Raw genomic sequence first — 60948 nt, 5'->3', positions numbered from 1 at the left:
TATTTGGCAGCGGAGTTCTGAATGTCAGCTCATTCATCTACATCAGGCTGCAAACCAGCAGCCAAGGTGAAACGCGTCTGTTTAAGAAAAAGACAGAGAAAAAAACTTTGCTTTCTTCATCGTCGCTGCGTCTTGGACCAGTCTCCTCTCCTTCTATTCGTATTTTCGTTCCTGCCCCCCCACACCCGCCCACATCTCGTCCCTCCCCCCTGGAACGAGAGTCTCCCTGGTTGTGTTGTAGGCGCGTGTTATAAAGCGCACAGCCCCGCCGTTCCCTTCAGATCGGAGCGCTCCGGCCGCTGCGCGCACCAGCTATCAGACAATCAGGACCCGATCGTGCTCACAGCTATGACCCTGCTGCGCTCTCCTGGATTAACTCTCAAGTAAGCGCTGTTTGTCGCCTCCACCCCGCCCCCTCCCCCCGCCCCCTCCAACACCGCCGCCACCCGCAGCAGCAGCAGCAGCAGCAGCCTCCTCACCGGCTCCTGCGTCCTGTCCCCCAGCCTTCAACTCTCAGCTTTGTTGTGCGGTTATGGGGTGCGCTGTGTCCTTTTTGCCTGGGCTGCTGGGGGGCTTGGCCGTGCTGTGAGGGAGATACCAGGTGGATTTATGGTCTGCAAAGCCGCGGCTACCAACCGAGGGAAATTAGTGGAACTTTGAGCTCCGGGAGGATGCAGGTGACGTGTTGGTGCGCCGTGTTACTCCTGACGCCTGCACTTTGCCTGGTGAGTGAGATCCTGCTCAGCCTGTACCTCTAGCTCAACTTTCTCCACTTCTCGCTGCTCTGACAGAAAGTCTAAAAGCCATAATTGTTATTATTTTCTCCTTATGAGCGGACTTTATCGCTTTAACGCGCAAACGCATTTCCACCGCGGCTGATCGGTAGTTCCACTGTGTGGTAGGCCTGCGGTGTAGGGAGAGTAGGCACGGGTTCAAACTTTGTCTACACACCTTTTTAAATAACTGATTGGCAGTGAAACTTGGTGGAGGGTCCCTGTGCACAGTGCCGCTGCTCGTAAAGTGCACTTACTTTATGGAGATCAGGCTTTCACGGTGAAGATGGAAGCGTTTTTAGACTATTTCTAAGTTGTTGTTTGGATACCAAAGAATTCTGGTGCCCGAAACAGCGATCCCGAACTGCCACGGGCAGGGGAATGGTCTCACGGGGGCGCCATAACAAACGGAAAGTCCACGCCGCCAGGCAGCCGGGCAGCCTGGCGGCCGGGACCGGGACCGGGACCGGGCCGCCAGCCTCCAGCTCGAGCCTGCCTTCACTACTTCTGTTTAGCAAGTGCGGAAGAAAACACACATCATGGAAAATGTGCCATGCGGTTCAGTTCAGTTCCCTCAGCGTTTAAATTAGTCACCTAGAAAAAACAGCAACTACCCGTAGATTCAAACCTTAAATCCAACTTAATTTATTCTTGGTTATAAACAGGAAAATATCATATATATCATAATATCAATATCTTAACACACAGTTCAGTTTGAGTAGTTTAGTATTGGCAGGCCGTAGTTTTTGGATTGACAAGTGAGGCTTTACTGTGCCTTGTTTTCCTACCAGTTCTGTGATTTGGACACAACAAAAAGACCCAATTAATTTACGCTCTCTCTTTCCAACATAAAAAGGCAGAGGAAAAGAAAATCAGAGACGAAACAGATTCTTTTCGAATTTGAAATTCTGCTTTTTGCACCGCCAAACGACGGGCGACGGACTCCCAGGCCTGAAGACGGAGGACGTCTAAATCCTGCTCTTCTCGAATTAGACATACACCTTCAAGACTCAAAAGTGCTATGCTTAATTTCCTTTTATTGTTAATATACACAGTTCACACATTTCCAATATTCTGTTTGTAACTGATAAACATCTGACGTCCTCTGCCAACAGGTGCAGTCATCTGAATGAGCTCAGGGTAGAAAATGAGACTTGTATTAAATGTGGTTATTAACAAAGGCTCCTGCCATTCAGCAGCTCCCCTTACTGTGATCCCGCACATTGTACATGTGTGCGCGCGGGGTTTCGGCCGGGCCGGATCCCGGACCCGCAGGGGGGTTTGGGTTTTATCTGAGCCCACAGTGAGACCCCTTAGCTGGCGGGCGTGGCGCTCTCCAAGGTGCTGAAAGTATTTCAACACACCTTCCCTTTAAATATAAAAGCAGCCAATGGAATAATAACAGGCCTAACCATAACAATAGATTTTTAACTGAAAAAAATTCATTTTAAATGGACTTTTTAAATTTAAAACGAATGTTTAAAGCCGAAGTGGTATAGTTTGACCTCTTTCTGACACCAAAAAGAGTCTGCAGAGTCCCCATTTTGGACCATAATTCTCCTGATGTCCCTGAGCTCTTCCTGAATTTAATTCTGAAGCTTGACATCATCGAGCACAAGCATTCATTTATTGTAAAAGTCCTGCTGAATTTAGGAGGGAGGCGTGTTTTTAGACCTCGGCTTCTCCGGTAGCTGCCGGCCGTGTTGTGAGCCGAGTCCGTCCCAGAGCCCCAGCCCGCCTCGCCGCGCGGCGGCGGGGATTACAGCTGAACTCCGGCGCTTTCATTCCGTGTTAAAGGCTCTCGTCTCTGCTTAAGCCTCTTGTCTGAGAGCCGCGCCTTGACCCCGATAACACAACGGCCCAGGTAGACAGCAATACAGCGTGAACCACAGCCCGGGCGCTCACCTCTGGCTCCGCTATTTAATTAACACGCTACTATTACTTCTGGATAGCAGAATTCCATCTGGGATCATGGTGATATTTGTTCGTACTTTATTCTAATGGAACATCTGCACAGTACAGTTTACATGGATAAAAGGTTAAAGGCAGTGTGTCCAATCCGGCTTATTGTTTTATACTTTACACAGCAATGATGCTGTAACTCATAATCAAAGTGGGACATCCTTTTAAATTCAATAGAAATTTAAACCCATATTGTTGTGTGTGTATGAATTAGAAAAAGGCTGTGTGGTTAGATTAGAACATCTAGCATGTGTCCATGTGTGCAGGAACAGAGAGGCATTGTGAAAGCACACATTTCAAAATGGGAATTCACTCATATAAATGCTGCTGTTATTTAAATGTAATCTCTCTGTTTCTTTATTCGCTGTTTGGTTTGTTATTTAATATTTTTTACACATATCTAAAAAAACAGTACAATTGGTGAATTTGCCACTTTTGCACATTGTGTTGCTCCTCATAATTATTCTTCTTATTATTTCTCTTGCTTGTTGTATTATTATGTGTTGCTGCAGTGACTCTTTTCCTGTAGAGGGATCGTTAGATTTCATCTCATCACTTTGGCTTCTTTTTATAGTCGCAGACATGAACTGAGGATTTTGCTGGTGACTCTGCTGACAGCGTTTAAAAAATTGGCAGATGCGCTTCTTGTCTGGGCCTCAGTGCAGCAGTATGACTTGAAGTCTGCCGGTGAGGTCTCTATGGTTGCTGCCCCCCCCCCCCGGGAGTAGCAGATGCAGTGGTCCCACTGGCAACAGTCATAGCAGTCAGATTGAAGCGTTATTATCAAACAGTGCAAATGGGGCCTGCAGTGTCAAGCAGTCTGCACAGTGGGGAGGAAAGACAGTCCCACCGAGATCACGGCAGCACAGCTCAGGCAGTGTGAACCCCCAAACCCCCTCTTCAGTCCGCAGACCTCTAAATGAGCTCCTAATAATAAAAAAGCAATACATGTTTTCATTGAGCTGTTTGAATCTGAAATCAAGAGCGGACCAGTAATAATTCAATTATATAGTGAAGACGTTCGCGCAAATGCTCACATGCTGCGCGACTGAACACACACACACACACACACACACACACACAGATGTAGGCTACACGCACAAGTCCATTGTGTGGCCATCAAGTGGGAGCTGTGGAGAGTGTTGAGTGTTATATTTTCAGCCCAGAAGTCGGCTAAGTGAACATTTCTCTCACTTCCTTGTTCAACCTTTGTGCTACGTAGTTTTTAAAGCAGCATGGTGGCGTCACTTTGGAGCTCTTGAAGCCCGGCTGCTGGAGAAAGCTGAGTACAAAAGGGCAGAGAGTTCAGTCTCGGAGAACAACGCTGCAATTCCCCCACCACCACCAGCTCAGCCCAGTTATCCAGCTCAGTTACATTCGTTGGCTTTCGCTCAGTGACTCGCCGGCCGCTCAAGGCCAGTGTTTTCATATATGTTGGGGTTCTCAAAGTGGACATCTAGGGGTGTTTGAAAGCCTCCAAAGGGATTCAACGGGGTTTTAGACAACCATGAGGAGGTTCCAAAGGTCCTGGGGGGGGTTGTCTTGTTCTTAAGGAGGTTCCAGGTGTTATTTAGGAGGGTCCAGAAGTCATTAGCAGGTTTCATGGGATGTTCAGAGTGTCTGGCAGGGTCATTAGGTGGTTCTGTAAGTCCTTGAAGGGATTCTAGGGATCACTGAGGGAGTTTTAAGAGTCCTTGAGAGTATTCGCAGGTCATCTCTAGCAAACTGAAGATTAGATTCATTTAATTCACACAAATGATCCCAGAGAAGGTATGAATGACTATTTTAAATCAAGGTTTCACTTTCACTGCTGTCTACAATGACACAGTTGTTTACTGAATCAATACAAATCCAAATACGCCACCTTTTTTTGCCACGTTGAAAGATCACAGACTAATGTTGGTATACTTGGGTTGGGTTGGATATACTCAGTAAAGAAATAGCAAAGATATGTTTGAGGTCATTGAGAAACAGTGTCTCCATTACATTGTAGTTTGTCCACGAGAGAGTAACCGACAAGTTGATTTTTACACCAATAACCAAATTTAATCCTTAACATTTTTTTTCTTTATTTCATGTTCTGTTAAAAAACAAAAAAGACTATAGATTGAAATATAATTATCAGATTTTGTTTAACTCTCAAATACTGATATAGTTTTTGGCTTTAAACATCCAGTACCATTCGGGTTTTAATTTTTGACAATGTCTTAGTTATGAATGCAACTAATCATCTTTGTTTTAATAAACTGATTAATCATTTTGTCCATAAAATATCTGAAAAATGTGAAAAATAGTCAGAGTTGAACGTGATGTCCAAATCCCAAAGATATTCGGTTTACAATGATATGAGAAAATGAAAAGCAGCAAATCATCACATCTGAGAAGCTGGAACCAGAGAATGTTTTTCATATTTCTTGAAAAATTACTGAAAAGATGAATCAACTATCTAATCAATTATAAAAATATTTCCTAATTAATTTTTTGTTGATTGACCAATTAATTACTCTACAAATGGTTTTAGTTCTAGTTTTAGTTATCTGGTAAGTGTCTCAATTTAGGAATGTTTTTATGTGTTCTCCTCTGTTTATTTACGTTAAGTTTCACAAAAAAGTAAATAGTAAGAAAGAAAGAAAAAGCATTTTAGGGTTGAATGTGTGTGGCTTATACAGCCAGAATTATGAAAAATTAGAATGTAATACAATGAGGTCCCCAAAAACAAGCATTTCATAAAATATGGAATCATGTTAAAAATGTATAATTGAAACTGAGGTTTCTTGTGTGAAGGTGACTCGGTCTTGTTGAGGTGCTTTAGACTCCCTGAACTGTAACCTCTGTGATCCTGCTGGTGGGTCCTGGTTCTGTCTGATCTGAGCTCAGCCTCCCCAGGTGGCCGCACACTCCCACAAACAGCCAAAACAACACTTGACCTTGGTGTTTGGCCATAAAGTCAATGCTAATAGCACTACTGTTGTGTTTGAAATAGGTGCTTTGGTTATTTTTCTTCTCTGCATGCATCATTGCAGGGATGACTATTCAGATCCAGAGGGGGGTGAATGAGGGAAATCTGCCTTGGATTCGGATCTTGGATGGTGTTAAATTGGGGCGGAATCTCCCTTAAATATTCCCAGAACAACCACCCAGTCTGCAGCCTGAATCTCGTCTTTGTGTGTGTGTGTGTGTGTGTGTGTGGATGGTATATTTGAGGTACTATGATTAATGACCACAGCCTCTATTCTCTCCTCCATGCGCTGCTCCAGATTTTCAATCGCGTTCACAGTTCAGAGGTCAAAGCTGGAGCTGATCGTTGAAGGGCGTTGTTCTCAGAAAATCCAGACCGACTCCTGTTTGATCCTGAGGGAAGCTTCACCCTCGGCGCTTCCCTCTCCATACAGAGCTGTACTTTGAAGCAGCCCAGGGAAAGAAGTGTCTCTGAAGGCAGGAAGCGATTTAGATAACCTCGTCCAACCTGCTTTACATCTCCCGGTACTCCTGTGGCTCCAGAGTCCGCTGTGTGCTCGGCTCGTCACAGCTGAAGCTCTCCAGCACTCACACTGATGTCTGCATTCTCATGAGATGATTCAGCCGACCTTTTGATGGCAGTCAGTCAGATTTTCAGGCCCCTGCGTCCACTGTCGTTTTTACAACTTATCCTGTTTTATGAACATTTAAATTCCTAATTGCTCTCATCAACTTCATTTGCATCCACAACAGAGAAATCTTTCAGCAAAAAGGTTTCTAACGTGGCCAGAAATGAATTAATGCTGCTAAAATGTGGTGTTTTTTAATTTTTTTTTTTTGCATATTTATGTAAGTGAGTAACATACTGAATTTTATTGATTTTAGAATTCAAATGAGCCATCAAATCCAAAATTTTCCCTCAATGTGGTTTTGAACTGTGTTAAGTTCTAAAACATCAAACGTTTTAACCACACAGGTCACATTCTATACAAATGACAATTTTAAAGCACAAATAGTGTCAATAAAGTTATTTTAAGATTTTCCTGTTATGTTGACAATGAGCCAAAATGTCCAAATGGGCAGTATTATTAGCCAACATGTACGCATGAGTGTGTGTGTAATGTTTCATTGGCGACGGGGTCCATTTGACACATTTGGTCTGAGCAGAGTCTGGCTCCCCCTCACTGACTCCTCTCCAATGATACTTCATAAAATCTGATCCACAGCTTTTGTCACACTCTTCCAACTGTGACATTTTTGGCAGCCCCCCCCCCCCACACACACACACACACACGAGCATTTGCTAGCCCCTGACACTTGGACAGTTAATGTAAACATCTAAAATATATTTATCATGACTTTTTCATGTGACTTATGCTTTTTCTCTGGTTTCGAAGTACAGCAGGCACACAAAAAAAAACTTGTGCAGGGATTTCTATTATTTTGTTTTGTTTCAAGATACGAGAAAATCCCTGAAATGAAGGAAACTCCGGTTGTCTGGAAATCTCCTATTTTAAGAAAAATATGTCTTGTAGGTTGAAATTGAGACTAATGACTTCCATTTTTTACAGTACATGACCAAGTCTCATCATGTCTATATCCAGATAAGTGTTTCAGTTCCAGTTGCTCAGGCTAAATTTAGTCATTATCTGTGGTGAAAAGATACGAATAACTGACTGGATACAATGCAGGCATTGGATATGGAGTTGTATAGTGATGGATTGCCTTGCTTTCTAACCTGATGATGGGCTTGACTTACCAGTGAAACAGAGCAGGCTGAGATGCTGGTGGAAATAGTGGAAATGGAGAGGAGGAAGAGGTTTGGGGGGCCTCTCTCCGCTGTGTCGGCAGTGATGGATCTGCCATAGGAGCTCACGTCTGCTGCACAGTCCGACAGTCACCCGCTGATGGGAATTACCAGCCGTGTCTGTTATCTTCTACTTAAGATCTTTCCATCCTCTTAGATTACAGTGACTGGCCATGCGGGCGCTGTCGCACCGCTCCAGGGACATGTATGGATGAGTTATAAAAAAGTCAATGAGTGATGAACACTCATGTGAGCACTCCGAACCAAGGTTTAGGCCCATATATTGGTTGACAATATTGGCCTGCTTCTGTAGCAGGGAACTAATTGCAGTGGAATGTGGAAGGATTTAACTCAACAGTGTAAAAGCTGCAATGAACCCAGCTACACCCTGTTAAAAAGTTCTATTAATCTGGGTATTTGTAATATTCTGTGCAGAAAAATACTGAATGTATCTAAAAACCCATGTTGGTGAACCTTTCTTAGTCTATCAAGGAATATGCAATCCAGTGATCACAAAAAACTAGTACAAATTCAACCACCATTACTGTATTTGTGAGATCCTAGAATTTTGTCCAGTCCTCCTAATATTTCCTCAGAAGATAGTCAAACTGGATGAAACCTTTCAGATTATCCAGTTCAGTGCTAAAGCTCACAAAGATATCTCAAGTTCAAACTGAGCTCTATTGCCATTGTAACTAATGCTGCAGACCAAACCAGCATGGAAGAGGTTTTGTTCTGGCTTACGTCCTCAAAATGTATCAGGTTTCCAATTCTATCAGCAACAAAAATTTTAAATTTTGTTTACTGTTATTAATAACATATTTGTGCAATATAGTATAATATAAATGAACAGTCTTCCCTTTGGACCCTAATGACAAGTTGTGATCAGCCTTTTAAAAAAGAATACTATCCAAACACTGAAAATGATCTCCCAGTGATTCAGGATCACTGATGTTAGCTTTACTGAAGCTATATACAGTAACCCAAAGTCACTTTGATGAAGTCACTTTGTAAGTCAGAAACAAATCAATTCATTTAAATTTTATTTATCACTTTTCCTATAGAGCAGATCTACACCGTGCTCTTTATAATATTATATTATTATATTACCCAACAATTCCCTCCATGAGCAAGCACTTGGCGACAGTGGCAAGGAAAAACTTCCTTTAAGAGGCTGAAACCTGGAGCAGAAGCAGACTCAGTGTGGACGGCCATCTGCTGCTGCCGGTTGGGTTCAGAGCGAGAGAGAGAGAGAGAAGTCAAATTTTTGCTTTAACAAACAACAAGACCTCTAAAGTAGACACAAAAAACTTGCATTTCAAATGACACGTATGAGCGTTTTCTGCAACAAGTTCTTCAAATTAAATGACAAAATATGCCGTGTGTCCATATTCTTTAGAACAACACATGGAACCGTTTTCTGATCTGATGCCCCTATCAGCAAGACTACACAAGATTTAAATGGAACGCACCTGCCCTTGTACACTTTCAACCCAAACTATCATGGATCGACCGCCAGTTGTAGGCTTAGGGCTATACTGCTTTTTACAAATCATCAGAAATACAGTGCCGACTCATTTCAATAAGTTGAAGGTGTCTTCTGCGAATAATTGCAATATGAAGACACTTTGTAATTAGCTGCATGAGTTTCTGGTTTAGAAATTTGTTTGTACAACAGTACAACAATCCAAGCAATTACTTAGATTTTTCAGTAAAATTTCAAGCTATCAATGAGATTTTCTTAATAAACTATCTGCTAATAGGCAGCATGAGACAAATGGAACAACACTTATGATGGCTGCCATCATCAGTTGCCTGTGTCTTCCAAAACCATTAAAAATCACTGTTGAAGAATTAATCTGTTTAATGATTTACAACCCTAACCCTGACAACGCCAGGGTTAAGGCTTTGTTAGCTTCAGGCACAAAAACGACTTGTTTAGCTTTGGAGAAAGATCATTGTTTGGGTTTAAATAAGTACTTTGTTAAAGTTAGGGGACCCTCGTCATCATGGTCACAATAGCAAACGCTTGGTTAAGGCTATGGGACAATCGTGGTCTTGTTTTAAAAATGTTGACTGACAGTTAGGTAATGTTAAAACTTGTGAAGATATTTTTTTTAAACAACAATTTCCTGCAAAATACCACATAAACAGTCAAACATTTTATCACAGTTATTCAGAGTAGGTCCTGGAAGTTCACTCACTTTGGGCTCCTGTTATCAGAAAAAACTCTAAACCTGCAAGCTGGTGTACAGTAGCTGGTTACTCTAAAGTGGGCTGTTTGTTAAATACTGCAGCTATCCATGTACAATATCCGCTCTCCTTCTCCAATCTTCATATCAGAGCACACCAAAATCCTTCACCCCTTCAAAGCAGCAACTCTCTCTGACACCTGTGGTTCTCTCTCTGACTTTGTAATGCAAAGCCAGATGAAGTGAGAGAAATGTGAGATGTGGAACAGAACAGGGAAGGGAAAGAGGAAGGAGGTGAGCGTGAGTGACTTTTATGCTCGGCCTGCTTTACGAGTACAGTACTCCAATTTGTCGTCAACACCCACATGTCTGTCAGGCCGGGCTGTTTGTGCTGTCGCTGTCACTCCAAGCAAACAAGCTGATATATAATGCAGCCGAGGAGAAGCAGACTGAAAATTGTCAACACAGATGGTCTTTTGAAGAGGAACAAATGATAAAGTCAGTTAGGTTTAACAGCAAACCTCGGTGTCGCTACTTGTAGATGCTCGGAAAGGCAGAGAGAACAGGGAACATCAGCAGCTGTCAACATTTGAGATACTTCAGAAAAACATATTCATCAGTGATGTGCTGAGCAAGAAAGCTGAGAATTGTAACCGATTGTAAGTTTTAATTTGAATGGTTTCATAGCTTGAGAGAGTTGATTTACTGAGATAAACACTGGTCATTTTCATGTTTTAGAATCTTCCCTTGGAATTGTTGTTATTTGAAGATGGCTCCCTAAAACTCACATTATGATAGGTAAAAGCAGACCACTTGGCAATTGCACATCCACAAAACCGCAGTGGTCAACCCCATCTCCTTGAAATTCCATTTATATACTACTAATTTGCAACAGCAAATACGTTTAGAAAGAAATTGAATTTTTAGGGGACAGGGTTGTAGTGGGATAGGCACTGGCAATCAAATGTCTGTGGGGAGGGGCACCGGATCAGGAAATGCTCAAATCGGTCACTTTGGAAAGCAATGACAAACAACCTATTTCATCATTATGTTTGGAGGAATTGTTGCCCTCAGATATTTCCCCTGAGAATGGCTTCTGCTTGCAGACAGCTCGTTGAACCACGCTAACATTATGGAAAGTAAAAGTAGACTAGACATCGGTGGTAAAGGTGCTGAATACAAAAACTTGAATCAGCAGACTGGAATTAGCGCTCCCTTAAATTGTATTAGTCCTCCTAAGACACACACACACACACACACACACACACACACACACACACACATATATATATAACCAGGGGCACTGTATTCTTAAACACCTATGACACATATGATCCATTCAAGATGTATTTACCTGATTACCTCTATGCATACATGTCATCATAGCCATATCGTATAGTAACAATATCCTTTTTATGATACTTCACCTACCTCTTATTTAGATGAACAGTTTTTTTAATTGTGTATATATGAGAGCCAATATTCCATGCTGTTTATATTATTGTAAAAGCTCTTGTTGCCCCTTAGTGTCCAGATAACACAGCACTCATCTAATTTATTAAATGAAATCAGTGTTTTTGCAAGATATCTCTGAATTATAATTGTATATTTATTTGTATTCATGTTTTCCATTTAAACTGGGAGAAGGATGCAACATATTAATGAGACACCGAACATTTTTTATATAATTAAAAACCCTCCTGAGTAACAAATCTCAGAATGACTTATGTAAACTTGCTGCATTAGTTGATTTTTGTCCACTTGAGGGAAGCAAAACAAACTAAAAACACAACACTGATATTTTAACATCCACATATACCTTCTAAAGTTGGTGTGGCTAATGTGTAAGCACTTAAACATCCAGCAGACACACAGCAGCATTAGCATTTTTATGGAGTGGTGTTTGTGTCCAATATTCAATATTCACGCTCTTTCTAGCTCTGAGCAGCTAGCGTCTGTCTGTGCTGGGCAGGCAGCGCACAGCGGGTTTATCAGAGCATGTTTGCTGAAAACAGCCGCCGCCTGCTGCTCGGAACAAGGTCGACGAGAGAACAGCTGGAAAACCAAAACAATGAGCTAAAAGCTCCGACGAGCTGAGGGTATCTGCAGAGTCGGGTTATTATTTCCTGTGGGTCACTAGTGGTGATATCTTTCACATTATGCCATACGTCATTTCACCCGTTGTTAATATAAAAATACTGATTAGCGCAGCTTTAAATACGTAATGTATATGTATCATCTGCAATGTCAAATTTCCCAAAAATACATAATTCAAACATGAAAATATTCAAACATAAAAATCATCAGAACTGGAGTTATGAGGTTACAAGGCAGCAATATTCTCTACCTAGTTTAAAATTGGTTTCCAGCAGCATAAGTGAATCCGTTTTATTATTGCTTAGACGTCAGCTGGTGAAGTAAATGGGCGAGTTCATGCTTAAAATGACTGAGGAAGTTTTTTTTAAGGTAGAAAAGCACTGCAGAGAGTGGAGTGACTGGCTGGTCAAAACCAGCCATTTTCCACCTCTCATAAAATTACATTTTGGTCTGAAAGTGAGTGAATAATTGCTATCATTGGTTAGACATAAGTTGCCATGTGTCAATCAGCTACACCCCACTGGGTTAAATGGGCTGCAGCTGTTTTAAATTGCTGTTATGGCTTGATTTTTTTCAGGATTCACACCCTGGGGGGCACTGTTGGGCTTAATGATAACAAAATTAATTTCACTGCAAACACACTTACGTGCACCTTATCCTGCTTCACTAATCAATATTTTATATAATATTACAGAACAGACCTTTGTGTTCTTTTTTCTATCTGGAGCAACGGCCACGGTGAGGATGGAATAGACCAATCACAGTCATTATCAGCTGCAAATGACAGGGCTTCATTACTTACAGCAACCCTGGAGATTCTGGTCGTATTGATTTTCAGAATTACACTCCTATGGCTTTGCCTGTGGATGGCTTCCAGTCGCAGCAGAGGGCAGAGAAGGCAGCCACGAGCGGTGGGCGTCTGCGGCTGACAGCTGTCAGTCACGTGTCAGCGGGCTGAGAGTCAGCCTTTAGAGAGGCGGTGCAGCAGCGGAAGGCGAAGAGGAAGAGGAGGGGGAGGAGGAGGCCTTCCAATTCTCCCTTATCTCTCTCTCATTTACCGCTCCTCTCTGTCTCCTTGTCTGGTTAGTGCGCTCTCGCTCTGACTTTCTATTGTGCACACTCTCCTCAGACTCACATGAATAACTCTTCTTATCAAGCTGACCCTCGACTTCAAACTTCCTTCCTGGGAATCAGACGCACTCCTCCTTATTGTTTGCCTTTTTCTAGATTTTTTCCCTTTTATCATTCCAATGGTATCAATTCCATTTTTTCCACCCCAGGCAGAGAAAATTAATTCCATGCAAGGTGTTGTTCAAATATACAGTGTAAACATGCTCGCATGCATTTCCTTGATTACCGTCAGCCCTCTCTGTTGAAACAGACTGAATTCAGATCTGTGCAATAGAGGAGTGATTAAAGCTGTGACACCACAGCAGACAGGGAGACGATACTTTTCCTTAGTCAGCTAATGTTCAGGCAGCATCACCTTTAAAGCAGCACACACTGCTGTCATGTGTCTGTTTGCCTGCTAACATAAAGCCTGTTTGGTTTATTTATCGGTGTTTTGTCAGTGTAGCAGCTTATGCTGCAGTGCAGGACAGAAATCCAGCTCGTGTGCAGGTCAAATTCCATCAAGGCTGCCGCTTGTGTGTGCATCACAACGCCATGGTCCTGGAAAGCTCTGGAAAAATGTGGTAGGTGGACCTTGAGTCAAAATTATTTTTGTTAAAAATACTATTTCCATGACATGAATGAATTTTCACACTCAGTTATTGTGGAATGTATATTAAGAATTAGCATGTTCCTCTGTTATTATTGTACTTCCGGATCCCCATCCATCCAGAGCAGAGTGAACGCAGCAAACAGGATGAGTTCAGATAAGCAAAAAGTGACAACCTACTACAGGCTCTACTTCCCAGCTGCATACCATAGGAGTGGGTAATATGAATAACATCTTCTATCACAGTATATGTAATTTTATATTTCAATATAGACGATATCCAATGAAGTATTTACCAGAAAAATCAAGGTACTTCTGTACTATCCAGTGAATCCACCATTGCTATAAAGGTCCTGCTCACTGATTTGCAACATTACCCACAATGACCTAATGCAACCAGAGATATTGAAATAATACCGTATCTACCTCGGTGTAATGGGTACAGAAAACTCATCTTACAGTATGTTACATCATATCGCCCAATCCTAGCATACTATACACATTCAAACTGGGAAATAATGACAAATTAAAGCACGTTTTAAATTATTTGAAAAAACTGCATACAAATTATAATATATAATAATTGTATATATATATATATATATATATATATATACAGAAGTATTTGTATAGCACATTTAAAAAAAACTTAAAATACAATACAATTACAGTGAACCGTTAGACAGAGAATTACAACAAGATAAAATATGAATAATGTAAAACTACTGGAGTAAGAGTGAAAGGGGAAAAAATGGCAGTTTGGTTTTTAGAAGCTTTGTACAGTAATGTGGCACTGAGCTGAGCTGGCCAGATACAGACGGGGAGTTTAGTCCACAGTTTTGGACTCGTGAAAGCAGCCTTTCACTCTCGAGTCAGATGGAACTCTGGACAGCATTAGGCTGACAGAATAAGGTGTGAAAGAAAATATATAGTAGAGACCATTGAGGGCTTTTAAATGGATCAAAAGAATCTCACACTGAATTCTAAAACAAATAGGGAGCCACTGTAATAATGTAATAATAATTGGTGTGGCCAGTTGATGGATCATGTATACTTTATAGTATTGGTATATAGTTTGAAATTGGGATAACTTTGGAGCACGGCTGTTCCCAGGATTGTAGAAATACTGAAGTCAGGAGTCCAAATTTCTCTAGTGCAACTTCCCCAAAAACACTTATTCAGAGGTATTGAGTTCATTTGTGTAATTGCAAACTCCTCCTCAGGTTGTTTAAACCCCCGAAGTCTCAGGAACAGTACTGAGGACGTGACCTTGATGGGAGCTACTGCCCTGACTTGGAGAAGTGTAGAAGTATTTTTCTTTACTCTGATTTAAGTTGTTGCTTTAAGTTTAAAGTTCTCCGTAGAAACGTAACAGTTTCTTCTGCGATGTGAAATCTTGTGGTGGATTTAGAGTTTGCACTTCAACTGTCTTTTCCTCAAGTTTTATTTAAATGGAGCAGTTCCTTCAAGGAAATTCTTCTGGAAATCAATCTATTGCTTATAAACTAGCTAAACAAATTCAAATAACTGTCTCAGAACTATTTTCTCTTCGATTAAATAGTTATTTACAGGAAATGTCCTGGGATATTAAGAGGAAATTACAGCCCACTAAAATAAAGCACTTTTTTATTTCCAACATGAAAGTCTAAATTTGTTGAACTAAAAAATAGTCACATTTAAATAAAAATACTGGAATCAGCCCTAAAAAGTAGCCACCATGTCTAAGTTTTTAACGGTACTGAGGTCATGACCTCACTGTCCAATATGGAAGCTATTGCCCTGGTTCTAACCGTGTAAAGTCTTGACAGTTACAACGGTTTGATATTAATTGATGTTAACTCCAGACAAGGAAGACATTTCTTGCCCGGGTGTGTTTTGGACGTGTTTTGAGGCAGCAAAGTAGGTGAATCAGTTCCTGTTCAAAAATCGAATTTCAGTTTGAGTTTAGTGAAGTTGTCAGAGGTGAATCAAAAGTTGCTGTTAGCCCCCGGAAACAGGCGATTTAACAAACCTTATAATATAGAACTTTCTCCGTGTCATTCTGTGTGGCTCTCTGTCTCTCCCCTCGTCCCTCATTCTGTGTATGTTCGAGCATTTATCAAATCAATTACTGCTGATGGGAGTTCCTCAGGTAGTGAGGTGTCTCGGCCCTAATTCATCCTGTCGCTTTGATGGATTCGCCCTGCTCTCCGAGCATCGGACCTGCAGCACGGGGAGAGCGTGGCCGATCTGTCAGGCCTCACAAGTCATTACTTAAAACATTAGCTGCTCGGGACGCAGAGAACAGCTCTGATGTACAAGAGATTTCTGTGTGGCCGCTGTGTGTCTGAAGGTGGACAGACACCGGACAGTCACAGAGAGGAATCCTCAGATCAGCCAGTGCAGGAGATGTTTCTCTGAGTCGCTGTGATACAGTGAGAATGGATGAAGCAGGAGGGGCCCTCAGGTCCCCGATGGACACTATAAGCGTTCCTACGTGCAGAGGGAAAACTTATGGTGAGGCTGCGTTAAGTTTCTAATCTGGCAGCTGTTAGGACAACCTCCCGGAGGATCTGAGGGAAGATGAAAAAAATGGCACATTCTGTATTTAAACATCAGTTTAACACTTTTTAACCCAGACTTTGCCTTGAGTGCTTCTGTCATTATCCATTGTCTTATTTTCTTACTTCTTCTATCCGTGCACTACTACTACTACTTACGTATGACCTGTACAGTATGTTACATACCTGTACACATTACCTGCTTATTATGTACTGTATATACTTATATGCCTACATAGATTCTTGTATATTCAGCCCTCATTCCCAGGGCGTCAGACACCGCCGTTTTGTCACGCCCTTCAGCGCTGTGTACAGACGCACATGGCAGCCTTCCCTTCAGCGTTTGTATGGGACGCACAAACACACAGGACAGAGCAGTTTCTGAAGGCTGCCATGTGCGTCTGTATACAACGCAGAGGGACGTTGGTATTTGACGCCCTGGGAATGAGAACGGGTTGGTATATTACATATAGACTATATACTTACATACTTTACATAAACAGTATATATTCATTCAAGTTACATACTTACCTGTACATGGCATATTTATTTATATACTTACATACATGCCTGTATGGTATATCCCTTTAAATTACATACCTATGCGTACCTATGTATACATATAGTCTAATATATTTGTCATCAATAAAACATAATCCCTAATTTTGCTCTCACTGGTTTCAAATATATGATGCATTTGTCTCGTACTGTCTCAATGAAAAATTATTGCATTTCTATGTCAAGCACAGTAAAATGCAATGTTGTGTCATTCCTTCTTCAGTGTGCAGAAGCATTTACATGGAAACTGAAAAAATGTGGGATTTGTTGTGCAAATATCTGTACTTGATATTTTTGGACATAAAAATAGAGAAATATAGAACAGAACATTGAATAAATATTTGCAGGGGAAGTGAAGGACGCGTAGACAAACATGTAAACAAAGACTTGTAACTTGTCAAGAATACAAGCGAAGTAGAGTAAAGAAAAGCAATGAAAAGAAAGGATGGTGGACAACGTTTTGTCAACCAGACAACAAATCTGGTCAGTGGTCAGCACTGTTCCTACATGAGCTATACAGTAAACTGATGAATGGCAAACAGCTCCTCTATATCCAAATGAGCATTTGGCCACATTACTGAGAGATAATAGAGACAGAGCTGCTGCAGCCAGGTGCAGACTGAGTAAATAAGTGAATTAATTCAACTAAAATTCTTCCTCACGTAGGAAGAAACTGATTTAACCTGATCTCTGATGATTCGAACAGATGCACTCAACAGTAAACAGTAACAGTAAAGCAGGAATGTAATGAAGTGTCATGAATTACTGCTCCCAGATGGTAATAAGTAGTAAAATTACTTTTTGAGTAATGAGCTCAACATTGAATAGAGCTCGATGCAGTATTGCTGTTGCAGAATGTCTCCTGTAGTTGTACATTCCCCCAATAAAACCCCAGTTTATATCTTCGACTCAGCTAAAATTTAAAAACTATTTGGCTCTAAGTCTCGAGTTAATGGCTCAGGCAGTAAAGCCATTCCCAAAAAGAAAAAAGAAATGCAGTGGAGTTAATTGAAAGTGTTTGCTCTTGCAGATTTCTTACAGTCAGCATAAATGCAGAGTTTAGGCTGCAGCAGAGCAGGAAGAGAGGACGGGACGGGAAATATACTGATAGTGTGTGTCCGTTCCTGAGCACCCAGATGCCGAGCTCGCCGCGTCATCCCGCCATGATTGACAGACCCGTAAGCGTCTTTACCAACTTGCTGGCATGGCAGAGGAAAGCAGGATCTTCTTCCCCATGTTAGACGCTGAGCATCATTTCTCACAAGCCCCTCGTGCTCGCCTGCCTGCTATTACTCACTGACATAAAAAGCACCTGTCAATCATAAATCATGTCCTATCATTAGTAGACATTAGCATGAGTTCATTTACTAATGTATTCCTCGCCCTGGAGGAACGTTTATGTATTTGGCTGAATGTTTTACACAAGGAAATATTTTAAATCATCAGCCTGAGGAATGCGTGTAGTGAATAATGCATTTAAGTTCAGCCGCTGCTCCGTTATTACACTGTAAGACACAAACATTTCCCCCTCTTTCACCGTTTATTTAGCTTGTTACGAGCCACAGCGAGCAGATCGAACACACACACCAGCTGAGCTCCAGCACTGGTCTGTAGTGGGGAATGCAGGGATGGAATTGGCTCTCTAATCCCCCCCCCCGTTTAAAAAGTTGGACTAAATCCTCACTGGCTATGAGCAGCTCTCAGTCACCAGGAGAAATACCCTGTACACCTAATACTGCAGCTTATGACTGAAATACTGTGGAAAATCTGTGTATGCAGTGTGTGCGTGTGTGTGTGTGTGCGTGTGTGTGTGTCGTCAAGCAGGATGAGTTGTGGATCAAGCAGGCGATGTGATGTTCAACCCAGGAAATCACAGATGTTACCAAATAAAGGCAGCTGTTTCTGTATGGATTAGTAATATGTCTCACTTGAAATCACTGATTTATCGATCAAAGGCACAGCTTTATATTGCAGGAACAAGCATGTAATGTGCATAATATGTGAGGTTTATATTTCCAGTAGAGAGTTGGTTCATTTCATAGCAGATGCGACTGCCAAAACATGAAGCACGACTACTGTAAACCATGTGGTGAAGAAATCTCAAATAGTGGTAGGAGCCTTTATTTTCCTCAAATGCAGAGAGGCCTTTATTTGGGCTTATATTATTATATTATTTTCCTGTTTTTAAAAGTATATATATATATATATATATATATATATATATATATATATATATATATATATATATATATGTTGTTTTTGGTATTTTTACATTTTATATTTTTATTTATTACTGTTATTTAAGATACATATGTTAAAAAAATGCAAAAGACCATATTGCGATCTATTTCCATGTATATTTGTATAGATATATGTGCTAATGTCAATGTGCTCAATTAAAATAACATTTGACAAATATGTGTAAATGTTGGTTTAGAACCTGCCTTTCACTATGAGAAGCAGCCTTGGGGTTAGCTTCACCATCATGTACATTTCTCTTTGATTTACCCGTTTCATTTAACATTTTGAACACTGGCCTTACACTTCAGGCCAATTTGCTTGCCAGGCCACTTTTTATTCTAAGACAAGATGCGATTAGATGAAAAGTAACCAATGAGATCACAAAAGGAAATAGGGATAAAGGGAGGCAGTTGCACACAGCATGACTTTACAGCATTGACATGTAAAACAATCAGCACTAGAGGACACAGTGGAGACTCTCACCATCATCCAGTCTTAATTCAGATCGAATTTTTGCAGAGAAAAATGCATTTCTTACCAGAAACGTTGACACCCCCCCCCCCCAGGAGCAGTTGTGTCGAGTAATAACAGAGCGTGGCGAATTCCATTTAAGGTTAAATCTAGCATTTTAAATCCACTTTCATTTGTAAGCCTGCTGCTTTTCCTGCCCTGCCATGAGTGTGAGTCATTTCCAGCTAATCTGCATTCCTCTCTCTCCCAAGTTGTATATTAGACACTGTGTGAGTGTAAGTGTAAGTTCAAACCCTGCCTTTTCCATCAGTCTGAGGATGTCAGCTGGCTGCTGTCCTCTGTGATTAATGATACACAGCGTCAGGCTGAAAGGCACACTGCGAGGACAATCAGCATTTTAAATGGACATTATTCCTACAAAAGCCCTGTCGTGCTGCTGGACAACAAGCAAAGTCTTGACACAGTCAAAGTCAACCTGTGCACTTTTTGTTCAAATATCAGTGCTTGTTTTTGGAGTGAGAGCCCTACAAATGGGGAGTTCAGAAACATGGATGGTGTTGCAAATGGGTTTTATTCTGATCCTCCTGCGATGTTGAGCAATGGTGACCTACAATGTGAAGGGGACTTTTTCCAAATATATGAGGTTACAGAGGAGGTAACACACTCCTGCAGTCATGTAGAGACAGCAGCAGGGATTTAACACTAAAGCCATCTACATACACTTTCTTCACTGTGTTGCTCTGCTGGCAGTAGAGTATAAGGATGGTAATGTCAGTAAGTCAGTCATTGAGGTTGTCTAGTCATCTGTCCAACTTTGGTTCAAAGCAAGACATCTCAATACACTACTGGCAAGATTGTCTGTTTACTGTGGATATTCATGGTTTCCAGAGGATAGAGCCTAATATTTTGGGACCCCCTGACCAAAATTTCCCTTTGACCAACACTCTAAAACCACCTTCACCCTGCTTTTACACCAAGTACACAAGTGTTACATTGTTATGTTCAATGAGGATTGCAGCTGTCCTGACCAGCTAGCGGCATGCCCTGTCCTGTTTTCCAGCAGGTTATGTGTCCAAAGCTCTACTAATTTGATCTTTGAGCCTCAAATATTTTGACTTTCATAACATGCGCCCAATGGCATTAAGGCATTGACAATAGGCAGAAGTTGATTGTGTGCATCTCTGAATTTCCAGAGCACTGAGTGCACCAGTACTTGGGTAAATCTTGAGAAAACTTCAGATAGGGTGGGGATACCAAGTTAAAATATTAATGGGTTCAAAATGATTCAAACTCAGTTGTACAACATTTGCTTCCAATCATCTCTTAAGGCATAATTGTTTATACCTGTCCCAAACGGCCACACTTGAAAGCGGGGTGAAAAGCTTGCTGTCATCCTGGCATTCTGTTGCCAGTCTGCAAGAATTCTTTTTTATTTTTGTTTTTGTAGTCTCAGTACAATGAATTGTACAAATGGGGATAATGGCGCACACTTTCAGATTCTCCTCAAAACCATTTATGGCATTGCACTCGCTTGAGAGAGTTCCTAAGTCCAAACCCTGCCTACTTTCACACCTACTCATACCTTGTCAATCACACGTAAAGTGGGCAGTATGAAAGACAAGTTAGTCTTATTAAGGTCCATTCCTAACATGTAAGCGGTATCAGTGTACTGTTACTTCCATGAGGGGTTGTTACAGGGAATAAACATAAATTAATGTTTTTTTTTCATCTGGTGATATTGGTGATTTTGAAATCTAGTAATACTCATAAAACATTTGCACTTTTATTCATTTAACACCTCACTGGACAATGTATTTGGTTTCAAATGTCCCTCACATCTGCGGTTTGTCTTATTTGTAGGTCATTTTGGTGCTTTTTCTGTGACATCTTGTCACAATGACAGCCTGTCTACAATCGTGTAACCAGTACATACCCCACTGCCCCCAGACATTCATGCCAGGAGCCCAAAGCCTCTGAAAAGGATGGGTGACTTTTTAACAGGTCTGCTGTATGCCATACCTCGACAGGGTCCTTTGATACAATGGTGTTGCGTGGCCACTCAGTCAGTTCAGAGCCACTGAAGTGAGCACAGATCTGATATGGAATTAAAGAGCCAATTAGTCCTCAGGTAACGGATAACAGCTCACGTTCCACTGCTGCTCTGCCTTGATGACGCGGAGAGAGAAAGACAGACATGGTATGAAATCCTGAGCGTGGCGTTCACTTAGCAGCTTCCACCCTCTGGCTTCAGACACAGGCCTTTGATTTTCCCATTAGCAGCCAACATAGAGGAACCACTGTCTAAACCTACCTGGCTTTTGATGTTCAAAAATGAAGAGTTGAGATAGCGTTAGCCCCTCCTCCCCTCCCCTCACACAGGGGCTTCAGTCAGCCTGATTATGGCTAATCTCAGGCTAGCTGCTGTTCATGTACAGCTGAGTTTACCCAGAATCCACATTAATGTTGTGTGGCGGCTCTCATATCCACTTGTCCTGGTCTCTCAGAGGCTCCTGCAGCACTGAGATGCAAGTGAGCACTTGGTTGGCTTCATTGGAATGAAAATGAACTCCCCCCACAGTAGTGTGTTTAAGAAGTACAGCTGGACAGCATGCTTTGAATATGAAGCAGCTGGTGTGAATTTAATTGGAATAGAATGATAATGCCGGCTAAAAGCCATTGATTGGCTGTTACTTTGATTTTATAAAAAAAAGCAGTGGGAATACTTTTAATTTACGACTTCTTGGATTTGAGAATGTGTATCTCCAGAGTTTTCATTATTATGAAATCATTTCACTTCATTTCTTGTATTTATACCAGTCTTCTTATAATAATTACTTCTTTGCACATGTCGAAAGCAGTGAACAACATGGTGCTGTTTCATCTTTATTAGAATATTTATGACAACATAAATATTCTAATAAAGATCATTCATGAGCAGACAAGTATGAACAATATCAGCACTAGAACTCAAGCCACTTATTTTGGTACCAAATTTAAATGAATTTAAATGATCTGAACAGGACAATTAATGCAGTGTTTTGTGCTGACAAAACAAAGTTCTCCTCATGAATGAATACATTATATTTCTATTTATCGTTAGACCTGAGACAAAGAGTCTACAGCCTCTGTAGTGGTTCTGTGAAGCTGTACTGAGGCACAGCAATGATAATGCTAACATGCTGATGTTTCACAGGTATACTGCTTAACGCATTCACCATCGTAGGCAACTGTGGCCTGAACCCCAAATTCAGGGGCTGTTCCCTCAGTGTGTGTGTGTGTGAATGATTAGTTTCTTTGAACTGATTAGCAGTTGGCACCTGCCATCAGTGTGTGAATGGGGTGAATGTGATATGTAGTTAAAGCGCTTTGAGTAGTCAGAAAGCCTAGAAAGGCGCTATGTAAGTACAGTCCATTTACCATCTTAGTTTAGCATGCTGTGTTAGCATGCTTACATTTGCTAATTAGCACTAAACACAAAGTACACCTGAAGCTGATGGGCATGTAATTAGTTTTGTTAGTATTTAGTCATAAACCAAAGTACTGGTCAAAAGTTAACCAAAGTGGGATTCACCAAAGTTTTTAGAATCCATGAATGCCTGTACCACATTTCAAGACATCCAATGGTTATAGAGACATTACACTCAAAACCACAAATGTCAATGGCACCTGAGGAAAAGTAGAGGATCACTGAAGTCAGTAGGATTCATCTATGAATATATGTACCAAATTTCATAATCCAACTAATAGTTGTTGAGACATTTCAGTCTGGACCAAAGTGGTGGACTAACCAACCAACCAAGCGACAGACTGATATTGCCATCCCTATAGCCTAATCCAATCCCTACACTAGCATAGCTAAAAAAAACTATTACTTATTGAATGTTACGTAGCCCCTTAAGGGACATGAACAAAAAGCTTTTTTTTCCCACAAGTTTCTGCTGCACACGATAAACTATCTGGTACACACCAAATAGTTTCATGTGCATACCTGATCATTTCGGGTGTGGACCTGATAGTTTCCTGTCCACACCATAAATTCGTGGACACCTGCTCTTGTCCCCTTAGGAGCTTTGTAGAATGCTCTATGCTATAATCAGTTTTGATCAGTACAGTATCATCTTCAGTTGAAGAAGTATGTTTTTAACTTGTTTTTTAAAAGTTAATGAAGTGACAGAGCTGCCAACATTGCTGGTTGACTCATAAGAAATATAAGACCAAAGTGAACTAATGCTACTGTTGTCAAGATAAAGTTATCAGTTTTATTTGTTTTGCAGTTTTGTCATATCTGGTAAAGCCATTTGTTCTTATCTGCCTTTTGCAAAAATAATCATTCTGTGATGGTAAGAGGGGTTTTTTTTCTTTCAAATATAACTGTGGCTAATCCACACAGGCCTGTAGTTATGGTGGATGCTGATAGCAGTCACACACTGCATTTTCAATCATGAATTACTCCAGTCTGCTCCCCAGGCCACATTTAGCTTTTAATTGTCAGCCTTGTGCCCAGGTTGAATCAGACTTGTCTTGGTTTCTGACACTTTTGTATGTTGGCTCCACTTATTCCTGCCTAACAAGATTATATGAATTCAAATGCATTCCTTAGGATGTTGAAGGGTGTAGAAAAGAGTTCCAACACGTCTGCATATCTTAATGATCCCTAAAACCCCCCTTAAAGCATTTGGAAAGACGTATAATGTTTATAAGTACAAAATATTGAGTACTGGAACTGGAACCCCTAAATGAAACAGAGCCATTATTAATGATAATATTTATGTCAATGCTTTTCTTGCTATGACAAGTCAAAAATTCAGGTGTCTATTCTCTGTAAGCTGTTTCATTTCATCATTGAATTATAAAGCAGACAAATGCAGGGACAAAAATCACTGCTGCATCAACTTGAAAATTGCGGAAAAAGCAGACACAGAACAAAATTAGCATTCATTATGAGTCGTGTTTGTGTCCACCTAATTAATCTAAATCCAATATTACCCCTCCTTTTAGCTGTTTTGTTCTGTCTCCGCCAATTTTAAGACAAATATTTGGCTCCTTAGCTTGCCAGATGCTCCACTATGTTCACCAGCTAGTCGCTAACCCACTACAGTGGGTTTATCGGAGCTTTTTCACTGAAAACAGCTGCCTGCTGCTGCTGGAAACAAGGTTGATGAGAGCTTGGATATGCTATGTTAATGTCATACTTTACTGCTACATCTGCAATATGTCTCAATAGGGACCTCAAAGCATGTTTCTTGCCTTGGGGCTCCCTAACAGATTAAGCTGGTCATGCTCAAGTAATCATAGTAATCACATATATAATAATTATCAGAATAGCACTTGATTATGAAAACAATCAATAGTTGCAACCCTCAATGTCACCTCATGACCCGAAAATCAATGACAGTAGCAAACCAAAAAGCATTTCTGAAATGCAATTACAGGCAGCCAATACAAAGAGCTGTGACCCTGTAACTACTTTTTTTTTGTCTCAGCTGAGTTGTTTATGCCTTCAGCTCTTAAATCATATTGATTACAGCTTGTCATAGGTTTGAGATGAGGTCCTCTGGTATCAGTGGAAGCAAAAATGGTGGTTTATTGTATTATGGGTTTAATTTGATTTCAGGCAACAACTCTGCATAGAAATGAGATGGGGTTGCACTCCTGTGGCTCTCTTTCACTACCTGATTGCTGTTACTCTCCATCATATACGTAGACCGCAGGTCAGCTCCAGCACACTCTCAATTCAGCTCTCAGCATCTCAGAGAAGAACAAACTTCATTATGTTTGTAAGAGCCAATCAAATAAAGCACCATACTGGTCTCCATCCTATTGATGAATATATATTTTGCATGGCTCAAGGTCTGAGAAGTCTGGGGTTTGCGGAGGAGGGTCATTTCAAATAAACTAACATTATCAGCCAACATTCTGATAATGATGATTAGACACTGTTACATCCTAAATACCTAAATATCTTACTGATATAATTTCAAAAATCTTCCCTATTAATTTTTAGGAGAATAATGTAAACCAACTTTTTTAAAGCTGCTGTCACAGGATGGGAAGCATAAATCATGGTCATTTAAAAAAATGAAACTATATCAGTGACTGGTCAGCACACGCTGACACTCTTCACAGGAAGGGACAGAGCTGGCTCTATTACCTGAGGAGGCTGGGGTCCTTCAATATCTGTAGGAAGCTACTGCTGATGTTTTACGTCAGATTTCGCCTTCTATGCTGTGGTATGCTGGGGAGGCAGCATTAAGCAGAGGGACACTATGCAGCTGGACAGGCTGGTGAGGAGAGCTGGCTCTGTGGTTGGTAGCTGGATTCCCTAATGTCAGTGGCAGAGAGAAGGACCCTAAATAAACTGTTGTCCATCATGGACAATGCCCGACACCCTCTGCACAGCACATTCACTATAGGTGGAGGAGTATGTTCAGCAGACTGCTGTCTCAGTCTTGCTCAACAGACAGACTGAGGAAGTCTTTTGTCCCCCAGGCCATACAGCTATACAACTTCTCCCAGTGATGGCAGGGTGAAATTGAATGCCCACCTGCATTCTGTCATTGGGCTGCTGGACTGTTACTGGCTATGTCAGCCTCATGCACAATTTGCATTTGTATTTGTTTATATATTTATCTTCAATTTGTATTTTACATTATCCACAGTAATCATTATTCTTGCACTGTTTTTACTTTTTAATCACCTTTCATTTTCACTACCTGCATTGTTAAGCACCTTATATTTCCATATACTCTATCATAGTGACAGCTCTCTGTAATAGTTCTGGTGGCTAGACTATATTCTTATATTCTTGTGTGTATTGGTGTTTTGTATGTGTCGTTGAAGCTACTGCATGCCTAAATTTCCCTCGGAATCAATAATCTATCTATAATTTTAAAAAAAAGCTAATCGGAAGCAACTGGAAATATCATTAGTGAATGTAGAAAGAGGTTTTGTTATACAAGTAAAATTTAAGAGCACCAGAGTGGGTGAGTATGACATGACTCTGTTGTACTGATAGAATAAGTGCTGTGGAAATGTACATTATAGAGATGTCCCAAGCCGATCATAGGGATCGGTGTCAGGGCCGATGTGAGCACATTTTAATGGATTGGCATTGACTAAAATATACCCGATCAAACACCAATACTTACTGTGCGCTACTGTTTTTTGTCCACCTCAGCCTGCTGGTGTTGAAATTGCATGGAATGATGTCATGAATTTTCTGAATTTGTACACTTCTTCTGCATATGAAACTGAGTCACATAGGTTTTTAAATATTTGAATGAGGTGTGCAGAGATTTGTATCTTGAAATGAAAGTGAGTGTGGTTTGGACCAGCCGTTATCAATCAGCTAAACAGTGTCCCTACTCACATGTCTTATTTAGAGAAGCGCATGTGTTGAGTGAGGGGAAAACACAATATCCCTACTGTACAGAACCGACTTTTGAATTATACTAATGCTATATTAGAAATCAAAATAATTACACTAATCCCACAGCAAAGTGTTTGAACAACACGGTGTGTGTGTGTGTGTGTGTGTGTGTGTGTGTGTAGCTGACAGCTGGCTACTTCTGAGTTCAGCTCAGATGTTAGGGGACTACTATGAAACACTCCAGTAATAGCTTACTGAAACGTTCAAAAGGAACACATATTAGTTTAAACTGTGCTCTATTGTGTTGTAGTCTTGCTTTGTTGTTGTTCTTTCCAGAGATTCAAATAAAAAGACGAGAGCAAAAAAAAACAACCCAAAAATAATGGGAAGAAGAACTTAATACTGAGCGTCCTCGTGATGACTTTATTTAGACTTTCATTCATCTTTAATTTGTTTAAGACTCAGTCATACAATTTAAAGGTCCAGTGTGTAACATTTAGGAGGAGCTATTGGCAGAAATGGAATGTGATATTATAAGTATAAGTAATATAGTATATTATATATATAATTATTAGTATATTTTCATTAGTGTAAAATCACATGAAAATAAGAATCGATGTGTTTTCATTACCTTAGAATAAGCCATTTTTATCTACACAAGCACAGGTCCCCCTCCACAGAGGTCGCCATGTTGCTCCATCATGTTTCTACAGTAGCCCAGAACAGACAAACCAAACACTGGCTCTAGATAGGGACATTCATGTTTTTTTTGGAAGGGGAGGATGATGTGAGTGGTATTCAAATGGTTGCAAACTGCAATCTTCACCACTAGATCCTACACACTGGACCTTTAAGATTCAATTGGATACTGATTCTAGAAGTGACTGATGTAAGCAAACAGCATCTTACCTTAAATATATGTTCTGGTCTTGTTCTAAGTTAACTAATTTCTGGAAATTGATATTTATTGTAAGACTTGAAAAATCTGAACTTATCCACCAGCTGAAATCTGTGGTAGTAAACACACACACCAACAAATAGTTCACAAAGGTTAGGGTATTGAGTTGTAGGTGAGCACAATTTTTTAATTTATCCTTTATTTTAGCAGGGAGGACCCACTGAGACAGAGGTCTCGTTTCCAGGGGGGCCCTGTGACAAAAAGGGAATAAAATTTACACATAAATACACAGTTATACACATTTACATATACATTTATATATATACATATACACATATGCATACATGTAAGCCCATACCCTTACCCCTACCCGTATGAGCACACTTAAAAACAGTTACAAGTATTTTTTTCGGGTATCTCAGTCACTAGCTCTTTGAAAACGCCATATGATACTAAAGAGGACAGCTTAGCTTTAGTTAACAGAAGTTATCTCATTACACTTTTCCGATAGAGCAGGTCTAGACCATACTCTTTATACAATTATTTACAGAGACCCAACAATTCCCACCAAGAGCAAGCACTTGGCGACAATGGCAAGGAAAAACTTCCTTTTAAGAGGAAGAAACCTCGAGCAGAACCAGACTCAGGGTGGACGGCCCTGAATCTGCTGCTGCCAATTGGGTTGAGAGAGAGAGAGAGAGAGCAGGAGGAAAGAGAGCATACAGTAGCACAATGCAAATTCCACATAGAATTATTAATAATAATGTAATGGTAGTGGTAATATTGCAGCCGAGAAGTAACAAATGCTAAATGGACTAGTTTTTTTTTTGTCATTTTGAGACAGGATGTACCTGATTTTTGCATGTTATGTAGGTGAAAAAACGCAGTCCTTGAAGTTTGTTTTACGTGGGAGATAAGGACATATCCTGTTCAAAGATCAATTGGTTATAACAATGAAAGTTCTTCCTAATAATATTGCCTAAAAGAAGCATATATAAGGTGAATAGAAATGGTCCAAGCACAGAACCTCGCAGACCTCTGTGACTAACTTTGGCTTGCATGGAGGATTCATCATTAATATGTACAAACTGAGATTGATCTTATAAATTAGACAGCTTAGTGTTGTTCCTTTAATGTCAATTAAATGTTCCAGTCTCTGTAATAGGATGTGATGCAGGAATGCAGCACTAAGATCTAACAAGACAAGTAGAGAGAAGAGAGAAGTTCTCTGGTCATTTGTAATTTTCACCAATGCTGTCCCCCACTCTAAATCCCGACTGAAAATCCTCAAATAAACCATTGTTATGTAGAAAGTCACACAACTGATTGGCGACTGCTTTCTCAAGGAGCTTAGCGAGAAAGATAAGGTTAGATATAGGTCTTTAGTTGGCTATAACCCCTGGATCTAGAGTGGGCTTTTTAAGTTTAATTTAATTACAGCTACTTTAAAGGATTTTGGTACATAGCCTGTTAATAAACACAGACTGATCATATCCAGTAAAGAAGTGCTAAGGTTTTTTAAGCAGCCTAGTTGGGATGGGGTCTACAAGACAGGTTGATGGCTTAGATGAATTAATTCATTGAAGTTAGTTGGAGAAGGTCGATGTGAGAAAAGTAGTCTAAATATATATCCGGTTTTATAGCTGTTTCAAAGGTTCCTGTCTTTAAGGATACATTGTCAATTTGGGAGGGACTGAAATTAGCATAGGAGTCCTCTGTTATATTTAAATGCCGATGGAATCACTTACTTGGTACCCGTCACCCATGACAAAACGCAGAGCGCCATGATATATAGCGCCCAGTGGCTTCAGACAGAGACCGGTGCATGTGTATATAGTGTATCTCCATTGTCCAAGACTGGCAATATTATAGCCTGCACACTCTTATTTTCTATTGAACAAAGTTAGGCAGAATTATTCCTATACAGAACAATTCTAGGCTTAAGTTAGCTAGATAAATTTGAGATGTGTGACCTAAAGTACAGATTGTGATCTAGCCACATACCCAGGTACTAGTACTGTTGGAAACATTTATTGTCTACATTGTTTAAGGTGGACAAGTGTACATCAATAGGATCATTGTTCTGTCTTGGGAATATCATATACTTTGTCTTACTGGCATTCAGTACCAGTTTAAGACCAGCCAGAGCTCGTTCGATTGAGTTATAAGCAGTCTCTAAATACGAGAGAGCTTGTCTGTTTGAAGGCACTGAGTAGTATTGTATCGTCAGCATAAAGATGAACTTGACAGTTTTCTAATTCCATGGAAATATCATTTATATACAAGGTAAACAGTAGAGGTCCCTGGGGTACTCCTTTGTTGGCCACCAGGAAGGGTGACTTCAGCTCATCTGCTACTATTGCTTGAGTTCTATTAGTTAATTTAATTTTGGAACCAATTGCAAGTAATCTCAACTAGACAACTAATGCTAGTAAAACTGAGTGGTCAACCATATCAAAGGCCTTGAATAGGTCAATGAAGAGGACTGCACATTTTTGCCTGTTGTCAATAGTATTTACAATATCATTTATATTGGCTGTGGCCAGAACTGAACCCAGATTGGTGGAGGGTAAGAGTGTTATTAATAGATAGGAAAGTGCACAGTTGCCAATGACTCGAGCACCTTTGCCAAACAGGAAAGTTTAGAGATTGGTAATATTAATAATATATTGGTAATATAACTATTTACTTCACTGGAGTCACCCCCTTTTAAATAGCGGTAAAACATGTGCTGTGTTCCAAACATTCGGAATAGCCCCAGTAAAAAGTGAAGATTAAAAATATGAGCTACTGTTTGTTTTTGATTATTTTTGGGGCTTTTGCCTTTATTTGATAGGAACAGCTGAAGAGAGACAGGAAATGTGGGAGAGAGAGAGAGAGAGAGAGAGAGGATGAAATGCAGTAAAGGGCCGCAGGCTGGACCTGAACCTGCACTGCCATGGCAAGGACCCAGTCCTGTACATGGTGCACACGCTCCACCAGGTGAGCTACTGGTTTTGCGATCAGTGGGGCAGCCAGTCGTAAGAGACTAGGGTCTAGTTGATCCTCCATCAGAATAAAAAGGAAAGCTAACCAGTAAATCAGTGATACAGTAAGAACTATGTTATGAGCTGTTACCAGCTCATAACATCAGTGATAGCTGCAGGTCAAAGCTGCAGGTACATTAAACTATGTCTCTGAATGGCAGTTCTTAATACCCTTATAACTGTATACCTACTGTATATACAGCATTATTTAACAAAATGTGAAATAGCCTGATTTGTGTGTGTGGAGGATACACGGGATTGCTTCACTTTGTTACTTGGTCAGTCTACACTATTCTTCATATTGGGATGTCTTTGTCACTTTTGTATTTGTCTGGTGATTGCCACAAGAACAGAAGGAATTTCTGAAAAATAGTAAAAGTAACTACTGAATGGCAAGTCTGAAATGAGCATGCTTGGTCAACAATGGGTCCCTAACAAGGACACACCACGGAAATATGTCACTCTGTGCACTTGTAAATTTAAGGTTTGTGTCTTCTCTGGTGATCTATCTTTGTTTTGGTGTCTTGCTTTCTTGAGACCAGACACAAGGCTGAGATCGAGTACTTCAGTCCTGCAGTTAACTGTCTGAGGTTGACAATGAAACAGAAAATACAATTTTATGACAACAAGAGGGTCAACAACAGGATCTAGTAAAGGTAATCTCTATGCAAAAGTCAGAATGTTAATCCATTGCTCTCTATTAGATCTGCTCAGTAGCCTGAGAGATTATATTTAACATCACACTAATAAAAACAATAATTACATTAAATAAAACAGCCTTTGCAGATGGCAACAGAATTAACAGTTATTTTCTATTTAATTCAACTAATGTTGATATGCATATTTATCTAATTAATGACTCACTGTTTGTTATTCTCCAGGACTGGAGAATCTGCAGAAACTGCTCATTATGAGCAAATAAAGCCACACATTTAACACATACTGTAATTCAGCTGCGTGTTTGTAGTGTGAATAATTCAATGCGATTTGTATGAGTAATAATCCTTCATAATGCATCCTTTACTGAGAGGAGAAATAGACAGAAGGTGCAGAAGTGGTTCCTTAAAAGCATTCAAGGCGATGGTGGGAATGGCGATGGCGGCATGTGCTAGGGGAGTTATTGCTCCACTTACTTTACAAACTGAAAATCTCATTAAGTGTGACACTGAAGATTAGTTGAGAGGGACCAAAGTGGAAAGAGAATGAACTCACAAAGGGGCTGTGAGGAGGCTTTGGCTTTGTTTGCCATCATTAATACAGCATTGAAACAGCTCAGGGGGAAGCTCACAGCCGCTGATCAGAAGAGCTGCGGATATGACCAGCAAACAGGTGCCCTTTTTTCCTCTCCAAACACTTTTCTCTTTTATCTCCCCTCCTCAGGTCTTAATTGAGGTGAGTTGTGTATTTTGGGCCATCTGCGTGCTGACAAAATAAAGCTGGCTTTGATTTATGGTACCTCGAGACATATTAGCTTCTGAATTTCACCAGTAAGAATCTTAACTCTGCTTACAAACTCCAAGACAATGAGAGTGAGAACAATTTTTATTTTTATAGATTGTTTGTTTCTAAATGTAAATTATTCATATTTTATGGTTCTCTCTCTTGTATAAAAGTTAATCATTGTGTATATGTTTTGGGTTTTATTGTCAAATTAAAATTAAGCATTTACCGTACATGAAAGCTGACCTCGTACAGCTGAGAGATTCCAGTACTTCAATCCAGAGGAAGACATCATCACATGAATTGAGTGTAAAAAATCATTCTTGGGTGGTAAGAGAGCTAACACTAACACAGAGCTATTTTAATAGCAAGTTAAAGGTTTGTTGCCAGCAGGCCACCATGAGGATACCATGATAGATTCAGGCTACTGTATTGTATAATAGTCAGTGTTTCATGATGAATGTCTATATTTGAACAGGCAGCATAATTTCAACACAGGAAATAAGTCAGATAATGACATTGCCAATTTGATCATTAACCTTAAAACTTGAAGGACTTACTCATCAGGGTTACTCTCCTGAGTATTGCAGGTCTATAAACAATAAATAATTACAAACATCAGGTACTGACTGTACACAGTTGTACTTCTTTTAAAGTGCAGTAAAACAATAAATAATATTTAAATAAACAAACAGTTTTAACAAAAATTAAGTACTATACATTTTTGGCCTGCTGCTAAGGTACAGACCATTACTCCTGGCCTGGGTATTGCTGGTCTATAAACAATAAAACAATATTTTAATATACAATGTTTTCTGATTTTTGCTGTGGATGGAAACTAAAAAAAACATTTTCAAGTTGTCTGGCTTTGGGTGTGTAAAATAATAAAGGGGGGCTGGCTTCCTCCTGGCTGTCCCTGACTCCTTCCTCTGCAGCTGCTGAACTTGGCCTAACAAGGACATGATTGAATAGACATAAATCAATACAGGTCTAACATACTAGGGCTGTTTTCAATCAAAGAAAACCTTTTTTTCATATCAGATTCACAATATGTTTCAATAATCACGGGCATGCATGCTACGTTCATACTGTCATCACCCTCACCCTGGGTCTCAGCAGCGTCATTGACCTTGTCCGTGACATTAGCGCTGGCAGTGCTGCTGCTGCTAGTGCTCGTTATATGAAACATGTCACTTATCTTCATGCATGTTTTTTCGAGATAAAAAAACTTTTTTTATCTTGAACCTTTTCAGCACCGCCTTTCCTCTTTTTGTCCATTTTGACTGACTTGGGCTGCTAGCTAACTACTTTTTTATTTAACCTTTTTTTAACCTGGTAAAAACCAGTTGAGATAAAATCTCTTTTTCAATGGTGACCTGGCCAAGAAGGCTGCAAAGTTACACGTCGGGCGCATGCCAATTACATACATACGATAAAATACAAAACAATACATTACAATACTTCTTGCAATGAATCCACCTGTTCACGCGCTCCCGTTCTCTGACTGGTGGGATTGGGGGAGGGGAATTTCTCCGGTGCTCCCGATGGCCAGTCCGACTATGACACCCATAGTCACCTGCCAAAAAACGTTTAGACATTTAAAAAATTCAGTGAAAAGGGTAAAACAGTAACTCTTCAGAGTGAACTACAACTACTCCTGCGCAAAAATATTCCCTATAATAGTTTGCTCCATAGTTTATTCTATAGTGAGCAATAAATTGAGATTTTGAACACTTATAAAATCATCATCATTTTACGTTTTCACTGACAGGTGTAGAGTCGCACAAATGTAATTTTCGCATCTATCAAATAAATGTGACGCATTGCATTGTGGGATTGGTAGCAGAAAGTAGCATATACATGCCATGGACACTACTTTTTTGTTATATTTTTGGAATTTTTGAGGGCAGTATACGGTGTATATACTTCAGATTCAAAATTCGGACACTCAAATAAAATAGTGGGCTCTAAATATGGTGTATTATACTGTAAATAGGGAGTGATGTTGGATACAGCTACATTATTTTATCTGTCTGTGATATTTTGATTAGCTCCAGGTGTGGAGCACAAAAAGAACCTTAACTCACTTTAGCACAACTTATTTAGCTCAACTTGTTTTATACAGGTATTCTAATAAAACCCCATACTACAAGTTATCACATGGAATCCAAAGGTTATAAATACTATTAAATAAAAAGGCCACTTAGCATACATATTGTGGATATCATAGGAATATGCATATGAACCAGATCCATATGTATATGGATCTATCATTTCCACAATCCATTTGACTTTGTATCATAGTTGCACAAAACGTCTATAATATACAAATCATAAATTACAGTACAAGCAGGTCAGGCCTGCACTTCAAAGTTAACGTAAACATATGTAAGATTCAGTGCCACCTTTATGTTAGGTGGTGCTCCACATCTGGTGCTAATCAGCCACGCACTGATGGACAGAGAATAGGTATTTGTCTACACTACTCAGCCTTTTCAAAAAGACATCAGTCAAAATGTCTCAAGCTTAGGTTTTATTATTAAAAAGCAGTTTCTTTCAAATGTATAAAAGAGTTATGGTTTTCCTCTGTAGGTGAATGCTAATAATTTTGATGATCAGTATCAGGCCAAAACTTCTACTTAAACACAAGATTTTACATCTAATTGTGATGACATTTACTGAACACATCCATTCTATTCAGAGAACGAACCCTTTATTTTTAACTATCCATAAGTTTTCCTCTAGTGTCAGCTTTGCATGCAACATATCTCATAATCTTACGGGCAGATGTCGATGAAACACACACACACCTATTCTGCACATTTGCATGCACACAGAGCAAGAAATTCTGCTTTAACGATGTGTCCAACAGTCTGCTTACATGACCATTAGGCAGCTCAAGTACATGGGCAAACTGTGATATTCCTGCAGCACTTAACAGCAGTGTGGCGCCAAGCACCAATAGTTGAACTCATATTGTGTGGTGTAGGTGTTGATAGCTGTTAGTGGCTGTGTTTCATGGCTTATTCTCGCTGGGGAACACTTGAGATATGGACACAGGGACTGAGAGCAGCCTCTGAATGCTTTGGTCATGCCTGAATGTGCTGCTCAAATTAACGTAGCAGAAAACACATCTGAGGATAGTTCAATAAATAAATTAATAGAATTTATTTGGCCAGCCCCCCCCGCCCCCCTATTTTGCAGCTTCAATGCTCAGTACTGTTGGCAGCCACACATCTTCCAAATGCAAACACACTACACAATCTACAATACACAAACAATGGACACCTGGAAATGACTTGAGTGGCACTTATATTCAGTTCACTTTATAGTGTGCAATAGTACTTCTATACTAGTTCTAAGTACTAAGTACTAATATACACTACTTGCTGTTCATCACCATACACAATAGACTAGGGGTGTAAACATTAACTGATAAGCACTAGAAAACCAGTAGAAGAGTCAGAGGGCTACATTCATACACAACCACGGATCTGAACCAAATTTGGTGTAAAATCTGACAGAAATCGATACAACTGTGAAAAAAACAATCATTCCAATCCACTCTTAGTCTGTTTTTCTCTGTGTGTCTGTGCCTATTTCTTGTATGTGTGTGTCTGTCAGTGTGTGTCACCCCTTCCTCTACTTTAAGTCATCTACTGAAAAAAGTGTTGCAAAGCATGCAACCGTATTTTCAAATAGTGGCGGAGCCACAAACCTCACTAGAAATTTAAAGAGTAACTTTAACTAACTAACTAAATGCATTTTTTGGAGTAAATACACTAATGTGTACTGTCACTTGATTGTAATATCAATTGATTCTGGTCCAAGTCTATATTGTTTGTTCATTGTAACATTATTTATTTGCCTTTTCCCACTGAAAATCAAATAATGCTTCCCTTTAGACAAAAAAAGGAAAAATCCATGATGTCGCCTAGTACTCCACACCCATTACACGGTCACTCTCTATTGCCTCTGCTGCATCTGCTGAAGCCTCGTTAAGCTCGGACAGGGTTTACTGTCACTGCTTTCAATGTCAGCTGGTAAAAAAGATGCAGTGGGTGGTGTGAGGAAAATGTGAGTTGTTACATGGCCAGTGTAGAACATGCGCACATATAGTAGAATTGTTGAAAACACCTAAATTAGATGGAACATGTCCTTTGAGGCAGTTCTCTTCTGGGACTTATTTCAAATTCTATGAAAGCTAATACAGAATTGCAGATGTAGTGTATCACATTGTTAAAAAATTATCTGTACCATTTTTGTATCGGGCCATGGACCATGTATCAAGATATGTATCAAATCCTCCCTGAAGGATAGACTCTTAGACCCCATTTACACTGAGTCACTTCATGCGTCTTAGGCGGATCAGAAAGCTCAAACCTGAAAAAAAGTGAAGTGTGAATCCATCCAAGAAGCATTCAAGATGAATTGAAATCCAATTGATCAAACCACCTGCAGAAGAGGTTTGAGACACAGACGTTAAAAAAGGTGTAAATGCATCTGTCCCTCCAGTATGCATGCTTTCTTCTCCCACAGTGTAACTATGTCAATGGGAATAGCCTGTCACTGTCTGATTTTCTTAATACATCCATGGTCTTTTTCCTCTGTCCTTGTGATAACTGCAGCTAAAGTTACACTAAAATGACACTGAAATTAGCCATTGTTCTATGTCAGCTCCAGCGACTTTTAAAAATAGGATCAAATACAAAGTTCACCAAGCTGTTGTAGCATTTATCTGATATCTGATCACTGAATGATCTGTATGGGTGAGAGGCCGGCATGAGTTAGAGCCTGTGAAGATGATAAAACTTTTGTCTCACTTGTAGTTAATAAATATGATTCTTTCATGTGTTAGTGTTAGCTTACGGATAGTTTCTAGCTAACACTAGATAAACTGTTATTGTTGTAATGATCTGGCCAACATAGACGCATATACAATGGTGTGAGAAAGTGTTTGCCCCCTTCCTGATTTCTTATTTTTTTGCATGTTTGTCAAACTTAAATGTTTCAGATCATCTAACAAATTTAAATATTAGTCAAAGATAATACAAGTAATTGATTGGACAGTTTTGGTGATGTAATTCTTGTTACTGACAGCTCATGATGCTGCATTTACTGAACCTGATGTGGTTATTTATCTTCTCTGCTGTCACAAAGATCTCACCAAAACTGATTATGAGCATTATTAGTCCAGACTGGACCTCATATTCTGAATAATGAGAAACACATAAACAGGAAGAAAAGGAGGTGTCTCACATAGGTGAAAAGTGGCTTCATTTTATTTAAGGAAGAAATTATGGTACTCACCGTGGGACAAGGAGGATGAATGGGGCATGTCGAAATGACATGGCACCACAGTATAAGCATAGACCCCAGGACAGCCGCCTATGCCGCTCAGCTAGTGTTAACAGGTTATTTTCCAGTTGCATGGGTTCAAGACCTGGTTCTGGAGGGCTGATGGATTCCAGCTGGCGACGGGATGGTGCGACTAGTGGCTGGTCCTGGTGTTCCTCTGGACACAACTGCATATGAGTGGCAACTCGAATGGAGAGCTGGATGAATCATTCAAGGCCGATGGTATGCAGCGAGATGCAACTGCACCCTGGGAACCCTGTTTTAAGTGGACCGGACGACGAATCACCTGCTGGGATGCCAAACACGGGTCAGTTTTGTGACCACATAGATTCTGCCCATTGGAGTGCTCTTCCGTGTAACTGAGAGATGAAAGCCACCTTGGATCGATCGTCAGGGTAAAGGTGTAGCTGCAACTCTAGGACCAGTGAACACTGCAACAGGAAGCCGTTGCAGTCCTCCGCTGAGCCAGAGAAGGGCGCTGGTTTGGCCATGGGACTGGCATACACCGGAGGTGAAGGAGTGACTGCGGAAGTAACTGTAGTGATGGCTGGTGTGGATGTAGGTGGATTGCTGGATAATAATTGTTGGAGACCATCCACCAGTTCTTGGAAGGGGTCTGTGGAGCTCATGCTGTAATCCTACGGTGTAGGTCTGGTCTTCTGTTACGGACAGATAGGCAGGAGACACTGATAAGGAAACAGATGATGGTTTATTGGATTACAGCACGGAGTAAACAGGTATGCAGGTAAAGGTGAGGATATGGATTCGTAATAGGCTGAATTCTGGCTATTGCTACTGTCCTTAGTCTTACTGTTCCGTAGACCGTTGATGAGTAGATGAAGCACGGAGATGGGGAGAATACGCTGGAGTAGAGTAGAGAGGTGAATGCTGGAGTAGAATGGGGAAGTCTTGCGAAGTCCACATGTAGAGCCTTGCTTATCGCTTACCGCTTCAACTACACTCTCCTAATGCTCACTCTGTTCCTCTGCTTCCCTATAGGAAAAAATTCAACACCAGACAAGCTGGTGAATGTCTTTAATTCCTCCTGTAAAACCATCATTGACTCAGTGGCCCCCACTTAAATTTATGCGACCTAAAGCTAAGTCTCAGCCTTGGTTTGACAATACCACTAGAGGGCTTAGACAAGCCTGCAGGAGGGCAGAAATAAAGTGGAAGAAAGATAGGCTACAAGTATCTTATGAAATTCTAAAACACTCCTTAACAGCTTTTGAAGAGGCTGTTAAATCTGCGAGAACAAGATATTTTTCAGATTTGGTAGCAAAACACAACCACCAACCAAGGGTTCTCTTCAACACATTCAACACACAAGCACCTTAAAGGTGGGTTATGTGATTCTGCAGAAATCCAATACCATGACAAATACCTTGATATAGAGCGAATAATGGCACAACAAGTTATATAACTAATGTTAGCTAGACTGTGGGTTAGCTTAGCTATGTTGTGGGTTAGCATATTGTTGCTACAGTTGCAGCTGCGAAGCTAACATGCAGAGAGGAGGAGACGGTTTCCCAGAGCCTGCAAACCAGCTCCAGGCAAGCTGAATGTCCGTTGGCAAGTCATTTAATGTTACCTGACAACACAAATCATGGCTGGAATGGCATAGTGTTGTTGGCCCGGTCCAAGCCACTTTGTTTATTTTCCATTTACAGAGCCAGGGCTGTGTATAAACACCGGAGTTTCTTTTCAGTGCACTGAACAGACATCTAGTGTACTGTGAGGAGATATTTGTTGAATTTGACAAAAAGACAAGTACTGGATTAAAATCGCATAACTCACCTTTAATAAACCCCACTGACAGTGACAGCAGTAACATATCGCAATTGATCTGTGATAGTTTTCTTAATTTCTTTGTCAATACGATATCTGCTATCCAAGCTCATGCATGTTCCAGTACTACTTCCATAGTAGTTTCACCAGTGTACAAAGCTAACTTAAATAATTTTCATCCTATCTCCCCACCCCATCTAAGCAAAGTTGTCTCTAATTTAAAACCTTCCTCTTACCCACTTGACCTCCCCAGGTCCTGAAAGAGGGATTTGACACCGTATGTCCCTCCATTTTGACTATTATAAATAGCTCTCTTATTTCTTACCAAGTACCAGCATTTTTTAAACATGCAATCATGCAGCCACTCATCAAAAACCCTCACCTTGACCACACAGATCCAAACAACTATAGAACAATTTCAAAACTTCCGTTCCTTTCTAGCAACTCAGTCCTTTTTAACTGAAAACAACATCTTTGGTATTTTTCAAAGTCACGAATTACTTGCTGCTATCTGGTTGGGCATTTCAGGCACTGCACTTAAATGGTTCACCTCTTTCCTAGAAGGGAGAACCTTCTCAGTTTCATTTAGTGGATCATCGTTGTCAGCCCCTGCCCCCCTCTTATATGGTATACCAAGAGTCAGTGCTGAGCTGTATTTTATTTTGTTTGTACGTTACCCCTAAGCCACATTATGGAAAAGCACGGAGTGTTATGCTGTCGACACACAGTACCTTCCTTTGAGACCTGGTGGCCCTGATACGCTGAAAGGCCAGTTTGACTGCCTAAACGATATCAAGCATTGGATGGCTGGTAACGTCTTAAAACTAAACAAGAGTAAGACAGAAATTTGAATTATTGGATCCCCAGATACTGCTAAAAATGTAGCTTGCGACCTAGGACCACTCTCTGGTTATGTCAAACTACACTAAGAATATTTTATTTGACCCCGATCTTAAATTTCTGAGTTTTGAGCAAGGTCAAGCATATGTTTTCTTTTAGAGATTTCAAGAAAATAATTCATGCTTTTTTCCTCTCGCCTGGATTACTGCAACGCACTATATCGCGTAGTCAGTCAGACTACTCTGTCATGCCTTCAGCTGGTGCAAAAAGTGGCCACACGTCTGCTCACAAAATGTATCACAAAATCGTGCCAAATTTTTCCGATTTTAACGTCATTGCACTGGTTATCAGTGAAATTTAGAGTTGACTACAAGATTTTATTTTTTGTTTTTTAAAGCATTGAATGGGCTAGCTCCAGCATATCTCAGTAACCTTTTACATTTACTGTAGCCCAAATTGTGGAACTGCCTCCCTCTACATGTTCAATCAGGCCCCACCGTCGAATGTTTTAAATCCAGGCTAAAAACCCACTTGTTTCCTCTAGCTTTCTAATGTGTTTTAAGTATGTCAGAAAGTGTCTTTGTCATTGTGTCATTTTGTTAATTTCTTTACTTTTTTCCTTTTTACTGTATAAAGCACTTTGGTCAGTTGAAAAGTCCTTAATTTGCTCTTGAAATGAATTTGTGGAATTTAATCATTAAATGAAAGGGTTTTGTTGACTTTCTATTGCTACCAGCTGAAATGTTGAATGACAAAAACTGTTGCATATTCAATGATTATTGTGTAATTCCCAAAGTAGGAAATTGTGATACCTTAGAAAACATGTTAACAGTACATGGTTCACTCTGTAAGTGAACATCCTTATAGGCCTTTATAGCATGTTCACTTATCAGTATACAGCCTGTGAGGGTTAAGTTTTCTCTTGCACTCTTCTGAACTGAAGGTTAATTGTTCGTATGTTCAGGGTCAATCCTCCCCAGTCCTCCTCTTCCTATATTGTAAAGCTAACACTCTCAAATTTTCCTCTCTCTCTTTCTGCCTTTTCTGTTTTCATTCTCTGGAGCTTTCATAAGGTTTCTTTCATACACCACATTGTGCTCAGGCCTTCATTCTTCGCCCAGCAATTTATTTCGGCCCTGCTTTGCAGCTCCCTCGGCATGAGTATGATGATTGAAAATGTTCAAAAGAGCCGGAGAATCTGGAGTTCATCTCATCTCAGATATTTTGTCTTCTGTCTTATTTGACAGTAAAAAAGCAAATGAGATGGTGCCGGCCCCACTCATTCTCTAGAAACCACTGCCAGGGATGTGATTCTGTTTGACTCTTTTTTTCTGATTGTCATAAAACTAGAATCAACAATATATGGTTACTGGTTGTATGTTCCTGGGGATATCTGTTGTTGCAGCTACAGCGTGTGCAGTATGAATTAATACAATATGCCCTTTCAGGTCATTTCCCTACCACTGAGGTGTAAATTACCATAGAGCTCACAATACAACATGGATCACAATGCAAGTGTTGTGATTTGATTTATTGTCCCACTCTTCAGCTGTTGGCAATAACACAGCCACATCAATAATACCTGTGTGTTCAGCAACAAGCGACAAGTTAATTACAAGAACAAATGAAAGAACTTCCAGGATTTCTTCTAAAAAGAGCACAGTTTAGGGCACCACAAGACAAATCTGTGTAGATGATTTTTATTATCAGGGTTTTTTCCTGGATGTAAATTAAGAAGTTCTTGAAGATGGGACTTGAGCTGGATTTAACGGTCCAAGTTGTCATTGGTTGTCGTGGTGCTGTATCACAGAAAACAATTGACAGGCTGATTTTGGTGGATGGGAAGCCAGTGAGGGATCATGTATTGCTTTGTGTGGTCCCTTACATAGGCTCTTGCTGTTTCCCTGAGCCCATCCCTTGTCCCATAGAATTCTCCAGAGGGAGCTGTGTGAAGTCTGATAAATGTCCACAAGTGAGGTCACTTGAACCAGTGTCCGGCTGAAGACTCCAAGTTTGAAAATGAAAAAAAATCTGTTGATGTGGAGTTAGAAAGAAGTGAGCTTACCAGACCTCTGTAGCCCGATCCTCATCTCTGTTTGAGGCTAGAGGCTCACGACTATCTTAGCCGCTACTAGCATAACACACCTGAATCTCTGACCACACTGTCAGTTGTCGAGTAACATTGTGGGTACTGTAGGTGCCAAGTTTTGACAAGGAAGAAGAATGCCTGGATGTATCGCTGGTTCTGTTGCATCAAATTTGATCCTTTTTTTTAAACTGTTCATCATGAGTCTGACAATGTTAGGGCAATCTGTAGAGCACTCAGTGACGGTGGGATTGACTTCTCATTCAGGGAATATTGATGTTGTTATGCGATATCCTGTCCAGTTTGCTTTCTGCCACAAGTGAATTTCATCTGGTGAAATCCAGTCTGACCGTTATCAGACAATATATTATATCACGCACTAATACACACACACATGCACATACACTGTGACCCATCCTGTGGTAAATGACCTGTGACTGGCAACAGCTGAGACATCTATAGGACAACTTTAAATTGTTTCCATTTGGTATAAAGCTGAAGTCAAAAGGTCAAGTAATATGAAAAGAAGGTGAGACAGAGGGAAGGAGGAATGTGTAGTAAAGTTACAATGGAAAGCAAATTAAAAACAACCCTTGCTCTTCTGGTAAAAAAAACAAACAGCTAAAGCAGAGAGCAAAGAGAGTAGTTTGTGAAAGTGAGATAAGTGCCTTATTTTTAAGTTTTATTGAGATTGAAATATTTTGCTTGAGAGAAACCTGAGAGCAAAAAACATTCAGAAATAAGATAAAGACAATAATATAATTCAGTCCCACAGTGCTGGGTGTTGGTACTGTAAATCAGCAGCTGCCCAGCATGCATCTTTTATGGGCTTTAATGAACGACCCACCAACAGGCTGAGGATTTAGAGTCCCTCATTTCCACACAAATATCTCTTTTGTACTGTATATAAAATAATGAAAATAAAAAACATATTTTTGATTAATTAAATTCAAGCTTGGTCATGCTAGCAATTATAACTATGAAATTATTATTCTGTTTGCAACCGAGAGCACATGTTGTCAGTATGTCACCAAGCTTCCAGCACCACCCACATATATTTCATGAGCATGTGAATAAATCCGCTGTGTCACTTTTTGGTCTGACTATGCTCTCTGTTGGTGGTCACTCTGTTTGATTCTTTTGCCATAAAACTTAACAATAGTGAGTCTTCAAAATATTGATATCAATGTTTAAAAAAGCCATGAACTGAAACCAAAACATACAGCACCACACATTTATTTTCATACTATTTATTTTATAGAGTCAGGATAAGATCAAACAGGGCCTCAACTTTTTGCCCCTGCGCACATTTAATTCTACCTCAATTTTGTTAATAATTCATAGTAGAAATTTACAATTTAAACAATTATTGTTAAATTATTATTTGTCAAGATCTTCTTCTAGCTTCTGTCCTGTTTGTTACCTGTCTTGTGATGCGGTATTCCTCCAGCAAAATGGAGATCCTAGGGCGTTGACATACCTATATACTATAGGTGTGGTAATTGATCGCTAAGTGTAAGTAAGTAATGACTTTCTATGTGTTATCCAAAATAAATTATTTTCTTAAAAAATACACAAAGTAACAAGTCGTAATTGTGGATTAATCTGATAAACTATTTACAGTTAATGTTATCCCTTTAATATAGTTTAATGTATAATGTGTTTCCTTGTACCCCCTTTTGTGTTAATTGTCTGGCCAGACATGTATAAATGTTCCCCTTTTGTTTCTTTGTCGGTCTTCTCTGTGTGTTCATTGCTCATGCTACAGTTTAATTTCTGATTTGGACCTCAGTTCATAGGAGGCTAGAAAGAACAGTATTATTTTGCCCTATTAAATGTATTCGAGTTAAAGTGATCTGTTTGTCATGGACATTGACATTTGGGTAAATAAAACCCTTAAATTGGACTGTGTCTGTCTACCTGTGCCTGACTTGCTTGGACCCCTCTACAAGAAGGGGTATGTAATAATGCAGATGTCATGTTAAAGCCCCTATCTTTCAGTTTATACTGTGCTTTAGTGGTGTATGCAGTATTGCCAAACAGTTATTCAAATTACTCCAAACTGTTCGCCACACAGTAAACCTAGAGTCTTTGAGACCCATGAGGGATTGGGGCCCCAGGGTGGTTGCTTACTTTTCTGGTTGGTAATCCAAATTTGGGATTATAAAGAGCACCTGTAAAGCCTTACACTGTCCCACCTGCTGCATATGCATCAGGATAGTAGACCATCTACCAGATTTTAGTCTATAGTATGGGACAAGAAAAAAAAAACCCTGTCCGCTAAACGTCAGTGTCTTTGAAACTTTACAACCTGTTTATAATGCAGGCCCTCCATTAAAAAATTGTAGTCTCCAAGAGAAAGCCAAGATGTTCTCATCAGGGTTATTTTCTCAGACTTGACAAAGATCCTCGAGAGCCACAGAAGACATTATACACTGTTTTCACTTGCTGGGTATTCAAGTAAACTGATGTGTAAAATCAGTGCAGTGGTCCTTTAATCTTTTTTCCAAAGGTTTATTTATTTTGATCAAAACTTTGGCTTATTCTTGTAACTTCAGTCTTGAATGTAAAAACAAGGATTGCATGAGCGGCACAAACCACTATAAAACATCATATAAAACCTTTGAGAGCAGTCAAGAAATTTAGCATTGCAAAGTGCTCTGCAGCATGTGCAGAAACTTTAGTAAAGAATTCATGTTTGGACTGAACAGGACAGACAGAGACTGCACTGCTTGCCTTTCCCAGCAGTCTTGCCTGGGGGCAACCAACTGGCTGTCTGGCCAGTAGTCAGGTACCTGCGAGGCCTGTGCTGGCCACGGTGCCGGCCATGTTTACCAGATGCACTGTTCCCTCAGGTGAGCGCACTACAGCTGGCAGCTTCGGAATCCAGCAAACCCACTGGCACTCAGCCCAAAACATGCTGTATGATGTCTGAGTCTGAGAACTGCACAGATAAACATGTCTGTATGCACCACACAGAGCCCACCCACTGGACAAGACAAACAATGAGTACAGATAAACAGCCACAGACTGCACACTGTATGCTCAGTGGCAGTTGTATGGCATTGTTGCCATTAGTTGGGATAAAAACAGTTAACATTAATATATCAATATCAATATCGTCAGAGACAGAGTGGTGTGAATTCCCAGTGGAACATCTTTGACCTAATTCAAGTAGACTATTATGCACAAAACAAGAATAGATATTCAAAAACTTGAGGAAACATTTCATCTGCTGAATGGACTGTAAAAAGCTTCAACTGCCTCTTAAAATCTGAATGAAGTCTGAGCTACTTTATTGTGATTGAGCAACATGTTAATAGCTAGATGTATTGGCTTTAAAATATTACATGTAGGGTAAGACAAGGCAATATTCTGTGTTTTTCTTATTATCCCATGTAAAGACCCAAACCAACAATCAATGTATACTACTAACAAGTATTGTGTGTGTATCCAAAGCCTGATATATATTATTCCTCTGTGCCATAGAGCTCCATTGTTGTCCAAATACTATAAAAAACACATCAAAGTAGTTTAGTTTTAGTCAATCCTTCATACACCTAGCATCATTCCAGACCTCTGAATCACTGTCACGACTTAATCAATTCAAACAGATAGTCAGAGTCAGAATCAGAGTAGTTGTGTGGGTGGGATACAGAATGGGGGGCAACAATTCCTTCATACCTAGCTACATCCATGAAAAATACTGACAGAAAAATGGGTACAAAAATGATGACAAATGTGATTGACACAGCTATACAGGTTGTTGTAAGTTGACTTACAGATATAACAACTTTTAAAATGGTGTGTTTCCTCGATCTTTTTAAAAAACGTTAAATGAATCCTAGCAACTGCTGCTGCAGCTTCCATGTTCTCACTACTGACAGGTTAGGGCAAAACAAAACAAAGTAACACTAACAGAAATTGGCTAACATGAACACAATGTCAGACTGAATGTAGTGAAATAAAATGGCAATTCAGTTTGATAATCAGGCTAACAAACATTGTCCTGCCACTGTAAATAGTCACCAGAGCACCAAATATGTATTAATGTGCCACTGAAAATAGTCCTAGACAAATGCACTACATACTTCAGTTTGAGTAATGTTTCCTAAAACTACAGTGCCCAGGTGTTTTAGGAAGCGAGCAACTGCCCAAGGAACCAAGACTCTAAGGGCCCCAAAGGCCCACGGTTGTCTGTGTGGTAATCTGATTAATTGCAAATTTGTTTGGTAATATAGACCACTAAAGCCCAATTAAAAATGTTTAGGTGGCTCCTGCATTCTTAACCAATATATATTGGTGACCAGGGGTAGCATTTTTACTCAATTGGGACCCAGAGTTCATTTTCACCCCTGGGCCCCCTAGTGAGTTAATCTGGCCCTGTTGTACCTAACTACTGTACTTTAGTATTTTAAGTTTATGCGAAACTTCTACTCCACTTCATTTCAGAGGCAAGTAGTAGTTAGTTTAGTAGTTTTTATTCCATTACATCTATCTGACAGCCCTCATGTGAGGAGGGCCCACAAAGAAGCTTGAATGAATAGCCGTGGATGCGGGGAGGGGCCCATAGAGAATGCCTATGTATAGGGTCCAGAAATTTGTGCTAGTTTTTCTGCAGATTAACATTTTGAAAATGCATAATGTGCAAATGAAAGATCATGCATTCCTATACAGTAAATTAAATTACACAGCAATATATAAAGTAGATAAATTAGCCACAGCTCCTCCAGCTACAACATAAAATTGCATGAGTAATAATATTAAAAACCAATAATATAATATATAATAATGTACCTCTAGTAAAACATTTGAATAAATATACTTTGTAATTTTTTAAAAATTATTATTATTATTATTATTATTATTTTCTTCCACTGCTTGTTGTATCATAGTTTTTATGTCATTTTTACAACTGATGACATGTGCAAGGACTGAATTTCTATGAGGATTAAAAGAAAAACGATTCCCCTCAAAGCAATGGCAGCTCAAGCACTTCTTGTCTTCTGTTTTTATGTTAATTTTTTAATAAATTTTATTGAATGCACTGAAAGAAAAGGAACTTTTCCAGAACCTCTTCATAAGAAGGCGCATTAGCATAAATTCATTCCAATGTAATCCGTACCCTCCACCAACCTGGGATATCCTTCAGTATTAGAAGGCCACCTCACCTGTTTGAATAGGAAATGATTTGCTGAGTGTGTCTGCCTCACACAGCCAAGTGCTCTCTGAGTTTAACCCATCAGGTTAAAGATAGATCCCCTGAGACCCTCTTCAGCTGCACTGAGTGTGCTGTGTGTGCTTCAGTCAGCTTCTGTTTGTTTCTTCCCTTTTGATTTTCCTCATGTCTAATGTACACATTGTAACGCATTCTCCAGGGGGTGACTGGTTTATCATTTAACAATATGCACTTAGTGTACAATTAGGCCTGAATATAATAAATTAATTTCCTTTCAATGCTACAGTTCGGCGGAGAGAGAGAGAGAGAGAGAAGGGAGGGTGGGGGAGCACAATGCAAATTCCACCTAGAATTTTAAAATAATAATAATGTAATGGTAGTGGTAATATTCATATTAATAAAGTAATAATAATCGGGGTAGGAATAGGAATGGTAGTGAAAGGAATAATAATGACAATAATAGTAATAAGACTAATAATAACAATTGTAGGAGCAGTTGTCGAGCAGGAACACAGGGGCAGCAGGTGGCCCACAACCACAGATCCAGACTCTGCAGCTCCGGAGGCAGAATAACCTGCTGAAAGCAACAGAAGGAGAGAGGAGAAAGATGAGAAATCAAACTATGGGAGAGAGAAGATGTCGAGTTAGTAACATGCATTAATGGGATAAAAATGCATATAGTTGAAAAGGGAGAGGAGGAGAGAGGAGCTCAGTGCATCATGGGAAGTCTCCCGGCAGTCTAGGCCTATAGTGGCATAAGTAAAGGAATGGTTCAGGACTCACCCAAGCCAGCCCTAACTATAAACTTTATCAAAGAGGAAAGTCTTAAGCCTACTCTTAAATGTGGAGATGGTGTCTGCCTCCCGAACCCAAACTGGGACCTGATACCACAGGAGAGGAGCTTGATAACTGAAGGCTCTGGCTCCCATTCTACTTTGGACACTCTAGGAACCACAAGTAATCCTTCATTCTGGGAGCGCAGTGTTCTAATGGGGTAATAAGATATTATGAGCTTTTTAAGATACGATGGTGCCTGACCATTAAGAGCTTTGTAGGTGAGGAGAAGGATTTTAAATTCTATTCTGGATTTTACAGGGAGCCAATACAGAGAAGCTATATTGGAGAAATATGATCAAATGAACAAATACATGGACTGGTTTTTCGGCATCATTTTGAGACAGGATGTGCCTGATTTTTGCAATGTTACGTAGGTAAAAAAAGGCAGTCCTTGAAGTTTGTTTCATGTGGGAGTTAAAGGATAAATCCTGTCAAAGATAACTCCGAGGTTCCTTAGGGTGGTGTTGGAGGCCAGGGCGATGCAATCTAGAGTAACTATATCTTTAGATAATGGGTCTCAGAGGTGTTTGGGGCCAAGTACAATAACTTCAGTTTTCTGTGTCTATCTTCTCTTCTCTATCTTCAGTGATGAATTTAAAAGTCGTTACTACTGAGGGCTATAGGAATACGTGGCCCAATAGAGCTGTGACTCTCTGTCAGCCTGGCTATAGTGCTGAAAAGAAACTGGGGATGTTCTTATTTTCCTCTATTATTTCAATTATGATTGTTAGTTTTAGTCAACAGAAACTGAAGACGTTTTAGTGTAGTTTTCATCAGTGAAACTGAGCCTCATTTTCTGAGGTTAGAGCTGTCCCCATCTTTGATGTGTACAGTTACCCTGGTTACAGGTGTTGTTTTCGTCTACAAAGAGGTTATCGGAAATGCACTGTTTACCTGTATTTACCAGATTGTAATACAATGGACTGACTCTCCTCTGTAGATCCAGTTGTCATTCCCAAACTCTGGCTGTTTTTGTTTACAGCTTTGGTTCCTGCTCTCTGGTAATTATTATAGCTGTGCTCTCCACTGCCGAGCAGCATGATCATTTTGAAGGTTGCTTCACTCATTAGATGTGGGCAATACCACAACATTTGGTTTTGATCCGACACCAATACTCTTTACTATGAATAATATACTATATAGGAAAGAGCCATGGTACATAATTTATGATGTGAATGCATCATTAACTTTACATGCATTACCACCGGATAATTTGCCAAACATTAAGCATTTCCCTTTGCCATTTTTCTATTAATAACTTAACATTTACCATTAAAAACTGTCTTGTGTTTTACAATTATTAACTGTTAACTGTGTGAATACTATATAATATATTGATTGAATGACAAGTATTGTTTTGTTGCCACATTTGTTTTTGTGGAATTTTTTTTCTTCTAAGAACTGGTAACATTAGTTAAAATTACTGGCATAATATTACTGAAAGGCAAAATGCTGCTGATTAGCTAAATTAACTACTGAAAAGTTTTTATTTGTCCACATTTTGTCATAGTTTTCACTGATGAAAATAAAGTAGTCATAAGTCACCACTGTTGCTGATGATACCGCTTGAATGTTCATTAACAGGCTTGTGTATGAAAGTAGGTTTCATTGAGACACAAGACACATACTATAACAAGACTTAGAGTTTACAGCCATGCTAGCGGTGTGAGGCTGTACTTAAGCACAATGGTGCTTTGAGCTAATCAGATCAGAATCAGAATCAAAAATATTTTATTGATCACCGAGAAACTCTTTTGTTACAGCTGCTCACTATCATGTCAGTGCACACAGGAATAGAAGTACTAAGCAAAAAATATAATACACTATAATACAGGTCAGATAAATTAAGTACCAACTGGGTATAAGTATAAAATTAAAATAAGTGTAAAGTACAAAGTGGATTACCGGTTGATGATAAGTATGTACACTATAATAATACAATGTAATAATATAAGTAATATGTAATAGTGCATGTACTGTCAAGTTAAGTGTAGCTTATTAAGATTATTATGAGACGGTGGATATTGCACAGCAGTAATAGAAGTATGAATAAATATCAATAAATTAAACTGAAAACAGAGTATATTGCACAAGAGTATTCAACAGAGAATATTGCACAATTATTTTAAGTATTACAGTGATGTTACTGGTCCAATGTCCAGTTTATCGACTTAAGGTCATATAGACTGACACTTAGAGGGAGGAGTTTGATGGCCACAGGCAGGAATGACTTCCTGTGGCGCTCTGTGGTGCATTTTGGGAGGATGAGTCTTCCGCTGAAGGTACTCCTTTGTTTGACCAGCACGTCATAGAGTGGGTGGGAGACACTGTCCAAGATGGCCAGCATCCTCCTCTCTGACACCACCGCCAGAGAGTCCAGCTCCACCCCCACAATGTCACTGGCCTTACGGATCAGTTTGTTGAGTCTGTTAGCGTCTGCTACCCTCAACCTGCTGCCCCAGCATGCAACAGCATACAGGAGAGCACTGGCCACCACAGACTCATAAAACATCCTCAGCATTGTGCGGAAGATGTTATTCTTTTTTCAAATTAATCTAAAACTCACTTCAGAATCACATCTTGATTTATATTCTGCTGCCCAGTCTGTGACATACTTTACAGGACAGGTCCATTCTACTTGTAACAGTATGTTTAAAGCTTTCTGTATGTCCCCATGGTGTTGAGAGTCGTGCTGTGAGGCAATTCAATTCCAAGGGCCAATTGATTGGTAAGGAAACCTTATTTTCCAAGTATTGGGACAACCTGCAAAATGCAAAAACCTCAGCAAGACAGATCTGCTGTCACGTCTTACAGTAGATATCAGGTAATCAATGTCACATACCTCCAGTGGGGCCTGTGTGAGCCTAATTCCACTCACTGGCGCAAAACAGTGAAAACCCTTGGGTTAATCAATCATCAATTCAAAGAGCACTCTTTAGTTAATAGTCCGGTCTTTACCCACTGAACGGCCACTGCATTTATCTTTGTGAGCCAGCGGATGCTCCCTCTATGTGACAGAGGGAGGAAATGGGAGCAATATGTTTTACTTTGATTGCTGTATTCTCTTTCTCACTCAGGTTGCTGCACTATAATACTGCTATCATGATTTGAAATTGAAGCTTGGAGCAGATTAATTATCTCTAACCTCCACGGAATACATTTGATTGATCAATTTTGTAGAAAACAGCATGCTTGAATGTGAAAGTCAATATTTCCTGAATGATAAGTAATATCTCATGATGCATCATTTCACTCAATACAGTAGAATATTCTTGCATTGACAGGGCCGGCTCAAGCCTTTCTAGGGCCTTAAACTGAGACCTCTTCCGACCCACCCACCTCTTTGAAATTCCACAGGATTCTTCAATATTATATACAAGAGGTACTGTAAGGTGAAACTAGTGGCAATTGTAACGTGACTTACTGAACAGGAACACAGCAAACCAGCATATAAGTATTTTTAAAGATACACAAAGTATAAAAGTATACCCTTTAAACATGTGCATACAGTGTGCAAATTGCTGTAAGGTTTGCAAAATGGATGTAATTATAAGTTAAGGAGATGTATTGCACTTTGCCAGAAGTTTCAAAGAATGTAATTGTAAGTCGAGGACCTCAGCAGCCTTCCAGTCCACTGATGTCCACATTGCGACAGAGTGAGGATGAGTTAAAAAGTTCGATGGCCACAGACAGTAATGATCTCCTGTGCCACTCGGTGAAACACCTTGGGGGTATGAGTCTTTGACTGAAGACGCTCCTCTTCTCAACAAGCATGTCGTGGAGGGTGTGGGAGACGTTGTTCAGGATACTAACCATCTTGAACAGCATCCTCTTTTCCGTCACTGCCTCCAAAGAGTCCAACTCAACTCCTCCCCCAATCCGTGAGCCGGCCTTCCTAACTAGCTTGTTGAGCTTGTTAGTGTCTCTTGCCCTCATGCTCCGTCCACAGCATGCAGCAGCATAAAAGATGGCAATGGCCACCTCAGATTGGTAGAATATCTGCAGCATCCTGTTGGAGACGTTGAGGCCTCTGAGCCTCCGCAGGATGTAGAGCTGGCTCTGGCCCTTCTTATAGAGGGCCTCTGTATTTCCAGCCCATCTAGCCTGTCATTATTGGCTAGTAATTTTAGTTTACTAATAATAAGTTTCCTTGAAAGAATTATGTAATTTGGTACTAATCATAGAGAAAATATAACTGCTACATTTAAGCCTAAATATAATTATTAACTTATTGTAGATAACTTTATTCTCTATATATTTTGAATTGTATGCTTGCCTGTTCACAAATTTCACATTTTTGCAAGTTCTGCTGCCCTGATGTGCTAAAAGACTCTAGGTTACGCTAGCAGTTGATTGGAATGAATTAATTGGAACTGAACACTCACTTCATTTCACCTATAATTAGTACCAAATTACACTGATTTTTCTGGAAAACTTAATTATATATATAATTATATATGGAAATTATAAGGACATTACAAACCCATAACATACTGTTACCAAAAAAGACCACTAGCTATAAAACATGGATGTAAACAGTGCAGGTTTTTCAAATGTATTATGAAATTCATTCAACACATTTGTTAGGCCTCAAGAATACACAAAATGGGTTTTGATGAGAAATACTGAATATAAACATAACTGTTTACAAGAAAACTCCACAGAGTAGCTGTCCATAAACTCATAGTAATGTTAAAGGTGTAAGTTGCTAAATCCTAACAGGTTAAACAACGCAAACAGGAAAGTCAAGGAGATATGTAGCCAACCATCCCCCAATATTAACATTTTTACTGTGTTAATCATAATACACATTTTATTGTGTTTTTTCTCCTTTCCCCAGGTTACAAGTGCCCACGCCTCAAAGTCGGAAATTGTCAAGTCGGGAAGCCCGAAATCCACACTAAAGCATATATGGACAGAAAGCACTAAGGATATGTCCATCAGTAGGCTGCTGTCACAGACTCTACATGGCAAAGAGAACAGCACAGCCTTGGACCTTCGCTATGACACTCCAGAGCCCTACTCTGAGCAAGACCTCTGGGACTGGCTGAGGAACTCCACAGACTTGCAGGACTCGCGGCCGCGGGCTAAACGGCGGCCAATGGTTAAGACGGGGAAATTCAAGAAGATGTTCGGCTGGGGGGACTTCCACTCTAATATCAAGACAGTCAAACTCAACCTGCTGATCACCGGTAAGATTGTGGATCATGGCAATGGCACCTTCAGTGTCTACTTCCGCCACAACTCCACAGGCCAGGGTAACGTTTCCGTCAGCTTGGTCCCTCCAACCAAGATAGTGGAGTTCGATGTGGCGGCACAGCAGTCCGTCATCGACGCCAAGGACTCAAAGTCCTTCAATTGCCGCATAGAGTATGAGAAGGTGGAGAAAGGCGCTAAGAACACGCTCTGCAACTTTGACCCATCCAAGACCTGCTACCAGGAGCAGACCCAGAGCCATGTGTCTTGGCTCTGCTCCAAACCTTTCAAAGTTATCTGCATCTTTATTTCCTTCTACAGTACCGACTACAAACTGGTGCAGAAAGTGTGCCCGGACTACAACTACCACAGTGACACTCCCTACTTCCCCTCCGGCTGACGTTCCCATACATTCACATACAGACAAATGGATGAGTAGAGCACAGACTGGGGCTTCTACCCATCCCAGAGAAATGTGTCCCTAAACATGTCCATATCAAAGTGTCAGCCATCCTAACTGATTTCCCAATTTAATGTTCTGAATTTTGTAGAGAGAGCAGTTACTTTTAACTGGTAAAGAGGTGGTATATAGGACTGTAATATGGTTGAAATGACCTGAAAAACTCTTTGATTCTCTCTTTGATTATTATCAGTTAGAATTTTGTTCATGAATCATGTTTAGTCCCTGTTGAACCATGTGAAGATATTAGGGGCTTATCCTTTTGTTATCACTATTAAACTCTGCCCTTTGTTTTTCGTTTAGTTCACACTTGTTGTCAAACTAGATGTTAATAACATTTTCCTCTTTTAGCATATTTTATGTACAATGCATTAACTCTCTGGACAACAACATATGGACTTTTTGCCCCTCCTGTGCTATTTACGCTCTTGCAGTTTATCCTGCATAACTGGAAAACAAAATTAACTCCTCAATTAAAAATAATTAAAAAATAAAATCCTCAGAGTTTTTACAAAATCTGCAAGGCAGCTGAAGAGGACAGTGAAGATTCATATGTGAATGTGATACCTTTAGAAATGTGAGGTGCTCTTACCTATGTAGGGGTGAGCTACAACTGAGCAGGCTTCTCCCTCAGACTAGTTTCAGTCAGGAGAGAAAATGTGTAAACACGCTCAGATATTGTAACACTGTCAATCTTCAGCTGTCATCAGAGCGTTCCTGCTAGTGCAGCTTGATGTTGAGTTTGTTGGGTGATTGGTTCATTCTCAGCTGATTGAATGTCTGATTACCTAACTGATTGATCAGCGGGTCGTTTGTGGGGGATGGGGCTTGCTCATTGTCTCTTAATATATCAAATGTAATGTATTGAATTCTATATCTTAGAGCCTGATTTGTATGAATGGTTTGTATTGTACATAGTTTATCCCAATTGCGCTGCTTCTGTACATGCCCCACATGAGCTGTGTTTACCCCTACCTGCTAAGTCCTCTTGTTCACTCCATTTATGCTTGTTCTTACCACAAACAAAGAAACAAAGAAAATGATGTTGCTGCCCTAGTTGTGAATTTCTTCAAAACAGCAGTCCTGTACAGAAGCTGTAAAACTGACTAAATATATTAAAAGTATTCATTGAAAGTTTCTTTATGGAGGGTGGGGTGGGTGGGGGTGGGGGTGGGGGGGGGGGGGGGGGGGGGGGGACTTGTACATATGAATTAAAGAATACAGTAAATTTTATCAATTGAATGTTGTTATGTGTGAGTTCTTTCTCTGACTCTCTGAATGATTTATTGAAGTCTGGTTACATATCACTACCAGTGTGTAGTCACACACTGAATTACAACAATGTGGTTCTCATTTCCTAAGAGGCTTGACAGGAGAATTAGGCAGCACAAAGAGAATAGAATTTACTGTATTGTCTACTATGTTGTGGATGGTTACAATATCTTATTACCTTTGTTGTTATTTTTCATTTTTCATCCATTTCATCCATGCACTGATTTCACAACCCTATTGCCCCAGTGTGCGAAATACTCTATGACAATCGGAGGGGTCCTATATGCTTATCTATATGAAGCGGGGAAAAAATAACAAATGTTATTATGTTTCAACAAATTTGCAGAATGGGAGGACATTTTTCATCACAGCTCAGCATCAGAACCGACCCTTTACCTGCAGTTATCTCTAAATCAATTCAGGGCCCAACCCAGCCTGACACGTTAAGATAAGACTCGCGACCTGAGCAATAGGCTAATCAAATATGCTCTGAGCTGGCTGCTCTGCAGTACTGGCAAAAACTGTAGCGGCGTACAAACAATGCACTAAATAAATGTTAGAAAATAAATACAGATATATATTAATAAAAATGCAGTGACACGTGCAGATTGCGCAGGTAGAAACACGCTCTATGTTTTCAGTATTATTATTTTCACTTGTGTTTCCTCCTGCTCAGACCAACAGGATGGCACAAACACACACCTCTCCAAAACCAAAACTGTGCATAATATTATGAATTGTGTAGACACCCTCATTAATTATCTATATCTTCAACAAGACACCAGGATTTAACTGTTAACTGACCTTGTGTCCTTTTCTGACACAGCTGACAGCTGCTCCGTAAAATTCAGTTTATACTTTGAGATCATTTGTAGAATTGCAGCAGACTGGGAAACCCCAGTTTTTTTGGAGATTTAAGACTGTTTAAGAACATTTTCCATTGGATAATTAAAGACAGAAGACATAAATGAGGTTTTTTAAATGTGTAAAGGAGGAACAGAACCGCAGAGTTCCGAATGTATTATTTCTCCTAAATTAACTGTATGCTTTTCAGAATTACAATCAGTGCCGGAATCCGTGCCAGAAGCTGCAGCACCAATATAGGCTACATCAGCGGCCCGTTCACTGCCTGTAGCATTTTTTGGGTTGCTCTTCAACTTAAATATAATTGTAAAATAAATTTTACAATTATAGATAAATGGAAATAATTAGTTATATTTTGAAACCACCCCAAAATTGGATTTTTGGAGGTCTTAGGTGTTTTTTAGGGCGTCCGACAGACCTGTTGATACTGGATGATTCTACAAAAATGGTTTTTAACACTCTTCCAACATTTTAAAAATAAGTTTTACAATTTCTGTGCAGAGCAGCTATGGTATGCATATAAGATTTGGGAAAGATGATGGTTATGGCAAATAAACAAGTTTAAGATGCAGTTAGGGTTAGGCCACTAAAATGGTGGTAGGGGTTAGTGCTAAGGTTAGGTTATGGTTGAAAACAAAGCAAAAATAATTGTCAGGTCTACATATGAGTGGATTTTTTGTTTAGCCTTGTGAAAGATAAATGTATGTTACTTTGTGACAGTCAAAACCACGGCAGCGGCGGATGGCTGCCTACCATTGAGTCTGGTTCTGTCCAAGGTTTCTGCCTGTTAAAAGGAAGTTTTTCCTTGCCACTGTTGCCAAATGCTTGCTCATGGTGGGATTTGTTGGGTTTCTGTAAATAATATTCTAAAGAGTATGGTCTAGACCTGTTCTATAGGAAAAGTGTAATGAGAAAACTTCTGTTAGGAATTAGCGCCATATAAATAAAATTGAACTGAATTGAATTGACAGTAGTCTGTTATCTTATCTTAAACCTCCTCATCCTCACATTCTGCCTCGCTGCATAACGGATACTTATTCCTTGATTGGCACAGATAATTGGCATCGGATATAAATTGTGTGCTAGAGAATGATACAAAATGAATGTAATTGCTGGGCTGGATTTCACTACTTGAGTAATGTCAAAAAATCCACATGTCCCTGTATCAGACAAAACCTGATTATAAAGTAAGTAAACAATCTGAGCTGAGATGATGCTGTAGGCAAAATTCTCAAGACACCACGGTGCAACTCCGTCTGGAGTTCACTAATTCTGTCTTTTTGAGCTGTTTTTGTTGCATTTACCATTCTAAAGAAAACCCTGAATGACTTTTTTTTTTACCTTAATTTATTCAGGGGGGAGTTTCACTGAGAGCAATGCTCTCTTTTTCAGGAACACCCTGATCACATTCACACATGGAAGCTGTCCAGTACAACCACAGTCTTATCTGCTAACCACTGAACAGTTGGGGTTAAGGGCCTTGCTCAAGGGCACCTCAGTGCCAAAAATCCAACGAGGGAGGGGCAAGCGTTGCTTTTCACTGCCAGTCCAGGAGATTGAATCAACAACCTTCCGGTCACAAGCTTGCTTCTCTTACCTTTAGGCCACCCCTGCCCCAGTGACTTCAGCAATATTGTAAATGAATGCTACCATAGACTTTGCACAATGCCATTTACACCATAAAGCAACAGGCACCTCTAAAACGTATCTACAGTAGAGATACTGAAGAATATGATGGCTGACAAGGGTAAATGCACTGCAACTTAAGAAAACACATGCAAATAGACAAAACACAAGCAAATTAAGAAAACACCATCATTTTGACAACACATGCGCAGCATTTAGAAAACATGCTGCAAATAGACAAACCAAATACAGAAACTCGCTGCATATACAAAAAACCACAATGGAAGTGTTTCCAGAGGACACTAAAAAGGTTTGTGACTCATGAAGTCGGTCCATGTCATCCATTCATTGTTTTTCTGTGATTTGTTTTGTACTGTTTCTCCACTTCGCTTGACAATTTTCCAGACTCTGTGACTAAGACACAATTTTGTAAGTGCTCAAATGTAGGGTTGGCTATTTATCAATATTAAATACAATAATAACAGTAACAGTAAATTGCACTTACTCATGATGCATTATATGACAATACTTTTCAACTGTGCAATGAACTGGTTAAAGCTTGTTATATTCACAGGTATAATTTATTTCACCACTATATAAAATTATGTTTTTCTTGAGGCTGAAGAAAGGACTGATTAAGTACTTGGTATGTATTATTACAAATTAGGCACCCTCCATATTTCACATGTGTACAGTGTACAAACAATGTGTATGTAAACAGCCTGTGGAAAACACATGAGCTCCATGCCTGACTATATTTACTTCTTGGATCTTCTTCTGCTTTTGTACCATGTGTGTTTGAGCAGATTTTCTAATAATTGAGCATGCCAGAAAGCTGGACGCATAGAGGTGAACTTGTATTTCAGTCCCTGGAAGATGTGGAGATTGGGATGCAAGACTGATAGCGCCTGTTCAGGGACTTCACAGTGGCACCTGCCATTGAATCCTCCAACTCGGCAGTTAGGATCAGCAGTCGGCTTTAAACAGATTAGGGGCTCTGGGGGAGGGAAATCCGCTGTCTTTAGCTGGCTCACAACTTATCAGTAATTAAAGTGGATGCCAGGTTGGTGTGTTCATTGGCGGTCCGTGGAGTGCTGTTATAGCTGTCCTCATTAAGGAGCTGCCTGCAAAAGTTTGCCCTCAATGCTCACTTTTAATAAGCCAGTAGGGATTTCATAGTATATGGCTAAATACCATCAGTGTAGGAGCAAACATATAACAAAATTCCTGTTAATTCTAAATGTACTGAACATGAGAAAAAGTTTTTTTTTCTTTTTTTTTTTAACCTTACAGCAATGCCATAGAGGAAATGTTTTGATTTGATTTCTATGCAGACCCATAGGGGATTGTTATGTTTCACATGGACGTTGATAAATCATGTAAGAACAAATAAAGAGGTACAACAGCTTAAGGAAAGAAAACACTGAGAACTATGAGTGAAATTAATGACATAATGTATAGACTGGCTGATGCAAATGTCAGAATGGTTGTTACAGATGAAAAGTACTATGATAATAAAAATACATTGCCAATTAAAGAAGCCTTTTATTCTAAAGTAGATGTGATCCTACAGACACATTTAAAATAGAGATTGATTGATTCTTTTTTGTCTGATGTTTATATTCTTAATCAAAGTTTTTGGCAAAAGATTATCTTACCTGTTATGTATGCTCTCCCAACCCTAAGTATCGCCAGACAGAATGTTGATATTGGACAACTCTTCAAAACCCTGAATTAAGTTAAATTAATTTCCTTTCATGTTCAGTGCCAAAGTTTTAAAGATTTTTTTTTTATCTCTACTCAGTCTGGATCTACTGAATGGCAACTACAGGATGATTAAGGTTAGGGAAAGATTATGGTTTTGGCAAATACACTAAGCTAAAATAAACATGGTTTTTACATGAATATTTTAAACCCTTGTCTCTGAGTCCGACCAAAAGTAAACAGAAAATAGTCACCTGGAGTGGCCATTATGGCTAACTGCATAGGGGTCTACACCTGGGTCAGCTTCAACCTGCATATTCATCCAGACACGGGTTTGTTTACATTTATGAGGCTGACTTTAACTGTGGTTATACTAGGCTCGTCTGAGATGAACTGCGCCTCGCCTGGAAAGTGGATGAGATCAGGCGGCAGCAGGGGGCAATGACAAAAATCTGCAGTCAAGTCGGACAGTTTCCAACAGCCTCCAAAGAATATACAGGAAGTCACAGAAATATTTACATCCTGTTAGATCTGTCTGTAAGCTACCTGTAGTTTGCAGACCATGTTTGGATAGGCTGAAGAAATCGCATATGTGTTCTTGATTGCTGATGAAGTTCAAAGTGCTTTTCAGAATAAAAAAAATACAGTAATGGTAAAACAGTTTAAAATTAAAAAATTCAAAAGTACAGACAAGAGATCCACAAGATAAATGTTAGAAAGACATTAAGATTAGTAATTAAAACGTGAAAAGTACATTAAAACACACTTATTAAAAACATATTAACAAGAAAATAAAGAAATATGAATAGCTAAATATTACAATGGAGATGAGTGTTGCCCAGGATTTCTTAAAAAAGAAGTTTATTCCAGGCATGAAAACAAAAAGCTGTTTCTCCATGCTTTGTTCTGACCATGGAAACAGTAAGCAGACCAGCACCTGAAGACCTAAGAGGTCTGGCGGGTTCATAGCAATGTATGAGATCATAAATGTATTTTGGTCCTAACCCACTGAGTGCTTTATAAACAAGCAACAGAATTTTAAAATCAATCCTTCAATCGGGCAAGCAAGAGGCTGTCAGAGAGCCAACACAGACACCACCAGCTCCACCCACTGCAATCAACAGATCTCAATCACCTGAGTACTGATCACACACCTGCCACTAATCATCAACTCCACACTATATAGTCTCACTCCCCCGGTTCACTCACTGTCTGGTCTCAAATCTCTTATGAGATTCTACCCGACCACAGTATCTCCTGACAACTCCCTAAGGACTTTGGACTCCTCCGTTGTGTGTGTCGTCTACTCCTGGCTCTCCTGTTTCCCGTCTCCTCCAGTGGATTGAACTACCTTCTCTGCATCAGATAAGCCTCATAGACTTTCCTAGCTTCAGCCCCTTATATCCACCGTCATTGCTTTTCTCTGTCTGGCTGTTCAAATAAACTCCCTCGTCATTGTACTAACCTCCGTGTCCCGTGTCTACCTGCTGACAGAGGCATTGTAGTGTAATGTGGTCCATTTTCAATTCAGTTCAATTCAATGTTATTTATATAGCACCAATTCCTAACAGAAGTTATCTCATTGCACTTTTCCTATAGAGCAGGTCTAGACCGTACTCTTTATAATATTAATTACAGAGACCCAGCAAATCACACCATGAACAAGCATTTGGCGACAGTGGCAAG

General features: G+C 39.9%; 1 protein-coding gene across 3 annotated transcripts; it reads left to right on the top strand.

Annotated features, from left to right (window-relative positions):
* Nucleotides 1-396: 396 nt before the first annotated feature.
* On the top strand, nucleotides 397-54945 carry nxph1 (neurexophilin 1). Of its 3 annotated transcripts, XR_006375292.1 has the most exons (3): nucleotides 616-725; nucleotides 13366-13483; nucleotides 13633-13729. XR_006375292.1 is itself a non-coding variant. In XM_044172398.1 (2 exons), the coding sequence occupies exons 1-2, from the start codon at nucleotides 672-674 to the stop codon at nucleotides 53734-53736; spliced, it is 810 nt and encodes a 269-aa protein (XP_044028333.1). In that variant the 5' UTR covers nucleotides 397-671; the 3' UTR covers nucleotides 53737-54945. The 3 variants fall into 3 exon arrangements, 2 of the variants coding, with proteins under 2 accessions (XP_044028333.1, XP_044028332.1); XM_044172398.1 differs by lacking the exons at nucleotides 13366-13483; nucleotides 13633-13729 and adding an exon at nucleotides 52981-54945 and having other exon boundaries at nucleotides 397-725; XM_044172397.1 differs by lacking the exons at nucleotides 616-725; nucleotides 13366-13483; nucleotides 13633-13729 and adding exons at nucleotides 30457-30568; nucleotides 52981-54945.
* Nucleotides 54946-60948: the final 6003 nt, after the last annotated feature.

The sequence above is a fragment of the Siniperca chuatsi genome, linkage group LG17 (genome assembly GCF_020085105.1).
Source record: "Siniperca chuatsi isolate FFG_IHB_CAS linkage group LG17, ASM2008510v1, whole genome shotgun sequence".
NCBI lineage: Eukaryota > Metazoa > Chordata > Actinopteri > Centrarchiformes > Sinipercidae > Siniperca > Siniperca chuatsi.
The sequence above is the reverse complement of the archived record's forward strand: the minus strand, read 5'-3'. Positions and strand labels throughout refer to the sequence as shown.

Coding starts and splice junctions, on each gene's coding strand:
- nxph1 (XM_044172398.1), top strand. CDS start 672: ATGCAGGTGACGTGTTGGTGCGCCGTGTTACTCCTGACGCCTGCACTT. Junction 726..52,980: donor TGACGCCTGCACTTTGCCTG/GTGAGTGAGATC, acceptor TCCTTTCCCCAG/GTTACAAGTGCCCACGCCTC.